We start from the raw sequence: 61,319 nt of genomic DNA, 5'->3' as shown, positions 1-61,319 counted from the left end.
ACATATTCATAAGGTAAATTTTTTTGAATTAATTTTAGTCAAGTGTCTGTCATGTATGTTCACATATCATTCAACATCATGCAAAAGAAGGTATATTGGTCATTAGAGTCTAGAAGATCAGACTCTGTCTAGGCGGAATGGGTACCTAACACCTTCTTATTCCGTAACCTAGCCTCCGAGCTTAGGATTTTTTTGATGGGTAGATTAGTGCTTTGTCTTTTTTTTCTTTTTTCTTTTTTTTTTTAATTTTGGTAGATTGTAACTAGGACCAAAAGCTTTGTATTCTTTTGCATAGATTGTAACTAGAACTTAAAGCCTTGTAAGGTTTAATTTACCAAGATTATACTTGTCTTTATTCAATCAATGACAATGAAGTATTTTGAGCATGTAATTTGTATTTATTTTTTCTTACTTTTTTGTATAAAAAAAATAAGTGGCGACTCCACACCACTTACCCAAAAAGAGAGGTGTCCTAAAAAGCACCCGAATCTCTTTTTTGAGAGCGCCCTGATTTTGTGGCCTCTCACATGAGTCACATACTTTATATCGAATTCTGACAAAAGCAAGACCTATTTGACTGTCTTCCCATTTTGCACTAGCTTTTCCATCAAATATTTTAGAGAATCCATTCTAGCTATCAACAGGATTTTGAAAGCAAGCATATAATGCCTAAGTTTTCGGGTGGCCCATACAAGTGCAACACATGTCTTCTCTAGTGCAGAGTACCTTTCTTCATAAGTCATCATCTTCTTGCTAATGTAGTAAATTGCAATTTCCTTCCAAGATTCCTCCAAATATTGGGCAAGTAGAGCTTCCATTGCTATATATGTGGTTGTGAGATAGAGCAATAGCGGCATTTTGGGTACTGGTGGAACTAGTACCGGTGGTCTCAGCAGGTAACTCTTAATCTTTTCAAAGGTTTCTTGACATTGTTCATTCCATACTGTCAGGACGTCCTTCTTGAGCAATCGAAAAAGGGGTTCACATATCATGATAAGCTGGGCTATGAACTTGCATATGTATTGTATCCTCTCAAAAATCCTCTATTTCTGTCCTTAGAGGTTTCTACTCCACAATCACCTTGATCTTTTCAGGATCTACCTCAATTTCTCTCTGGCTTACTATGTATACCAACAACTTCCCTACTGTTACACCAAAAGTGCACTTCTTCAGATTCAGCCAAAGCTTGTAGAATCAGATCCGCTTAAAGAATTTCTTCAAAGTTGGTATGTGTCCTCCACGATCTTTAGACTTCACTATCATGTCATCCACATAGACTTCAACTTCTTTGTGTATCAAATCATGCAACAAAGTAGTGGCTGCCCACTGGTAAGTGACAATAGCATTCTTAAAGCTAAATGGCATGACCTTGTAACAATTGGTCCCCCATAGAGTGATAAAGGATGTATTTCTCATATCTTCTAGAGCCATCTTTATCTGATTATATCCTGAAAAACCTTCCATGAATGACAGTAATGCATGTCCCACCATATTATCAACTAAAATATCAATATGAGGCAATGGAAAGTCGTCCTTGGGGCTAGCTTTGTTAAAATCTATGAAATCTACGCACATCCTCACTTTCCCATCTTTCTTCGTCATTAGGACCACATTGGCTAACCACTTTCAAAAATTCCTCATTGTATTGTTTCTCCACTTCTTCCTTGATCTTAAAAGTTCATTCTAGCTTCATTCTTCTCAGCTTCTGCATGACCGGCTTCATGATTGTATCTGTAGTAATGCAATGTTGCACTATATCTATATCAATCCTCAGTATATCTTTGTATGACCATGCAAAAACTTCCTTAAGTTCTTTCTGTAGTGTAACCAATGCATACTTCTCAGAGGAATTTAGAGTGTTACCAATCTGGACCATTTGAGGTTCATCATTGGTTCCTAAGTTAACAGACTGAGTTCCTCTTTTACGGGTTTTAAGTGCCCCTATTTTAATTCCCTACTATTAAGAGTTTCTTTACTAATTTTTGAAATAAAAATATTCAAAGCCAACAAATAAGCAAAATCATAAATTATTCTATGAGGGATAGGATTTTGGACAGACTTAACAGTGACTGACTCTATAAGAATAGACACATGATCAAATACAAACTCAATAGGATTCGCAATATTAGCAGAGACCATTTCAATGGGGACAGAAATAATGCTTTTAGTAGGGGTAAATGGCTTGGTAGTCTTGGTCTTCTCTAAAGAGTCTTCCATGGGGTGGACGGCTCCCTCTCATGCCTAGTTCTTCAACTCAGTTCTGACCTTAGTGATGGCCGCTGGCTTCCAGTGGGTTCGTTCTTCTCTCAGCACTCTAGGGTCTTCATCCATGTAATCTTGACATTCTATATCAACATCCATATCTGTGGCCCTATTAAGTACATAATCCTCCAATCGTTCTAGACTGTCCATCCATTCTTCAAATAAATCATGCCTCCTTTTAGTGCTTGGGTGAACAAATTTGGGTAAGTACTCTGACTCTTTGCATCCCATTCCCTTATAATCTTCCTTAGGAAGGTTAAATTCCTGAAGCTATGGATCATTAAAGGTCTGTTAAGCAAAGCCAGTCTCGCATCTATATGATCTTCTTCATTAGTGTATGCAGTTAATGAGCCAAACTCTGAGTTATGGAATGAACTGAGTTCGGGAATCTCATGACCATACTTATCATAGCGGGGGCCCAATTTTGGACTGACACCTGTAATTCAACTCCAATTTGAAGGACGTCCATAAGGGTATTCATCACAATCTCCCCCTATAGCTTCCTCACTATCTCTATGTCTTCATCATAACAATCCTCTCCTTCATAGGAATTTTCTTAACAAAAGGCTTCTCCATTCTCACCTTCACCATCTCCATCTCTATCTCCATTTTCATCACTAAGGGCTTCTCCCCTATCATCACTATTATCTTCACTATCATTGTCTTTACTGTCAGTTTCTTCACTATCATCGTCTTCACTGTCACTTTCTTCACCATCATTATCTTCGCTATCACTTTCTTCACTGTCATTACTAGGAGCTTCTCCCTCTTCATCATCTTCATCATCCATTCTTGGATCATTCAATGCATGTTGATAGGCTTCCCAATACTCTTCCTCTTCTATGCTGAAAATAGTATCCCCTAACAAAGTAGTCATAGCATCTGGATCCATATAATCTGCCCAATTAGTTGGGACCCAATTTGTGTTCCTTTTTATTTCTTCGGGGAACTTTATGTCTTAATCAAGGAACAATTCAAATCCAGGCAACATCTTTTTCCAACTACGGATCATATCTTGGTTCAAGAAACCCCTAATAACACTAGCAATCTCCAGATTCGATAAACTTCCTATTCAGTGGAGGAGTGTATGGCCTTAAAGGCTTGAAAGGCTAGGAAGCCCCTTTTGCCTTAGCTTTTGCACAAGCTGTCTTCTTCAGTTCCATTTCATAAAAGTCTTCATCTGTAGGCTTGTAGCCTAACCCAAAGGGTGGTGTGGTTGTGGCAATTGTTAGGGCCTTGACTGCTACCAAGGAAGTCAATACCGTACCGGAGGCTATATCGGTTTGGCCAGCGATACGATATATTTCGGGTACTAGTTAATACCGGTGTACCGTTTCGGGTTTATTGCTATTTTATATTATACACACACACACACACACACACACAAAATCTCTAAAACCATATTTATAAGCATATAATATTTCACTTATAGTTTATCTCTAGCTTACATAACAACCTATTAATTAATAAAAATATAAAACTAGTGAGTGACAATAGTTGAAAATTTGAAATAAATGATATAATTGAAATTTCAAACTTGTTTCAAATTTCAATGTCTACACGCGTGGTGAGAACTAATTAAAATATTAAACCATTTTTATCAATTTGAAATCTAATATAAAATATTATTAAAATATTAAGGAGATAGTTGATGAAGCTTAGTACACTAGTACTATGTAATGTGGGACAGTGGAACACTAGTACTGTAATGCATGAATTGAATGAATATCAACAGAGATGAGAACTAATTATATAATAATTATATTAATCTCATCAGAAAAATTAATAAATAAATATATAAATAGTTATGTGATTTGACGTCTGTGGTACACAACGGGCGAGACTCTGAACTCTGAAGGCGTTTTTTACTAGGCTATGTATCACCTATTACACCTTTATCAAACAAAACAAAGATGTCTCAGCAAAATGAAAACAAAACAGTGAGAGGAAGGGAGAAAGAGTGAAAGAGCCACAGCCATTACTACCACTGGTTTGGACTTTGGAGAGATCCGATCACCGGTCGTCGACTGGAGGTTGCAGCGGACGACAAGGGCTAAAGCTAACTGGCAACTGTCGACTTGTGGAGGCAGATTATCGAAGATTTAGTTAGATCTTATACTGCTATTTTCATTTCAGTTCTTTGTATTGATTGATTTTTCTTGGAGGTTTTCTTAACAATGGTGATAAGGTGTTGTAAATACCTCCTTCTTCTTCAATTTTTTTATTTTTTATTTTTTAATCTGACTTGGATTTACAGCACCATGCTTTTATGTTTTGTGTTTTTTTTTTTTAAAGAAGCTTTTTGTACTAGCCGGTTTTTGCTTTCCGCCCGAAATGGCCGATATTCGCCGGTACGCCTGGCATAGACCGGTATTTTGAGCGGTACAATTTAAGGGTGTTTCGGTACCGTTTTATCCACCGGAACGAGAAATACCAGCTTTACCGGCCGGTACGGTACGATATTAACTTCCTTGATTTGCTACCCCTTTCGTGGTCTTTCCTAGGCTCATCCTTGGAAAATAGCTCATCATTCTCATCATTGCCATAGCATTATTGTTGTTGTAGGGGTCAAAATCCATTGGAATCTTTTCAACTTCTTCAATCACTCTTTTGAAATTGGGCTTCTCAATTCAAAACCATCTAAGGTCACTAGTTCTTTTTCAGATTGGATACCAAAAATTGGTTTCGGAAGACTTAAAGTGTCCCCATATATAGTGACTATAGCTCCTTCATATGGGAATCAAACTTTTTGGTATAAAGATGAAGGCACAGCTTCTATATCATACATCTATGGCCGCTATTAAAACATGAAGTTATGTTTAGCACTTGGAATTCTACTTTTTGAACCGTAGGCCCTATGGTGAGCTCAAGTGTCACCATTCCCAAGATTTCTCTTTTGCTGTTATCATACACTCTCACATGTTGATCATATGGCACAAACTCTCCAATACTCAAACCCAGACAACTCATGGTTTTCAATGGGCACACATTCAAAGCGCTTCCATCATCAATTAAAACCATTGGTATCCTCTTTCCCTTGGCATCTATAGTAATATGCAATTGATCATTATAACGCTTCCCCTTTTTAGTCAAATTCTTGTCAAAATTGGAAATGGTAAGCTCTCTAGTTATGGTTCCAATCATGGCATTCAAATCCTAAGAAGTGATTGTTGTGGGGACTTAGATTTGATTAAGAAGATCCATCAAATTCTGGAGGCGTTTGTATGGCCATGAGCAAACCCCATAAAGACACTCAATTTTGCACCCCTAATTTAATCTTGGAAGATAACTGAAATGACTATTTCAAGTACCCAACAAATCATAGCTGCATTTCATGCATCTTGATATTCTAACGGTTGCAACAATGTGCCCGATTCCCAAATTGGACCATTAGATTGAAAGATATCACAAGATCAAGTTTTCACGGTCTGCGTGCATTGTATGTGGGTGAAGTTGATCACGTGTGATTAATTGAAATTAATTCTGATTGGTCAACAATCAAAATTAAATGAATAATTAATGTGATTGGCTGTTGGATTTTATCAGAAGTCTTTTTTTTTAGATAATTAAGGGAATTGTTGATAATTAAGTCTTTTTAGAATATTTATCAATCAAATAATTATTATTTTAAGGAACTGATTATCATAATAAAAGGAATTTATTTTGAAATACAAGTTGAAAATACGTCCAAGTGCAATTCCCGACTCAGAAAACCCCTAAAAAAAAGTCCAGATTGAACCAAAAGATGAGATTGGGCTTGGCACTTCCATGGTGTCGATTGACACAACTCTGAGGCTCGGCCTAAAAATATTCAGATCAAGCTATAACACATTTTTCAATTTTTTAGGGATAACAATTCGACCTAATTCGTATCTAATCAAATCTAGCTTATTTTCTAAGCACCAAACCTTTATAAATAGGGAACTAAAATCAGAAATCAGGACCCCTTTTTCTAACATCTCTCTCTCCCCTTACGTTAAAGAAATTCTAGAAACTTTGCTTTAGGAATTTCTTTTCTGTTAAGTGGCTCTTATTTTAGATCTTAGAAAATATTCACTCTCCTTGATTTCTGAAATAATTCTCTCCTTGTGGAATACGTTCATGTAAGTTTCCATCTCTTTATTTACATGCTCATGAAATTTATTCAATTCTCCATGCTTCTAACATGTTCTTTCTTTTATTTGTTTTTATTCTCCTTTCTCATGGTTATATGATGTATGTTTGTTTATGAATGTGTTTTGTTCATGTAATCATGTAATGAATACCATTAAATATTAGATCTGTTTATTTATCATGAACAAAAAATCAAATCTGAAATTATTTTGCCAAACTACATAGTTTTCTTGAACAAAAAATCATATCCGAAACTATTTTTCCAAACTCCATTGTTTTCTTGAACCAAAAATTAGATCTGAAATTTTTTTTCAAAACCCCATTGTTTTCTTAAACTAAAAATCAAATCTTTCAAATCTCTTTTGTTTTCCAAAACCCCAAATCAGATCTGAATTTTATTCTAAAAATTCAATCTTTTTTACTTTGAAGAATCATATCTGAATTTTTTGAAAATTCATTCTTTTTACTTTAACAAATCATATATGAATTTTATTCTAAAAATTCATTCTTTTTTACTTAAAAAAATCAGATATGAATTTTATTCTAAAAATTCATTCTTTTTCACTTTGAAAAATCAGATCCGAAATTTCTTTTGAAAACCATTCTGTTTCATAATTAAACAATCAAATTTGGATTTTCCTTGTGAGGATTCATTCTGTAATTTAATTAAGAAATCAAATTTGAGAACCCCTTTTAAAATTCCATTCTTTGTTTTTTTTTTTTTTAAATCAGATCTAAATTTTTTATCAAAAAATTCACTTTGCCTAATTTGAACTACTCTTAAAAATCCTTTACCCTTAAGTAAAAATTCAGATATGATTTCTCCATACATAAATACAACAGATCTAGTATTTTGCACATTAACCAACTTTAGAACTAGGAATATTTACACAATAATTTGCATGTCATTTTAATGGGTATTTAAAAGGTCATTTAAAGTCTAGAAGATCATACTCTGTCTGGGCAGGGTGGGTGCCTAATACCTTCCCATCTTGTAACCTAGCCCCTGAACATTAGAATCATAGGTAGGTAGATTTAGTGTCTTATTTTATTTTGCGTAGATTGTAACTAGGAAACTAGGCTTTGTATTTTCCTTTTTTTTTTACTAGATTGTAACTGGGAATCAAAGCATTGTAAAGTTCTTTCTACCAAGATGTAATTATTTTCAATTAATGGGAATGCTTACTGTTCAAGATATATTATAGTTTGTAAAGTTTTCTTATTTTACTTATAAAATAAGTGGTGACTCCATATGATCCTGAAAAGGGAAGGTGCCAATGCTACACCCTTTTCTAATAGCACCCACAGGTTTTTCCCCGATCTTTCACAATATGTTCGCTTGTGTCTTTTGCAGCTACTTAAGAACGTCATCATCTTCATTAGGTATTGGTTGGGCTGCCTTGTTCAGGGCTTCTACCTTATGATGTGGGAAATTTTTGATGGGCTCTTGGTTCGGTATCTTGGGATTTGAAGTGTCTCCCCCCATATGTGGGTGTTGGGTCATCTGAGTGGGGTTTGAAGTGTCTTCCCCCATATGTAGGTGTTGAATGATTTGAGATTTTTGAGTTATCTTATTCCATACATCATATCTTGCTATAGACGAGATACCCATTAGTTCTTCCCAAGTTAACATAAAGCATTCTAGAATATCATATATCAAATTAGATGGGTCTTTTTCTTCTTCTTATTTAGGAAACAAGCAATTGATCCTTGGGCCCCCGACCAAAGTTATGATTAGGTATAGGATTACTGGTGACATTGGGCCTTGTAGGTGGTGCAATCACTTTAGTGTCTATTAAATCTTGAATTGCATGATGGAGATTAAAACACTTATCAGTGTTATGTACAAGGTCTTGATGGTAGGCACAACTCTTGTTCACATCAAATTTTGTGGGTAAGGGGTTTGGGACTAGTTTTAGGTCTAAAGGTTTTAAAAACCCTCTTGATTTTAGCTTTTCAGACACTGACTTAATGGCATATAAAGTTTATGGAATTCTCTCCTAGGCCTAGGAGGTAGTCCTTATGACACTTGCACCGAGGCAATGAGTTGGAATGGATTAGTTTTATATATGTTGGATACCTCTACAGTTTTAGAGCTAGAAGGCCCAAAATTCCTTTTAGATTTAGTTGCTTCATTTTTTAAAGTCTCATTATGTATAGCATCTTCAATTTGAGTACCAGCCGCTATCATGGCCTTAAAATTGGAAAATATTGAGCAAGCAAGTATTTATGATATACAGGCAACAAATTTTTTACAACCATTGTCAATTGTTCCTCTTCATTAGGTCTATTCATCATCTGGGCAGCTTTAGACCTCCATTTATTTATGTAGGCTAAGAATGACTCCTTAGGCTCTTTCTTAGTAGTCTCAAAGTCTCTTCTCGTCACATCTACATTTATGTTGTACTTGTATTGATTATAGAACTCCCTACATATATCCTCCCAATTCCGAGTTCTAGTATCTTCCACATTAAGGAACCATCCAAAGGCGGCTCCTATCAAAATATTCTGGAACATCTGGGCTAACATCTCTTCAGTAGTTCCCAAGGGCTGCATGGCCCTTATATACATCTTCAGGTGGGACTTAGGGCAGCCAGTGCCATCAAATTTTTTCAAAACTAACATCTTGAACTTAGGAGGTAGCCTTACATATGGAAAGATAGAAAGTGATTGATAGTCTATAAGATCATCTAGCCTCCTTGACCTCTTGATCATTTCTTCCATCTTGTTCATCTTCTCATTAATCCTCTTTTCATGGTCTGTGATGGGGGAAGCTTGATCAGTCTTGTCTCCTTCTTGGCCATTCTTCATATTTTGGAATTGTTGCACCATGAGATTCATATTTTCCCTTAGTTGGATTTGACTAGCTACCATTGTATTCAGTAGCACTTGGGTGCTTAAATGTTCCTCAGCATTCTGATGCTCATCTCCTTCTGCCATAGTGATAGAGTCTTCTGATCTTTTGTCGTTTAGGTTGTTTTGTGAATCAAACACTGGATTGTGGTGCTAGAGCTGTGGAATTCCTTCTAGGCATAGTGGTTTCAGTATTGTAATAGACCTTGAACTAGAACTTGCTTGGTTGTCGCTCTTCTGCTCTCTTTCAAGTCTTCCCTCTGATCTTAACTAGATTCTCCCCTAAGAAAAGGTAGGTTGGCTCAATCAAGGCTACGTCCCCATCTATATCAATCATTCAAGCAATCAAGACAAACACACACAGGATACAATGCATCATTTATTTGGACCGACCTAAGGATAAGTTCTAAGTCATTACATTGTAAAGTGGGTTTGTTGTTTTATTATTTCCCAAAACTAGAACATTACACCTCACAACTTGCAATGTAATGAACATTGAGTTGGTCCAAACGACATGATTTATCCTTTACAGTCAACAAGAAATGATCAAGTGACTTTGGGCTATGAGTTGGTGGGTTCACCACTAGGTACCCGAATCTAAAGAAGACTGGTGATCCATGGTTATTACCACTAGATTTTAAGATGGGTTCATGCATAATTGTTGTTTCATGGCATGCTTCAATGATAGTTTTAAAAAAAAAAGCTATAAACAAATAACATGGCATCTCATACAACATTTTATACAATATAATACAAACATAAAAAAATATTATACAAGCAAAGAATATCATACAAACACAAGGGTATTTAACTGATCATTTAAAGTCTAATATGAAGCTTAACCCTCGACATCCCTAGTGGAGTCGCCATTGTGAGAAACTGAAGACTAGCTCTCAAAAAAAGGGAGGCATAGGCATTGACACCTCTCCTTTTGGGGTTATGTGTAGTCGCCACTTATTTTTTATATTACAAAAAATAAGAAAAACTACAAGATACAAAATACATATCTGAATAACTTCACTTCAAGTTTCATTGATTGAACATGCAAATACAATTTGGTAAAAGAACATTACAAGGCTTTGGTTCTAAATACAATCTATGTAAAAATTACAAAGCTTTGGTCCTAAATATAATCTACCAAAATAAAGATTACTTTACAAACCAAAACCTATGATTCGAGGGCTAGCTTACAGAATGAGAAAGTATTAGGCACCTATTCTGCCTGGACAGAGTCTAGTCTTCTAGACTCTAAATGATTATAAAGTACCCATGGCCAGTGATATGCAACAAATTATGAAATGCAACATGTTATGTTAGTCTATCTAGATCCATGGCTAAATGTTATTCAAAGACCTCAGATCTATACATTTCTCTATGTAAAGAATCAAATCTGATTTTTTTTAATGTGAAAATAATGTTTTGGGTAGAAAAAATTATGCAAACCTGATATTAATTAAAAAAAAAAAAAGAGTTTTATTAACAAAATGGAAATCTGGATTTAAATGAATTTTAAGGAGAAAAATTGAAATTTAATTTAGATATGTGAAAGACTAGATTTTTTAATGAGAAAACTTCAAATCTGATTTTGAATATGACAGAAAACGATTTTTAAAGAGAAAATTTCAGATCTGATTTTTATATGTAAAGAGCATGAATTTTAATGACGAAATTTCAGATATGATTTTTATATATGAAAAAGAATGATTCTTATAGAAATAATTTCAGATCTGATTTTTACATATGAAAAAGAATAATTTTTAAAGAAAGAATTTCAGATCTGATTTTGTATATGAAAAAGAATGATTTTTAAAGAAATAATTTCAAATCTGATTTTTAACTCAGATGCCGTCGGTGTCGTCGAGGAAGCTATGAGCAATCCACAAACTCTAACGCAGCCTCTGAAGTAGGTTTTGGGTTTTTCTTGAGATTTTTTTTTTAATTTATTTAATCGTTCATGGTTGGTAGTGTTGGAGAATTGGAATTATTAGGATGAGAGGAAAGGAGGATGGTATAACCCCAAAAATTAAAATTTCTTTTTTTGGGTATTGTTGCATATTGCTACATGACTGAAATACTTGTGTTTTTGTGGGAATTTTATTTTTGTTTTGAAGGTTGTGGTTGGTTACTATAGTTGTTTGAGATTCCTAACAAGTGTTTGATAGAATGCTTAGGAGAGCTATACTATCAGGTGTTTGTTCTTTGTTAGTGTTGGCAGTAATAGTTTTAAATACATGCATTTTTTGTTCATGGAATCTTTTAACCTCATAACCAATCTTTTAATACATGCATTGTACTTCCTTTAACCAAATGGTTGGAAAGAATGAAAATTGAAAGAAAAGCTTGATTTACAACAATATGACTGTTGTTGCATGTCAGTAATTATGTTAAGGAACAGGTGTAGATGATTTTCAATTGTATAGGTTGGCAATTCTTTCTTCTAGACATGATAATATATAGTTTTTGTATCTGTAGCTCAAAATTTTGATTTTGTTCAATAGGGCAAATAGGTTTGCCATTGTTCCTATGATTGCAAGGGGAATCATGCTGGGTCCTGATCAGCCTGTGACTCTCACTTGCTTGATATTGAATAGGCAGCTGAATCCTTGAATGGGATAAGAATGGAAATGATTGTTGCTGCCTTTCCTCTTTTGAAAGGTATGTCCCTTATCTTGGGAGCTAATTCTAAGTAGGTAGAATTATTCTCTTCCCTCAAGTTTCTTAACTCATGTCATGAATATGGTTCAATAGGTGTGGTTGCTACCACAAACATTGTTTAGTGTGTAAAGATGTCAATATTGCCGTTATGCTTGGTGGATACCCAAGGAAGGAAATTACGTTAAGGAAGGATATGTTGTCTACAAATGTATCTATTTACAAGGTTTAAAACATATCCTAGTAGTTTTACTAATTTATTAATGTTTTGTAAATTCTTAATAGTTATTTCTACATATGTTCTGATTACAACATATCCTAATAGTTATTTCTACTAAGATTTTTCTATGGTATTCTATTTTATTTCACTTTTGTTGCAGGTGCTTGCATTTTTTTTTTTTTCATGTTTGTAGCTAAACATGATTAAGGAGAGGTTACATGAACAGTCAGGTATTTACCTTTCCTTTATTCTGTATTGTTTCTTGCATATTTATTGGTAATATGTTTCTAGAAAGAATTTGAAATTGGACTGTGATTGCATATTTAAGTTTCTTGGTTATCTCAAACTTGGGGGTTTTCCTAAGTCTATTGACTCTGTTTTGTATTTGTAGTTTTAGCTGTGTATCTGTATAATTGAGTTTGTGCACAAACTTAGATAAATCTTTGGGTTTGGAACTCTACAATGGTTGTCATTCTGTTTGATATATATATATATATATATATATATATATATATATATAATTTTGATATTGTTAATTGTCATAGATTTTTTTTTACCTCCTAAACAAAGACTCACGGCTAAACCTGCTCCCCAAACCACCGATCTCCACTTTTGAGAGACAAAATGCAAACCCCTTCACCTTCCTCCACCATTCCCTTTCTCCTTCTTCCAAAACAAAGACCCACAGACAAACCCGCTCCCCAAAATCAAATTAAATGAATTCTAATCTTTGTTTTGTCTTTACTTTGTAAATAAATATTATATTTTTATAATTAAAAGTGTCGTATTTGAACAGGAAGGAGCGGAACCGGAGGACTTTTGAGGATTTGGATAGCTCTAGGGATCAGTTGCTTGCTTCTTTTTGTGGAACTCTATTTGATTGGTCTCGGGCGTGGGGACTCACGTCTAGTGATTCCCTCCCTTCTTTTCTTTGTTCCCTTCTCTTTTTGTAATTTCTCTGTTGTTTGGTTTTCTCTCTTGTTTCTCTTTGTTTTCTTTTTCTTGTATTTCTGGGTTGCTTTGTGTTTTTCAGGCATAGAGTAACCTTCGTATATATATCATTCTTACTTATCAAAAAAAAAAAAACAACAATTGTTTCAAAGGGATGCACAAACGATTACATTAGAAGCACTTGAGAGTGTGAAGGCTACCCTTGCAAGCAGTGAGATTGAGCACAAAGCAGAAACCAAGAAGAAAGTAGTTCCTCGCAAAGCTGCTGGCCAAGCTTGGGAGGACCCGACACTAGCAGATTGGCCAAAAAGTATGAATTATTTTGCCCTTCTCTTGTTCACTATGTGTTGATACTTAATTTATATGATACTAAGTTGATCTATAATGGGTGTAGGTTAATATTCATAATTTTCTAACCGATTTTTTTTCACAAATTTTTTATAAAACTCAATTCCTTCAGCATACTAGGTCTTACTCATGTTATCCTTTTATAACATTTGGTCTAATTCTCTTATGATGATACTATGATAGTAATGGGGGAATTTAATAGTAATTTTTTTTTTTTTGTCTTGATGCTAAGCAAAAAAAATGAAGTTACTATGTCTGATTTTTATTTTATATAAATTGGTAAGAGTTTATGTTTGATTGAACTTGGATCAGTTGAAGGTTTTTTCACTAATTCAGTTTGCTGTGTATGTGCTATACTCAATTTTCTTTACTGAATTTAATGTGAAAAAAAAAGTTTTCTTACATGTGCTATACTTAATTCAGTAAAAAAATGTTTTCTTTACTGAATTTATATTCAATTTATTTTTCATTTTTAAATTATTCAATCAAGCTCACAAATTACAATTCAGACCTTGATATTAAATTCACTTACAAATGAACATGAATTTGCTATGGCTGTCAACTATGAAGACTTATCAGGAAAAAGAAAAAGTTCAACTATTTAGTTGGAATTCTTTTTTATCATTGGTTTTGTAATACTCCATTTTCAGCATTACATAACTGGCATTGCATATCATGCGTCACGACAACTGTTTCTAAACATTCTGTATCAATTTCATATAAGTACCAACTTAGGGGTGTCTCAATTACATATTTTGAATGAAAAAGTTGTTGGCGTCTTTACAACACAATTAATTCAGCTAGTAAGGATCTCTCTCATCAACTAGAAGACAAGTTTGAAAAGTAGTGGAAAGAAAGAAAAGGAGCGGCTCCACCAACTGTTAGGAATAGGAACAGTAACAGGAACAGTCTGACAATATGAAATGAGTATCCTTCTTTTTTTTCTTTTTTTTCTTTTTCTAGTGCTAGGACAGTAAGTAAGCTATTTGATAATTCAGACTTAGTAAGAAAAGCAACTTAATCTTAAAAAAGCTACTGAAACTTCAAATTGTCAATATTCCAAGTTTCATTGTGTTTCTTCAATGTTTTATTAGAATACAAAATGATATCAATCAAAAACTAGCACTGAAATGTTGTCATAGTGTTTGGGTTTTCATTCCCATCAAATTACATTTCAAGGTTTGTTGTGACTTGAGCCACATGTTTTAAGGTAGTCAAACACTTTAGTATTTGTGTCACTAGTATGTTTAATTCTTTGGTTGATTTATTGATTCTTTCCCTTGATGTGTTATATCATATAATAGGTTGTTGGTTGTTGCATCTTCATCATGATCACAAAGTGAAGATAGAGATTACCCTCATCAATAGATAATATAACTGTTAATTTGTAATATATGTTTTTGCTATATAGTTTTATTTATACATATGCTATATCCTCCTCCTCTCAAGTTCTCACATAATAATGAGCTAGATCCTTGTACATACAGTCCACCCTTATGTGAAATGAGAGAGATATACTACAATGGCAGTTAGATATGACCAGACCAGAATGGCTTCAATTGACCATTGATTGGATTGAATTATAACATGCAGAAAACCTTACAAGAAAAAGTAAACACCTGGAGCAACAAGGGTCATACAATAAAGCCTACCCTTGGGCCTGCAAAGTTCATAGCTGCTTGATAAAAGCATGGCTGATTAGAGTCCATGCATATAAGACCTGATAGGATTGGCTTTTAACACCCATAAAGTGAAAATCTTGGTACTATCTTTTAGTTTATGCAGTAGTTCATGGTTTTCCCTTTTAGTTTTGGTTGTAGAAAATATATTTTATACTATTGGTTTAAAGCAGTGGACAAGTATCATTTTGTCATATGCACCGAAGTAATTGATATTCATATCTTCTGAATCAGAATCTGCACAGGTTCCTTCTCAAACAAAAAAAAAAAAAAAAGTTCTGCACAGGTTGGCAAGTTCTGCACATTTATACATAAGTGTGTTCAAGTGTGAGGCATTGATACCAAAAACCACCACGAAGCAACAAAGAAAGAAGATACAAAAAACACTTTAAAGTTGTCTTTCAATTTATTTGAAATATTGATTAAGTAGTTCTTGAAATTTGTGTTTCATACATTTTATGGATAGTTGAGGATGTTAAAGATTTAATTCTTCATTTTATTTTAAACTTAAGTTTGATTTCTATTTTTTATGATGCAATTTGATGTTTCATATCAAGATTAATATTTCATATCTAGGATAAGAAACTATAAGACTGCAATCCTAATGTACAATCAAAGAGAAAGAGAAAAAAATAGTTTACATTTTTATACACAATAGCTTTCTCGTGTATCGCATGAGATAGCGACTAGTAAATAATTAAAAGTGATAACTACATCAATTCATGAACAAATTCTACAGGGGGAATTGCTTTAGAGTCAAGGAGAGCAAATCTCTTTTGAGTCCTAAAGAATTATCACTTAATAGGATAGAAAATCTTTATGTCAAACTTCTAGAGTTTCTTCAATGTTAAAGGGCCAGGGGTGCTGAATTATAGGTTTTCTCTCTATTTATAGAAGTGTATCTACTTAAAAAATAAGCTAGAGTTGCTTAGAAAATCAGCAGACACGAATTGGGTTAGGTTTTATCCCTAAAAAATTGAATTTGATGGGTCTAAACCCGAACCAAATGCATCAGGGCCCAATTCAAAATTTGTGCCAATCGGCACTTCATAAGTGCTAGTACTTCGCCCAGTTTCGTCTTCTTGTATGTTTTGGACTCTTTTTAGGGCATTTTTCTAAGTTGGGAATTGTACTTGATGTTTTTTGGACTTGTATTCCTAGTAAAATCCATTTTAACTTGATAATTAAATTCTTAAAAATAATTATCTGAAACCTAATTATCAACTCAATTCCAATATTATCAGATTATTCATTTTATTCCAATGCAACCAAACTTATTTTTAATCAAAATCAACAACCAATTACATAAATTTATCTAATTAATTTTAATTATTAACCAATCAAAATTAATTTCAATTAATCACATGTAATCAGTTCCACCCAAATGAATGCATGCAGACCATGAAAACTTGATCTTGTAATTTTTTTCAATCTGACGGTTCTATTTAGGAGCCGGGAAAATCGTCGCGATTGTTAGAATCTCAAGATCATTTTTATGTTATGTGATGAATGATTTAATGAATGAAATGCAATTATGATTTGTGGGTACTTAGAATGATTATTTTGGTTATCTTCCAAGGTTAAATTATGGGTGCGAATTTGAGTGTCTATAATTTAAATATACAATTGAAAACCACTAATATTGAAAAAAATACACCTCAAAACCTCTAATTTTAGAGAAATACACCTAAAAACAAACAAATTTTCAAAAATACCCCTTTAAAACCACTAAAATTGCAAAAAGACCCCTAGAAGTCACTAAAAGTGCAAAAATACCCTTAAAAACCAATAAAATTGCAAAAGTACCCCCTAAAAATGATAAAATTACAAAACTACCCCTTAAGGCCAATAAAATTGCAAAAAAAAACCTAAAAATAGCTAATGTTACAAAAATACCTCCTTAAAACCAATATTATTACCAAAAAAAACCCATGAAAACCACTGTTATTGCAATATATCCCTTTAAAACCACTAAAATTGCAAAAATAACTCTGAAAACCACTAATTTAGAAAAATACCCCTTTAAAACCAATAAAATTGCAAAAATACCCTCTAGAAGTCACCAAAATTGCAAAAATACCCTTGAAAACAACTAATATTACAAAAATACCCATTAGAACCAATTATATTACAAAAATACTCCTGAAACTACTAATATTGCAAAAATGCCCCTCTTAGCCACCTATATTACAGAAATACCCCTAAAAACCATTAAAATTGCAAAAATACAACAAAATTATTAAAATTTCAAATATACCATTGAAACCCACTTTTAGTACAAACATACCCCTTAAAACCACTAATATTACAAAAATATCTCTAAAAGCACTAGTATTGCAAAAATATCCCTCAAAACCACTAATATTACAAAAGACCCTTGAAAATAAATAAAATTGCAAAAATACACTTTTAAAACCAATAAATTTTTAAAAATATCCTTGAAAACCACTAATATTACAATAATAATCCTTAAAATCATTAATATTAAAAAGAACCACTAAAAAACACCCATATTGCAAAAATACCCCTCAAAACCACTAATATTACAAATATAACATTGAAAGCCCATAATACCCCTAAAATAACTAATATTACAAAAATATTAGTTAGAACCAAGTATATTATAAGAATACCCCTGAAGCCACTAATATTGCAAAAATACCCCTTTTAACCACTAATATTACAAAAATACCTTTGAAAACTAATAAAATTGCAAAAAGATACCTTTAAAACTATTAAAATTTCAAACATACACCTGAAAACCACTTATAGTACAAAAGTACACCTTAAAGCACTAATATTACAAAAGTACCCCTAAAAACCACTAATATTGCAAAAATACCCCTTTAAATCATTAATATTACAAAAAATACTTTTGAAAACGATTAAAATTGTGAAAATACCCCTTTAAAACCAATAAAATTGCAAAAATACCCCAAAATACCACTAATATTAGAAAACACCCGAAAAAACTACTAATTTACAAAAATACCCCTCAAAACAATTAATATTACAAACACCCTTGAAAACCATTATAATTGCAAGAAAGCCCCTTTATAAATAATAAAATTGGAAAAATACCCCTGAAAACCACTTATATTATAAAAATTACCCCTAAAAACCGCTAATATTACAAAAATATCCCTATAACCACTAATATTACAAAATACTCTTTAAAATCACTAAGGGTATGTTTGGTAACTATTTTTTCCCCGTATTTGCTATTTCCAAAAACCACTTATATTTCTATTATTTAGATTAAAAAACTTGTTTGGCAACCCAAAATGGACAAAAAACAAAAATTGTTCTCAAAACTCAATTTGTGAAGGAAACTGAAAACATGCAAAAGACTGTTTTCAGTTTCTAATTTTCAAAAGTCAATGAAAACACACATTTAATTTAATGAATCTGTCTCATTTAATGAGTTAGCATTAGAGTTCAAATCTTAGTAACAACATATTTTAGTATTTTCTTTTTTTTTTCTTCATTAATTTCAATTAACCATCTTTTTAATTTCAATTAACCAAACGTGTTTTTGATTTCAAAAATATAAGAAAATTGTTTTTTTCTTTATATTCCCAAAAACAATATTTTGAAAATAGAAAACAAAAACGATTTCCAAACATAACCTAATATTGCAAAAATACCCCTAGAGATTGGTGATTGGGAAAATACCCTTGAAAACTAATAAAATTACAAAAATTCCCTTGAAAACCAATAAAAATGCAAAACTACCCCTTCAAAAATAATAAAATTGCAAAAATACCCCTAAAACCACTAATATTACAAAATAACCCTTAAACCCCTTAATATTACCAAAAAAACCCTTGAAAACCATTAAAATTTCAAAAATACCCCTTTAAAACCAATAAAATTGCAAAAATACCCATAAATACCACTTATATTACAAAATACTCTGAAAAAACACTAATTTACAAAAATACTCCTCAAAACCACTAACATTACAAAATACCCTTGAAGAACATTAAAATCGCAAAAAAAAAAAAAAACCCTCTTTATAACTAATAAAATTGAAAAAATACCCCCGAAAAGGGTATTTAATAATTTTCTTCTTTTAAAAAAAAAAATATGATTTTCCTTTTATTTTTTATAACAAGAGAAAATTTCCAACCTATACTATGCACATCAAAATTATTGCTATTATTATAGACCAAAATACTAATTGGTTTTTGGTTAATAATTTTCTAAAAGTAAAATCTACTTTCGATTCTTCTTTTTCATTATTTTTATATTAGAGTTCTCAAATTATGTAATAAGTTTAATCATTTTTTTAAAAATAAAATGATAATTTTCCTAATGATTTTTTTACATTAAAAAATGTTTTATTTTTAAGAAACAAGCAGATATGCTTATAGTAAGGGAGGATATTTAAATCAACCTAAATAATAGTTAAAAGGTCTAGTGGAACATCTTTCATCCAGACAGACATAGGGAAGGAAACTATTGCTTTTCTAGCAAGTGAATGAGCAACCTGATTACATTGTTGTCGAACATGTGCCACAATAAAACATGAGAAGATCGAAGCAAGGAAAAAAAATGTCATTGACGATGTGTCCAAAAGACGCCAAAGATCTGCTACTATTTTTCGAAGTCTTGATTAAAATTATTGAATCACCCTCTAGGAAAATATTATCAAAACCCAGCTTTAGAGCAAATTCCACAACTCTTCCTGCTGCCAATGCTTTCACCTCAATGACTGTGGGAGGTAGCTGAATAACCTCAAATAGTGAGGCCATCACCAAGACTTCATGGTTGCGTATAACTACACCTAAACCCGCCACGTTTTCTTTTTCAAAAATTGCTCCATCAAAATTGATCTTGTATCCATGTAGGGGTGGGGGACTATGTAGGATGTCTTAGAGCTGCTGGTGCCGAGATGGGACAAGGCAGACACCCCATCTTTAGGTCTCTAGCCCATTTCAAAAGTTGGTATATTGGGATTGAAGGCTTCCCAAGTCATAGGTTGTTTCGTCGATTCCACAACGCCTAAACTACCGACGAGAATAGCTCCGGGTCCCTGTTTTCAGTACAAATAAAAAACATTATATCTAAAAAATTGATGCTTTGTCTAATGGTGCCATGATTCCACAGATGATTATTTTTCCATTTTGGGTAGCGATATAAAGCATAAGCAGTGTCTTCAGGTTAGAGCTTGCATATCTCACACATCCCACTTGTAACAATTTGGTGTTTAACCAAATCTGTCTTAGTGGGCAACAAATTTTTACAAGTACACCATACCAGATTTTAAAATTTCCTAGGGACTTTCAAACTCCATATTTTCTTCCACAATGGTTGCAAGTTGGTGGAGTTGGAGGGGCCTGGTTTACTAGCTTGGTACAAATTCTCCAGAAACTTGTAGTCGGTTTGGATTGTGTACTCTCCATCCGGGCTAAATGGCCAAATCAAAACATCATCTTGTACAGATCGACAAAATGGTATGTTTTTTTTATTTTTTTTATTTTTTATTTTTATAATTGTAGCTTCCCATTCAAAAAAAAAAAAAAAGAATTAATGAGATCTGCTTTCCACACCCGGTTGGTCTGATTAATTAGGGAGTTAACCATGGCAGTGTCTTCCCTATCAAGAGCAGGTGAGATGATTTTATTGTTTCACTTCCCCAATAGCCAATTATCACCCCGTATACAAACTGAATTCCCATTCCCAATCCTCCCTGCAACACCTCTTTTAATTATATCACGACCCCTTAAGATACTTTTCGATGCATATGCTAGACTCTTTGTAGTTGTTAATAAAGCCTAGTTCAACCCAGTATATGTCTAATATGGGACTCATCACACACACATCACACAATCAATCAAATTGAGGCATTACAACTTGGTTCCTTCGCTTCCATCACACCACAATTTAGAAAAATGTGGCTTTGAAAACTAGATAAAATAAAGATTGGTGATCATGAAGGAGTTTCCAAGTGTGTTTTGCCAAAAGTGCATCATTGAATCGTGAGAAATCCTTGAAGCCCATTCCACCTTGTGACTTTGGCTTACACATATCCTACCACTTCACCCAATGTATCTTCCTAGCATCCCCACATTGTCCCCAAAAAACATTCTTTGAATCAAAGCTTCAATCTCATGACATAGAGTGACTGGCAACTTGAAGCAAGACGTCATATATGTAGGGAGAGCTTCTACAACTGCTTTGATCAAAACTTCTCATCTCGCTTATGATAAAAGTTAAACTTCCCACCCCTGCAATTTCTTCCATATCAATTGCTTTAGATGAGCAAAACTTTCCTTTTTTCTCCTATCGACAAAGGAAGAAAAACCCAAATACTTTTCATATTGTTGAACCACCTATACCCCAAGAGCCTCTTTAATCACTTCTTGCATATCTGATGTGGTTGATTTGCTGAAAAAAAGTGTTGTTTTTGCTTTTTGTATTTGCTACCCCAAGGCTCTCTCATAGGTCGCCAAAACATCTAGCAACTTTAACACTCATCTTTTTCAGCCTTGCAAAAAATCAAACTATTATTTGCAAAAAGTAGATGTGTTAGTTTGGGTCCATTTCGGCATAAAGAGACTCCACTAATATCACCATTGCTTGCTGCCTTTTTAATGAGACCATGAAGTCCCTCGGTACACATGAGGAACAAGTATGGGGAGAGTGAGTCCCCTTGTATCAAGCCTCTGCTTGCCTTGATATCTCCATGAGGCTTTCCATTAATTAGAATGGAATAGAAGGCAATGGTAATACACTTCATCATAAGATTCACCCACCTGTATCAAAACCCATCTTCCTCGTAACTTTCTCCATAAATTGCTATTCAACCCATCATAAGCCTTACTCATGTTCAGCTTTAAGGCCATGTACCCTGTCCTACCAACACTATAATTCCTCATGTAATGCAGGGTTTCAATCGCTACCATGATATTATCTAAGATCAAGCGATTAGGTTGGAATGCACTTTAGTGTTCTAAGATAAGCTGAGGCACTATTTTCTTCAGTCCATTAGCCAAGACTTTAGAAAAAACTTTGTACAAAATGTTACTCAAGCTGATCAGTCTAAACTACGACACAAATTATGGGTTTTTCACTTTAGGAATTAAAGTAACAAAAGAATGACCAAGGGCAGCAGGTAAAGAACCTGCAGTTAAATAGTGCAAAACAGATTGTGTACATCATTGCCAAGTAAAGACCAATAATTTTGATGGAATAAGGGAAGCATACCATTGGGTCTAGGAACCTTTAACGAGGCCATTTGTTTCAAAGTGAGGGTTGCATTCATCTTGGCTGTTACCACTTTAGGAATAACGTCAATTACTTCCTCAAAATTTTTGGGTCTGCTAGTGGTGAACAGGTTTGTATAAAAGTTCACAATGGTATTATTTATCTATTGTTGATGAGTACACTAGTTGCTGGAAGCATCATAAAGTAGTTTCTTAGTCATCTCTGAGAAGCTTTACTGTGGAAAAACATGGTGTTTTTATCTCCATCTTTTAACCATATAACTTTTGATCTTTACTGCCACATAATAGCTTCCTTATCTAGCAGCAAGTTTATTTCACCTTCCAACCATTTCATGAGACTTGAATTCCCCCCACCCCCATTGATTGCTATTTTTTCTGCCTGGATCAGTTGTTTTCTTTTCTTCTCAAGTTCATGCTTCACATTACCAAAAACCTGCCTACTCCAATGTGTAAGCTCTCTACCGCATTATTAATCTTAGTAATGATTTTTGTATATATCCCAAGACTCATCCACGTCTTTCCTCCAAACAGCTTCTACTGTGTTGCTACAGCCTTGATCCATCATCCACATTTGCTTAAACCAAAAAGGTTTTTGAGAACTACACTTCATACCCTCAGGCACTATCCACAAAGCTTTATGATATGGTGTTGTAACATACAAGTAACGGATTTTTGGTCCTGAAAAAATTTAAAACCAATCATTATTAGCCACTGCTCTGTCAAGTCTCTCCCACGTTATATAATCTGCATAAGAGCATCCACAGTAGTGGAGCTAAAAATTTAGCAATTTAGCTCCATCAAAAGTTACTATATCTATTTTACCTACACACATGCTGCAGCAGTGAATCTATTTTAGATTTCAACACAATAAAATAATATAAACATCACAATAAAATAATATATCTATCACAATAAAATAAAACATCTCACTACAATAAAAACACCACAATAAAAAGATAATGTGAACACAAAATAAAAAATTAATTTTTTTTAGCTCTCATGAACAGTGCACATCTATCTATAGATGTGCACTGTAGCAGAAGAATGAAATTTAAAAAAATATAGATTTACCACTGCGTAGTTCTTTTTGGTGTTTTGGTGAAACTAAAATAGCTATATAGCTATTTAGTTCCACTGCTGCAAGTGCTCTAAGACCTGTTTAGTATTGTTGCTTAAACAACACTTTTCAGTATTTCTTTAAATACCATAACACATATTTCTGAAATACTTTTTTAATCTACACATATCTCCGCAACACTTAAATAATTTAACTAAAAATAACTTATTGAACAAGGCTATATAAAATAAAAATACCACGGGTAAAGCTAAAAATTGAACAGAAAGATCTCATTTTCGTCAATTATTAAAGGAAAAAAATTAGAGTTGCGAAACACTAGCTCACAGAACGAATCGAAAGCCCTAGAGAGAAAACCCGGAAGAAGAAGTAGGTGAAGTTGGGAGAGTGAAAAGGGCAAGATGGAAAAAAAAAAGCAAGGGGAGGAGCTTTTGGAGACTCTAGGGGACTTCACGAGCAAGGAGAACTGGGACAGGTTCTTCAGTATCCGAGGCAGCGATGACTCCTTCGAGTGGTATGCGGAGTGGGCCGAGCTCAGAGGCCCACTATTGTCCCACCTCCAACAACAACAACAACAACGTGAACATCAGCCGAATATGCAGATACTGGTTCCTGCTTGTGGCAACTCTCGTCTCTCCGAGCACCTGTACGACGATGCCGCCTTGAAGGCCATCACCAACATCGACTTTTCCAAGGTTGTCATTTCCGACATGTTGCGCCGCAACGTCCGTCAACGCCCTGAAATGCGGTGGCGCGTTATGGACATCACGACAATGCAGGTCTGTCTAATAATAATAATAATAATAATTTTGATCTAAAAATTGATGATTTATTTATATATATATATATAAAATTTACTTATGGACATCACGACAATACAGTTCATGGATGAGACTTTTGATGCTGTTGTTGATAAAGGTGGACTCGATGCTTTGATGGAGCCACAACTTGGCCCTAAGCTCGGGATTCAATATTTATCTGAGGTTATGAGAATTCTGAAATCTGGGGGAAAATTTATTTGCCTTACCTTGGCTGAGTCTCATGTTTTAGGTACTCTTTGTTGTTTTCTTTTACCTTGCTTTCTTATTTTAGTTCACATCTCTATTCCATTTTCCCATGTATCTGTATTGACTCACCTATTGAGGAAATCAGTCATTAATTCATTGCATTCGTACCAAAACTTTATCACTTGCTGCTTCCTTCCTACCTATTCCCTAAAATAATATAATATTAGATGGTGCTTGCTTTACCTATTCCATTCTTTTCAGGTTTGCTCTTCTCTAAGTTGAGATTCGGGTGGAAAATGATTATTGAGGCCATACCTCAGACTCAGAAACCATCCAGAAAGCCTAGCCTTCAAACATTTATGGTAGTTGCCGAGAAAGAGATGTCTAGTACGTTGTACGAGATAACAGCATTGTTCAATAGTGATTCTCTTGATTGCAGTGGAGTTCAGGTACAATAACTTGCTTGCATTCTTTTCTGGACGATAATAAAACTTTTTCATTAGCAATGTATGACATATGCTCAAAATTATTTTACACAATGAAACATAACAGCAGTCCAACATGTTTAGGTTTGCGTTAAGACTTTTTTAAACATCAAGTTAGTAGGGAGTTAGCGTAAACTTAATTAATCAAAATTGGGAATTCTAATTTTTTTTAAAGCTTTAATTGAATCTGATTGATTTGTTTTTAGGCTTGCGGAATCAATGAAGCTCTTGAAAATGAGAACCAAATTCGAAGAGGATACTCCAATGGTTCCCATATATTGTACTCACTTGAAGACCTGCAACTTGGAGCGAAAGGGGATCTCACAAAGCTTTGCCAAGGTCGTCGGTTCCAGCTTACTTTGGGTGGACAAGGGGGCTCTCTTTTTAGTTATAGAGCCATACTTCTTGATGCTCGGCAGCATTCTGGTTCATTCATGTACCATTGTGGGGTTTTTATTGTGCCTAAGGTCTGTGTTAGCATATCTATTAGATCCAAACACTTGTGGGATAGTGCAACACATAATTTTATTTTATTACTATGTTTTTGCTTTTGTCGTGCTACTGAAATTGGATAGAATCTGTTTGTCCAATTATGGTTTGATTGGAAGCTGACATCCTCATTTATCTAAGTAAAAAGAAGCATTGCTTATAAGTTATCAAGTTCAAGGAAATTGGCTGGGGTCATTCTTATGCCTGTTGTGCCCCCACCTCCCTCTCCAATAAAACCATTGAATTTCTTCAAAATACCAATGAAGAATTATAGGTTTTAAAAATTTTAATATTTGTTAGTTCCATTTATGCATCATGTCATAAGATGGCACATCAGAATTGGTTATGTTCATTGTTAAGTTGAACCAAATTTGTTTTACCTAATTTTTTTCGTAAAAAGTGACAATATTCAGCAGAACCTAATATGAGCTCTTATTTACATGATTTTAACTACTGATAATTTGTGGAGAGATCTGATAGTTGTGCTTCACTGGTGTTGCATGTGTAAGAGGGATGGGGAAACTATTGATCATCTGTTTTTACATTGCCTGTGTGAAATATAATATTTTCACTTTTTGGGGTTCAGTGGGTTATGCCAAGAAGAGTTGTGTACTTCCTATCTAGCTAGTTGGGTAAGTTAAGAAAAAACAGAAATTGTGGTGATTTGGAGCATGATATCCCACTGTCTCATGTGGTATTTGGTGGGAGATAGACTCATGAATTGAAGACTTCATTCCTCCATACTTTATTTGAGTGGATAAATGCTTTGGGTTTTTTCTACTTATGCTTCTTTATTTATTTTTCTTGTTGGTTGTACTTACCATGCATCATTGTCTTGACCTGTTGATTTTAGTAGACTACCCCTGTACGCTCTTGGGTTTTTTTGCACTCATTATCATTTTGTTCTTCTGCTTGAAGTATGTAACGGAATGTTAGATTTCAGACACGGGCTCATGACTGGCTATTCTCTTCAGAAGAAGGACAATGGATGGTAGTTGAAAGCTCAAAGGCTGCTCGTCTCATAATGGTACCTTCTGCTTAGCAATTGTATTTTGGAGATCCTTTTTTTTTTCCTATTTTAAAAGAAAAGAAAAAAAATTAAAGATCGTTATAATTACAATGCCTAAATGAAACTTTGTGTGAAATGAAGGTTTTATTAGACACCTGCCACAATAATGCTAGCATGGATGATATTCAGGTAATATGTTCTTTCAATTTGTAAAAAAGATGTGACTGCAAAATGAAAATTAATTTGCTATTTTTTTACTTATCAAAAAATCCAAAAAGGACGTGGATTATATTTGCAACATCCATTGGCTGCATTTATTTTCTAAAATCTAAGTTTTGGCATCTCTCCAGAAGGACTTATCTCCACTGGTCAAACAGTTGGCACCAGGAAAAGAAGATAATGGAGCTCAAATTCCGTAGGTTTCTTACATCATTTGGTTTTAATCTTTGCCATTATATCATCTTGACACTTGTTTAATCATAGTGATACTAATTGTTTAAAGTTGATTCTATAACTTCTAATTGGTTTTGATGTGCCAATCAATGAAATAGCTTACAGACCAGTTATTGATGCAACTTACTCATGGCTGTACTGCAACTATAGTACTTCGAAGCTTCTTATCGAAGTTCTTTGCAATTCCAACTCCTTTTATATTTTTGTGATATATGTGCTTGCTATGACCAAGAAAATTATGGTAATGATCTTCGTTATATATGCTTTGTGTATTGGGTACAGCCTATTTGGTAACAGTTAGACTTGTTTTGATATATAGATTGTGAGGGAGAGAGCTTGAAAAGGCTTTACGACATCATTGTTATCCAAAAAGAAGTTAATACATTGTGCAGATACCTAACCCTAGAATGTTTCTCTTATCACATGACATCATTTATACTTTCAATGCACTGTTTGCATTACATTGCAATGCTGTAAGCAATCATCTATTTTCTCCAAGGGCATTCATGATCCTATTTCTGGTTTGGATATGATATATGCAGTTGCTCCATTAACTTATCAAAAAAAAAGAAGCAGCAGTCGCTCTATTATTTGCAGCTTTTTTCATAGATGCTTTCATTGTCTTGTTTTCTACAGGTTCATGATGGCTAGTGATGGGATCAAGCAACGGAATATTATTCACCAGGTGAAAACTCTTCCTATGATGTTGTTTTATTTACTGTCTTCACTCTTCAGCAAGCTCTGAAGATGAAGTTGATGATGTTACTTTATATATCCTCAAGAGTCGGTTGAAATATATAACAGTTATTTCTAAGGTGTTGGCTAATAGGTTGAGGATGATGCTTCGGAATTATTTCCAAGTCTCATAATTCTTTTGTGAAAGGTAGGCAGATTTTTTGGATTCCATCTTAATTGCTAATGAATTGATTAGATAGTAGACTAAAGGTAGGGGTTCCAGGGGTGTTGTGTAAGTTAGATGTGGAGAAAGCTTATGGTCATGTTAGTTGGGATTTCCTTATTTTTATGCTTCGGCTGTGTGGGTAAGTGGATTATGTTTTGCAAGACTACTTTTAATCAATATTACCTTACCCCCTTTGATAAATATGAAACGTTCCACCTTGCCAATCTCTGCTCCAATTTCTCAAGAATAAGATTCCAAATTATCCTCTCCTTGAAATTATCACCCAAGGGGAGACCCAAATATTTCATTGGAAGGGTTAAAGACGAGAATAAATAAATATAGAGAAGCAAAAGTAAGAAAGAGAGAAAAAAACAAGGGAGTACATGGTTCAGCCAAATAGCCTACATTCATAAAATAAAGCCCTAGCAGTCACATCTTTACTGTATACTCAAGACAACAATTATAGTGAACCCTTAACAGGGTATATATGGAGCCTAAGGGCTTACAACATAATTGGGCCTCTTAGGCCATTACATCAACATAAACCCAATTCTTTAACAAGCATTGGCTATTGACATCCTAACATAGCCACCAATTCCCCTATGCTGCTCAAAACGACCACTAGTACCAACTTTGACTTGCCTAAGTTAATCTTCAATACCAACAACACCGCATACACAACCTTATCCACCACCACCTTCTCACTCTGCTCCATATACACAACCCCCTCTACTCCACCTATCCATTCCTTTCCACCCCTTTTACCCTTTTGGTCCCTCCTGCATTCTACCCTACCCAACACAACCACCCTTCTTTCTACATAATGTATTTTTACCAAAGCCTTTTTATTGGCCTAATCATCTTGGTCAAGTTCTCCAACCATCCCATCCTACTCCGCTTTCATCACTCTCATCCCTAAAAAAAACTCAACAATTGAAGTCAAGGATTTTCGCCCCATTAGTCTTGTTAGGGGGGCGGGGGTTTATAAAATCATTGCTTAGGTCTTAGCCACCAGATTTTGCATGGTCATGGAAGATATAATTTCATCTTCACAGAATGCTTTTGTGAGGAATAGGAAGATTCTTGGCCCTGTGCTTATTGCTTATGAATGCCTTGACAGTAGAGTGAAAATTGGTTTGCCAGGGATACTTTGCAAATTAGATGTTGAGAAGGCTTTTGATCATGTCAACTGGGGATTTCTTATGCAGTTACTAGAACGGAGTGGGTTCTTTGCTAAATGGAGGTAGTGGATTTTCTTTTGTATATCTATAGTTCGCTTCTCTATTTTGATAAATGGCTTTCCTCGTGGGTTTTTGGAGAGCTCAAGGGGGTTGAGAGACAAGGTGACCCTTTGTCCCTTTTGCTGTTTGTCTTGGTTATGGAAGCTCTTAGGAGAATGTTAGATAAAGCTATCCATAATGGTCACATGTCAGACTTTGGTGTAGGTCGTTTAGAGGGAAGATCTTTGGTGGTAGGAGTGTGCATGGGTCGGGTTGAGAGAATTTTTTGACCCAACCCACCATGGTGGGTACAAAAAAATTTGGCCCGGCCCAATTCAACCCATCACATATGTCCAACCCAACCCATGCGGGTCGGGTTGGGTCGGGTCGGGTTGAACCCATGGGTTGGACATTTTTTTATTATTATTATTAAATTGAACCCATATTTTTTTTATTAATTATATAATATATTTGAATATATATTAAAGAAAGTAATAGGATTTTATATTATATATGTTTGTTGGAATTGATGAAGTGCTCTCTAGCTGGGTTTTAACTTAAAAAAATATTTATTAAATATATAATATATTTTAAATATATATTAAAATATGGGTGGGTTGGGTTGGGTTTGGCGGGTTTATAATTTTATGACCCAAACCCAACTCGATCTGTTGCAAATTTTATTTATTTATTTATAACCCAACCCAACCCACCAAGCCCTAAAAACCGACCCTACCCGGCAGGTTGGGTTGGGTCGGGTCGAGTCGGGTCGGGTTTGGCGGGTCGGTGGGTTTTCTGCACACCCCTATTTGGCGGTGTCTCATCTTCTCTTTACAGACGACACTTTAATTTTTTGTGATGCTGATCTGGATCAGGTTTTGTTTCTCCATATGATTCTCATTTGGTTTGAGGTGGTTTCTGGTCTAAAGATAAATTTGGGCAAGTCAGAGTTAGTTCTTGTTGGTATGGTGCATAATTTTGACTAATTGTTGAATGTCCTTGGCTGTAAACAAGGTACTCTTCCAATGAAATATTTAGGCCTTCCTTTGGGAGCTAAATTCAAGGATAAGACAATATGGAATCCAATTCTGGAGAAGATAGAACGGAGATTAGCAGGATGAAAATATTTGTACTTATCCAAGGGAGGTAGAGTCACTTTAATTAAAAACACTATCTAATTTACCCGCTTATTTTCTATCTTTATTTCCTATTCCTGCTGCTGTGGCTAATCGAATTGAGAAACTTCAGAGGAATTTCTTATGGGGTGGCATTGGTGATGAACCAAAATTCCATTTAGTTAAATGGGCTATTGTCTGCACTCCCATTGATTCGGGTAGTTTGGGGATAAGGAAGGCAAAACTTTTTAATGAAGCTTTGCTTGGAAAGTGGCTATGGAGATTTGGGATGGAGAGGGCTGCCCTTTGGAGGCAAGTGATGGCGGTGAAACATGGCTGTGGATGGGGTAGCTGGTGTACTGGGCCTATAAATGGTCCATATGGTGTTGGCTTGTGGAAAAATATTAGTTGGGGCTGGTCTTTTTTTTTCGCCACATTCTATATGATATGGGGATGGGTCTAGGGTGAAATTTTGGCAAGATCGTTGGTGTGGCAAAACATCTCTTGCAGTCAGCTATCTTGAATTGTTTAGATTTTGCCAAGATCAGGAGTTTAGTGTGGTTGAGATTATGAAGTTTGATAATGGAATCCTGTTTTGGGATGTAAGTTTCTTTAGGGGTGTGCATGCTCGAGAACTAGAGGCACTGGCCGGTTTCATGGATACTATATATGGTGCTTTGGTGAGAGAGTTTGGTGAGGATAAGATGTGCTGAAATCTGATAGAGAGAAGGGCTTCACGGTTAAGGATTATTACAATCTCTTAGTGGGCTCTAATGATTATTGCTTTCCTTGGAAAAGCATTTGGAAACAGAAGATTCATTCTCGAGTAGCTTTCTTTGTTTGGACTGCTGCTTTAGGGAAATGCTTAACGATTGACAATTTACGAAAAAGGAAGGTTTGGATATTGGATTGGTGCTACTTGTGCAAGTGTAATGGTGAATCGGTTGATCATCTTTTTCTTCATTGTTCGGTTGCAATGGATATGTGGGCTATGGTGTTCGGTTTGTTTGGAGTGATTTGGGTTATGCTGCAGTTTGTAGTAGGGCTTCCAGCATGTTGGCACAGATTTGGCTGTCATCAAAATGGGTATATATGGTTGATGGTTTCTCATTGCTTATTGTGGTGCCTTTGGAGGGAGCAAAATAGTTGGTGCTTTGAAGATAAGGAGAGATCCATATCAGACTTGAAGTTATTTTTCTTTAGAACTTTAATGGATTGCTTGGCTACTTTGCAGAACCAATCATTTTTATCTTTTCTTGATTTCTTAGATTCTTGTAATTTTTGTTCTTAATTGTATGACCCCTTGTACACTCCCTGTGTACTAGGGTGTGCCCCTTTTTTTATTTCAATAAACTTTTTACTTATAAAAAAAAAAAAACAATACTGCTATCCCTTCCTCCACAAAGCAAGCCTCCCCCACACAAAGCTCCACCAAACATGTCTCCCCCATAAATCAACCTAATTCCCTCTCTTCCTTCCTCTCAGCCCAAGCCTAACCCTCAAACCTAATTCTAAGGTTTTTTCTTCAGTTTTTGTTGGTGGTAAAATAGATTCCTATGCTATTCATGAACGTCGGGATGAGTAGCATGGCTTTATTTTGTGGGAAGGTTGGGTTTGGATTGGATCATTGCTTGTTTAGCAGAATTATCTTGTTGGAATTTTAGCATTCAAAAGAATGTGTGAGAATTAAAAAATCTTGGAGATAACTAGTTGATCAAATTTGGGTGGTTTTTTTGTGTGGAAATCTCTGAGTATCACAATAGTGCAAGACGTGGTTGTCTTTGGGCTCCAGCGGGAGTCAAAGAAGGGTGGTTGGGCTTCACTTGAAATGAGACTGTGTGAGTTCTTCTTGGGGAAAAAAGCTTCTAGGTTGGGGAAAGAGGTGGTGGCCGGTGGTGGTGGATTTTTCAAATCCGTTAGCAATCAAAATTCTCAAGTTTGGAAAGTTTTAAAAGATCATAAGAATTTAGGATTTGATTAGTTCCCTAAAATTTCTGGCCATGTTAATCAGCATGAGAGATCTGGGGATTTGATTAGTTTACTCAAAGTTTATTACTCATTTAAAATCTAGTAGACCTTTACATCAAACCAGTGTGAAATGGACCCAGGCCCACTTTGGGTTTAAAATTTCAACTTCTTTATCGGGTGAAGGCAAGCGGACTGTTGCGTGGGCTAATAATAAACAACCCACTATAGTTGTTCTTCCCTTAAATATAGTGACGGGGCTTCTTAAAGCCCATCTCAACATCCTTTGTGAGTTTGGGTCCTCGGAAATATAAAAGCCAAACAGAGGAAATGGTGTGTCTCTCACGTGAAGGTTGTGTGGGTTTGATGGCTCGGCCAAACTATTGCACGAAGCTGAAGTGAGGTTGGAGGTAGTGCTTTCGAGCTTCGGCGATGGTGTAGGTCTTATATTCGAGGTTGTTTCTTTTGGTTTATGTGACTCGGTCATCCATGAAGCAGAGAAGCAGCGGAAGTGATTCTGAGACCCGATGCTAGCGTGGGTTTGATTTTTGAGGCTAATCTGCTTGCTGACGGTGTCTCCAATGGTGGTTCTATGGTCACTCCACCAGGTGTGGGTCTTTTGTCGTCTTTTCCGGTCTTGGAGTTATTTGAAATGCTCCGGGGGCAACAACTATTGGGTTCTAATTTCTTCTGTCCTCTATTTGAGTTGGGTTTTGACTCAAACGATGCTGTTGCACCTAGGCAGTTTTGGGAAGATCCTTTGTTGACAGAGAAGGGATTAGGTACTTGTTCTTTGGTTGTTGCACCTTTGACTTTGTGGGATCCTAATGGAGGTTTAGATTTTGTTATGGAGGTGAGTTTTATTGATGGATTTTCTTTGGAGGATTTGAAGCCTTCGGAATGGGTGAGAGCAATGATCAAAGGTTTTGGTTCATATGTGGGGTTTCCTATTGCTTGTTGTGAGAGTCAGTGCATTGCTTTCTTCCAAAAACTTGGGTGTGCTTGGGAAAAACAAGATGTTGCTTGTTGTGAGGAATTTACTTAAGGAGTGGAAATGTGATGTTGTCTGTCTTAAAGAAACCAAACTTCACAATACTAGTTCTACCATTGTCAAAAGTCTTTGGGGCAGCCCTTGTGTAGACTGGATAGTTTTGAATACCATTTGCACGGCTGGGGAAATATTGTTAATGTGGGACAAAACGGTTTTTGAGAAAGTTGAATGTGCGGTTGGTAGTTTTTTGGTTTTGGTTTTTGTTTTGTTGAGAGGTGTGGTAGATGGCTTTGAATGGGTCTACTTGGGGGTGTATGGACCAAACGATGATAGCCTTAGGGATTTGATGTGGGTGGAGCTTAATAGTATGAGATCACAGTGGACTTTGGCTTGGTGTTTGTTTGATGACTTTAATATTATCAAGTAAGAGATTTAAGTGTACTTCGTTCCGCTCGGCCGTGTTTAAATTCTCGGGTTTTATTGAGAAGCATCATTTGGTGGATTTACCTCTGGTGGGAGGTGAGTATACTTGTTTTCGTGATTTTGACAACCCTTCTATGTCTAAAATTGATAGTGTTGGTGTTAGCGGGCTAGGAGGAAGATTTCTTACATTTGATCCAAAGGATACTCCCTTGGGTGGTATCAGACCATTGTCCTCTTCTTTTGGTGCCTTTAAATTTGAAAATATGTGGCTAAAAATGGAGGGTTTTGTGGAGATGGTTCATCTTTTGGTGGAATATTTATCATTTTATGGGGCCCCTTGGTTATGTATTAGCTTGTAAATTGAAGGCCTTGAAAAGGGATTTGAAATATTGGAACAAGCATGTTTTTGGGATGTGTTTTTTAGGAAAAAATGTATGTTGACTGAGCTTTTAGATCTTGATCTGAAAAAAGGGATGGAGCTTTTGAGCTAGGAGGACCGAGATAGAAGGGTTGTGGTTAAATCTGATATTGATTTTTTGGCTTCTCTAGAAGAGATTTCTTGGAGGCAGAATTCTAAGGCTTTTTTCATTGAAGAAAGGGATAATAATACTCAGTTTTTCCATAGACTTGCCCATTCTCATAGACGAACTAATTATATTAGGGGTGTGGAGGTAGAGGGCACTCTTTATGAGGATGTTGCGGATATCCTGGATCAAGTGGTGGATTTTTATAAGAAGTTGTATCAGGAATCGGAATCTTGGAGGCCTACTATTGATGGCTTAGATTTTGCTAGTTTAGATGAGACTGAGAGGTTTTTTTTGGGGAAGGAGATTCTTGAGGCTCTCAAGGAGGTTGAAGCTGACAAGTCCCCTGGTCTTGATGGTTTTACTATGACATTTAAAAAAAAATGTTGGAGTGTGCTAGAAGGGATGTTAAGGCTTTTTTCTCGGATTTCCATTGTGTTTTTGAAAAATCTTTTAATGCCACTTTTCTAAGTTTGATTCCCAAGAAGACTGATGCGATCAATATTAAATTCTTTCGCCCTATTAGTCTTGTGAGTAGTCTATTTAAACTGTTGTCTAAGGTGTTGGCACATAGACTTCGAAGTGTTCTTGATAAACTCATTTTTGATTCTCGCAATTCTTTTGTTGGAGGGAGACAGATTCTTGATTCAGTGTTTTGATTGCAAATGAATGCTTAGATAGTAGAATGAAGAGTGGTGTTCTCGGTGTGATTGTTAGGTTGGATGTTGAGAAGGTTTACAATCATGTGAACTAGAATGCCTTATTTTATCTTATGGAGAGGATGGGTTTTGGGGTGAAGTAGGGGAGACTGATGAAGGCATGTATTACTACAGTCCGGTTTTTTGTTTTTTGTTAATGGTTCCACTACTAGTTTTTTGGTAGTTCTCGTGGTCTCCATCAAAGGGATCCCTCCTCTCCACTCTTATTCCTTTTGGTTATAAAGGTGTTGAGCAGTTTGTTAAAGAGAAGAGAATGGAAGGGGGTATAAATATTTCTCACATTCTTTTTGCTGATGAAACTATCTTATCTTGTGATGCTTCTAGGGAACAACTTTTATACATACGGTTGGTGTTGATTTTCTTTGAAGCTATTGTAGGCTTGAAAGTTAATATTGGGAAGAGTGAGATTGTTCCAGTAGGTGAGGTAAGGAATTTGAATGCTTTGGCTTGAGTTTTATGTTGTAAGGTGGGTAGCTTGCAAATGATTTACTTGGGTATGCCTCTTGGGGCTCATTATAAGGATTAATCGATGTGGAATCCTATTATAGAGAAAATGGAGAGGAGACTGTCTGGTTGGAAACGTATTTATTTGTCAAAGGGAAAGGGAGGTAGACTTACTCTTTTAAAAAGTATTCTATTGAGCCCTCCTACCTATTTTCTGTCTTTTTCACTATTCCTCAAGCTGTGGTGGCGGCTAGACTAGAGGATTTTGATGGAGGAAAAAATGGTGAAAAGGAAAGATGTTCTAGAAAGCTTAAGTTGCTTAGAGAAAAGAAAGAATGAACTAGCACTTCAAGAGACACACTCTTGGAATAATACCTCATAGGTATATTTCTTGGATTCAAATTCAACTAGTTACAATGAGAGCAGCCTTGATATTTATAAATACATACTTAAGCTGTTGATTGGCTAGAAAGTTAGTTACAAGAACCTACCATGTGGCTTCCATGTGATTGGCCAAAGCCTAACAAACATCTCTAACTAACTAATATGCTAATGCACTTATCACTAACAATCTATCAACTAACTAACTTTTTGTTACAAGTGAAAGGATCTACTTATCATACAACATAAGCACTAGTAAACGACTAGCGTTAAAAATGAACTGCATTAGATTCAGAGGAATTTTCTTTGGGGGTCTTTTGAGGAAGTTTTTAAATATCCTTTAGTGGCTTAGGAAGATGTTTGTAAGCCAATCAAGGTAAGTGGGTTGAGGATCCAGAGGATTGGGTTGTTTAAAGCTTGGAAAGTGGTTGTGATGCTTTGGGAAGGAAAGTTACTATTTATAGCATCAAGTTATAGCAATGAAATATGGAGCGGCTAGAGGAGGTTGGTGTACTAGAGGTGTACAAGGATCTCAAAATGTGGAAGGGTATTGGAACAAGTGCAGAGAGATTTTTTGGATAGATAGTGTAAGTTGTAGGGGAGGGCCACTGTATTCATTTCTAGCATGACCCATGGAGTGGACATATACCTCTAAAGAACCTTTTTCTTGATCCGTATGATTGTTCTCGGTCCAAAGAAGCTTGGATTTCTGACTTGTTTGTTTTTGCATTCGAACGGGGAGAGGAGTTGGAATTTACAATTTAGGAGAGCTCCTCATGATCGGGAGTTGGAGGCCGTTGATTCTCTTTTTGAGCTTCTTTACTCTTGTATGCCGAGAGCTGAAGGGAGGATAAGCTGTCTTAGAAGTTGACTTCGAATAGTGTGTTTGATGTGCGCTCATTTTTTGTCTGGTGATTTTACTGTTGTTTTTCCTTGGAAGAGCTTTTGTTTTGTAAAGGTTCCGAAAAGGGTGTCATTCTTTTTATGGACAACAGCCAGGGATGGGATACTTATCATTGATAATCTTGTTAAGAAAGGTCAATCCCATGTTAATTGATGTTGCATGTGTCGGTGTGATGGAGAATCTGTGGACCATCTCTTACTTCACCATAAGTTGGCTTATGCATTGTGGTGTGATGTTTTTCATGCGTTTGGAGTCCATTTGGCAATGCTGAAGATGGTTAATTCTCTTCTTTTTGCTTGGGAGCATTGGTTTGGGAAGCATTAGTCAACTATCTGGAATATGATATTGTGGTTAGTTTGGCAGGAATGAACCATATCTTTGAAGATAATGAGAGATCTTTGGATCTTTTAAAACATCTTCTTTTTGGTACTTTATTTTAGTGGGCTCATATTTGGGGTCTTACACAATGTATTTCAATTCCTGCTTTCTACAATTTGTTAGCTATTAGGTTTAGCTCTTGAGCTTTATGTATTTTATTTTATGTCCAGAGTGTTCATCATCATGAACATGATGTTTATTTTTTCAATTAAAATTCTATTACCTTTCCAAATTTTATTATTATTATTTTTTCTTTCTATTTTGATAAATGGTAGTCTAAGTGGTTTTTTTTGGAGTTAAGGGGCTATGCCAAGGAGATCCTGTTTCCCCATTGTTATTTGTTATTCTTATGGAGTCTTTGAGCTGTATGTTGGATGCAACTGTCAATGATGGATGTATTTCGGGATTCTCCATAGTCACCTCAACGAATAACTTGATGATAGTGTCTCATCTTTTGTTTGTAGATATGTCAATATTTTGTGATGCTGACTCTAGTTAGATAGCAAAATCGGTGAAACTCTCTCTCTTGGTTTGATTTTGTGTTAGCATTGAAGATTAACTTAGGCAAGTCAAAGTTGGTACTAGTAGTTGTTTTGAGTAGCATGGGGGAATTAGTGGCTATGTTGGGATGTAAACAATCAATGCTTATTAAGGAATTGGGTTCATGATGATGAAATGGCCCAAGAGGCCCAATTATGTTGTAAGCCCTTATTGGGCTAACCCTAGCTTCTAGACTATATATATACCCTGTTAAAGGTTCACTATAATTGTTGACTTGAGTATACAGTAAAGATGTGACTGCTAGGGCTTAATTCTATGGATGTAGGCTGTTTGGTTGAACCATGTAATCCCTTGTGTTTTTCTCTCTTTCTTGCTCTACTTCTCTATATTAATATATTCTCTTCTACTTCTCTATATTAATTTATTCTCTTCTTTAACACTTCCGACGAAATTTTTGGGTCTACCATTGGGTGCTAAATTCAAGAAGAGGATAATTTGAAATCCTATTCTTGAGAAATTGGAGCAGAGATTGGCAGGGTGGAAGCTGTCGTATTTATTGAAGGGTTGTAAGGTAACATTGATTAAAAGTACTCTTTCAAATTTGCGTAATTATTTTGTTTCTCTCTTTCCTATTCTAGTGGATATGGCTAATTGTTTTAAGAAGTTACAAAGGGATTTTATATGGAGTGGGATTGGTGAAGATTCCAAATGTCATCTTGTTAATTGTCTTAAATTTGTGATTCAGTGCAAAGTTGGGGGGGGGGGTTGGGAATTAGGAATCTGAGAAGATTTAATCAAGCATTGTTAAGGAAATGCTTTTGGCGATTTGGGACTAAGAGAGAGTTGCTTTGGAGGAAGGTCATGGGGGTAAAGTATGGGAGTGATTTGGGGGCTGGTGTACTAAAGATGTGTTGGGTCCTCATGGTGTCAGTCTTTGGAAATCCGTAAAGAAGGGTGTGGTTAACCTTTTCTTAGTTTCTCGAGTAATGACGTGGGTAATGGTACTGGGGTAGTGGACCTTATGCAATTCTCTAATGAGAGGATTCATTGGGATGTTCAATCCTCTCAATTGGTTCAATATTGGAAAATGGGGCCATTGGCCATTTTTATGGACTTAAATCATTCTACATCTATGAGAGGAGATGGAGTTGATCAACTATGTTGGTGGCAAGCGAAGTGTCAGGGTTTTGAGGTTAGAGGGTATTATCGTTCCCTATCTTCATCTAATGGAATGTTGGAAAATTGTGTGAAGATCGAAGGTTCTTCCTAGGATAGCATTCTTTTCATGGACTACTGCCTTAGGGAAGATCTTGTCAATAGTTAATCTACGGAATAGAGTCATTATTGTTTTAGATTGGTGCTATATGTGTTAGCAAAGTGGGAAGTCAGTGGACCATATTCTTCTTAATTTTCCTATTGCTTGAGTTGTGGACCATGGTGTTTTGTTTGTTCGGAGTTCACTGGGTCATGCCACGCGGGGTTCTAGATTTGTTTGCTTCTTGGTAGGCAATTTTGGTTGGCATTGAAATATTGCTATTTGGAAGTAAACAAATCTAGAAGGCAAAGCAAAGAATGGATGCAGGGTTTTTGGGTTAGAATTAAGGAAGATGTTGGAGCTTGAAAACTATGTGAATGGTGGGTTTGGTCATTCGAAATTTGTAGCTTAGCATCATAAGGATAACTCAGGGGTTCAACCATTTAAAACCTTTGCCGGTACGGTGCGTGGGCATCAGGTGCAGGTCAGGGGCAGGAATCAGCTAAACTTTGTTTGTTCGGAGTTCACTGGGTCATGCCACACGGGGTTCTAGATTTGTTTGCTTCCTAGTAGGGCAACTTTGGTTGGCATCGGAATATTGCTATTTGGAAGCAAACAAATCTAGAAGGCAGAGCAAAGAATGGATGGAGGGTTTTTGGGTTAGAATTAAGGAAGATGTTGGAGCTTGAAAACTGTGTATGGTGGGTCTGGTCATTCGAAATTTGTAGCCCAGCATCATAAGGATAACTCAGGGGTTCAACCATTTAAAACCTTTGCTGATACGGTGTGTGGGCATTAGGTGCAGGTCAGGGGCAGGAATCAACTAAACCTTTTCCGAGTGTGTATGGGATTGCTTCCAATAAAGAGGCATCGGTGGCCTTTTCTCTTGAACGGTTGGGGATAGAGGAACAGAGAAGCTAGGATGTTCATTTTATTCGGAGACCAAATGATTGGGAAATGGGTGGTGTGGATGATTTTCTCCGCACCTTGGTCTTAATCTACCTCTCACTGAGAATGGAGATCGCATGCGGTGGAAGTTGACAAAGAATGGGGAATTTGATATTTGATCGTTTTATAATAAGTTAAGAAGACTATTGCCCATTATTTTTCCTTAGAAAGGTACATGGAAGGTTAAGGCTCCTCGACGTGTCTCGTTCTTTGTTTGGACTGCTGTATGAGATAAGATCCTTACAGGCGATAACTTGAGGGGTAGAGGGATGGATTTTGTTAACTGGTGCATTATGTGCCGTTGTAATAGGGAGATGGTGGATCATCTGCTACTTCATTGTGGTAAGGCTTATAGGTAGTGGAGTTTGGTGTTTAGATCTTTTAGGATTTCTTGGGTCTTGCCAAGAACGGTAGCGGATACTCTCTTTGGTTGGTGGAATTGGCTTGGAAAGCATTCGTCTAGCATTTGGAATTTAGTTCCTTTGTGCTTAATGTGGTGTCTTTGGAGGGAACGAAATTGGAGGACGTTTGAGGACATGGAAAGCTCGGATGATCAGCTATTGGCATCTTTCAGTGGCTTTCTGTTTGACTGGTCTAAAGGCTTGGGGACTCACCTCTAGTGACTCTCTCCCAATGTTCCTTAGCACTCTCCTTTGTAATTAGTATCTTTTCCTTTCCTTTTTCTTTATTCATCTTTTATTTTTGTAATTTTCTCTCTGCCTTATGTTTTTCTGCATAAGGTAGTGTTCTTGAACATATATCCTTTTTACTTACCAAAAAAAAAAAAATCTAGAACCCCATGCATCATGACCCAGTCAAACAAACCAAACACCATGGTCTATTCTCAAGATTAAGTTTTCTTTCTTTCATACTTTTACTTGATTGGAGTATAACTTTACAGTCTCTTCATTTATTAATCCTATTGATATGTTTGAACATTGTAATTTGAGATATTGATTGTATTGCTTCCATTGGACACCTCGGTTTACTTGGTTTTTTTGGTTTCAATAAAGTTTTTGTCATTTATCATAAATAAATAAATATACAGTAAATGCTTATTATTAATCTCTCTACTCTTTTTCCCAGAATTAGACATAATATTGAAGTCTGAAGTACTTCTACAATTTATTTAGTTTCACATTATTTCCAATTTTAGCAAACTTTGATGAATTGTTCTTAGCCGTTAGAGATGGTGGTGGTTGGACTTGAGGCCTGATTTCAAGTGTTCATCGTATGGTAGCTTGGAACTGTCCTCACCTTCTAGTCCCCTCCCTCAATACACTGAAACTTTGGTAGTGATTGAGTTTTGGTTCAAATGTTCAATGTCCAACATTTCAGTATTATTAAAGGTTGTTTTATATACACCTACCCTGTCAAGGTGCCACCTAGTGGTGGAAGACTTGGATGAGCTGTAGACCCAGACATCAGGGGTTCACTTGGATTACTTGATACACGGTTTTGACTGGTGGGCCCATGTATCTAGGGTTTACTCCCCAGTGATGGGTCCAAAGGGCCTTGCCTTGGTTGGTTTTCATATCATCAAATAAAAATTGAGAAAATTTCCTGAAGTGTGTAAGTTCCTAAAAAGGAAAACAAAAAAGGAAAAAGGAGCGGTAGAGATCCTAGAATGTATTTGATTGTTCATGTTTTCTATCACTCTTGGGTCTAATTTAGAAGATTTTCAGAGCAAAGTTTCTGTGGATGCTGGAATGCATCTTTAGTGTCAGATTTTTGTAAAAAGGCATTGTTGTATTGATGGTAGCCCTCATCATACACTGACTACAATCTTAAGTCCTCTTATAAAAAATCTCATTGGAACTTATAAAAAATTTCTTGAAGGAAGTGTTGAAATTGGAATAAATAAAGGAAATATCATGTTTTGATGGAGTTGATGCCTCATTGCTCTAATTGAGATTTTTATTCTTAAATGTCACTATTTGATTGATTGAGGGTTATTGGCGGTTTTGCTTCTACTCTTTTGGAATTTTTAAATCTATCTATCTTTAAACCTAGGTTCTTTATTTTGCTTGACTTCTTTGTGTACTGGGCTCTGCACTCTTTGCCTTTTCAATAAAACTTTTTTAACTTATAAAAAACGTTGTTGTTGAAAAGAACTATAGGGGTTTCTTAGCCTCCTCTCAGCAATTTGGCTTCCTATTCTGTCAATTGTCCATTTTACCATTATGAACTTACTTTGACTGTTAAGTGAATCTAACTGGAGCTATTTATTGTCTATGAAATTTCAGAAAAAGAAAACAATTTTCACAGTATCCTTAATTATCTGTCCTTCTAGGTCATATCTCCATTGAGTGGACCAGTAATTGTTGAAGATGTGGTTTATGAAAATGTTGATGTTGATGTTCGCCTTTTGCCATCCGGAGATTTGATATTTCGTCGCCTTATTTTTGAAAGAACTAGAAGTCTGGTGCAGTCAGAAGCTTTGCTAGCAAAGGAAGGATCTGAGAAAATTAATCAAATTGAGAGGAAGAAAACTAGCTCATCTTCCAAATCCAAGAGAAGGGGACCTAAAGAAATAATTGGTATTGATCCATGCCTTTGATGTGATTGTTATTAATCTAGTCACTCTTTTGCATCATGATTTTGCTTGAATTGTACATCTTTCCATATATATTATTTGTTTTTTACTTGACATTGTGTGGTACATGAATTTCTTTCAGATTTATTTTTCCATTTTCAATATAATTTGAGAAATGTTACTCGTGTTAAGCTACTACAATTGGTGTGCATAGATGTATTTTTTTTTTGTTCTCTCTCTCCCTCACTCTCTCTCACATGCGTGCTCACACAAACACGGGGGGATATGAGAGATAGGTTATTACATATACAATGAATAGGGACTATGGATGGAGAAGAAAGAAAGTGAAGAAAATAAGAGAGAATGATAGCCTTCTTTGTAGGTGCCGATGTAGTACCAGTGATCATCCTTTCCCTTGGAAAATAATTTGGAGTTCAGAGGCTCCTTCGAGAGTAGCCTTCTTTGTATGGACTGCAGCTTTGGGTAAAATTCTGACAATTGACAATTTAAGGAAGAGAAAGATAGGGATTACAGATTGGTGTTATATTTGCAAATGTAAAGGTGAATTTGTTGATCACCTTTTGCTACATTGCCCTATTGCTTCAAACTTATGGTCCATGATATTGGATTTTTTTTGGAGTTATTGGGTGATGCCAAAATATGTTGTTGAACTTTTAGTTTGCTGGCAAGGTCAGTTTGGTTGTCATTGGGATGGTCACATTTGGATGGTTATCTCCCATTGCTTGATGCGGTGCATCTGGAGGGAAAGGAATATCAAGAGTTTTGAAGATACCGAAAGTTCTATGTCTAATCTCAAGTGGTTCTTTTATAGAACTATGTTGGACTGGCTGTCAGCCTTGGGGAACCTTTCCTTATTTTCTATTGTAGATTTATGCAATTTTTGTAGCTGATTGTTTGCCCCAATATACTTCCTGTATACTTGAATGACTCTTTTTTTCTGATTTATATATTTTTATTACTTATCAAATAAAAAGGGAAAGATATCATAGCATTTTTCATGATTTATTTGTAATTTTTCCCATACTGAAACTCTTGATTTATCTATATAATAATGAAATTATTCGTCTTTTTTTTTTTTACTCCTTGCGATACTGCCATGTAAGCTTCTGAAAAGCTCATATTTTCCCACATTAGCATGTAGTATGTATATATATGGTTTTTTTAATTTTCAGTGTAATATCTTATACAGAGTGCCGAATTGTTATACTTTTATGAGTTGAAATCAATTGGAACTAATGGTTTCATTGGACTAAAGCAACCCAACACAAAAAATTATAATTATATTATGTTTAATTTCTGTAAGCAAATCCTAATTAAAGTACTTCTGATATTTTCTATAGTTTTTTTTTTGTGTTGTGTTATATATTTATTAAAACTTATTAATTAAATCTATCATATATAAATATTTTCATTGACCTGTCAGGGTGCAGCCTAATGGTTGGAGACTTGGGATGAGTTGTACACCTAGATATCCTGGGTTCAATCCGTAGTAAGAGTTCCCCTAGATTACTTGATACACTGCTCTAGTGGATGGGATCGTGTATTTGTGGTTTACTTCTCAGGGATGGGTCCAAAGGGCCTGCCTTGGTCCTCTCCATGCCATTAAATAAATAAATAAATACTTTCACTGAACTTTTCCACGTGTTGCACAAGTTAGTGGGTAGTGACTAGCATAAAATTATTATGATTCTGTTAGAACCATTATGATTCCTGGCAAAAGCCTGTTGTTACTGTTAGTGCCAAAACATTGCTAATTGACATTGACATAATTTCAATGTTATCAGGAGTGGCTCTGTTTGGCTACTATGGTCTTATTAACCACGTTATTTATGAAAAAAAAGTAAAATTGGAAAGTGGATTTCTGAACATAACAAAATTTTAATATTTTCATGTTAATTTTTTTTTTCTACACCAATTTTTTTTTTGAACTTTTGAGTTTGTAGTTCAGTGTGTTCCAATGCATAGTTTTACAGCATTTCGTCCTTACTAATAAAATTCAAGTTTTCTTCTTTTTGCACAAGTTTCATGAACAAGGATGTGGCAGCCACTATAGTTGCACATCTTTGCATGCAAAATGCACGGGTGGTGAGGCTGTATGACATTTGATGTGTCTTTTTGGATGCCATCTCGACTTGAGGAAAAAACTTGTTGTGGAAAGACTTGCAAGTGCCATTCTCAGAAAAGTGCATCCTATTTTGCTGCTTCTTTCCCGTTGTGTTAATTTAATATATTCTTTATCTGACAGAACTGAGCAACCAGCTGAAGGTCTATCATAGCTATTTGGCTAGTGCTTATCATAGAGGAATTATTTCTGGGTTTGTGTTGATTTCTTCTTATATGGAAAGTGTGGTGTCAACAGGAAAAACTGTAAGTACTGCTCATTTTCTGATGTTAGCCATTTCCAAAATATGCTTTACTTATTAAGAAACGAAAGAAAAAGCAGCTTGTCATGTTTGTATTCTTGAAATTTGTTTCTTTTTTGGTTTTAATTCAATAAGGAAAACTGTTCTTCCTGATTATTGTTTGACTTAGTAAAATTTGTAGGTCTACTATTATTTTACACACGAGGAAGACAGCTTTGCTCGGTAATTGACAATGCTCCCATGTATAAGATATGAACCCATTTAATGAGATTGAACACTCTGCAAGCTTAAGTGTACTTAGGAATTCTGTATGATTGGGGCCCCTGACAGTGGTCCAATTTTTTCCTTTTCTTTTCTTGATTATATTGACTAAATTTTAAACTTTAATTCTTTAGTGACCCTTAGGTACACAGTGTTTACTTGACCATTCCTTTTTCGAAGTAGAGTTTTTATTACGTAAAAAAGGGACCCATTTAAGTCCACCTTGGAAATTTTTAAGAATAAACATCAACCCTACATATTGTCTGCATTGATCTATATGATTTAGAAATTAGTTTGACATTGTTTATATATATGTATAGAGTTGAGTTTCAGTTACAACTGATGTAAGAGTTTCACCTTTTATAAGCCATAATAAATCTAACAGTAGAAACACTTTGATGGCCATGTTATCAACCTTCTATAAATAAGTGATCTAATTGCATTAATTATCTCCAACTATGTCATTAAATGCTTTGTACCCTTGTTAAAAATTTATTACAGTTGAATTTTATTTTCTTTACTCTAAATTTTCACACCACAATATTTTCATTTTCCTATAATTCATTATGCACAAAAGAATCGTATATCTCCCACCTCACCCAATCCATAGCAATTGGTAAGCAATTGGTAAACACCAAATATTAGTTGAAAACATATATACTAGTATAGCACTCCCAAAACCTAAGCTGTCTCCTTGGTTTGTATCCTAAGCTCTCTCCTTGGTTTGTATCTTTGAATTGCTTGGCGAGCTCCCACATAGAATCTAAATTCTTAAAAAACTCAGGACAGTGGTAAGATTTTTTTTTTTTTTTTGAGAATCAAACAGTGGCAGGATATTATCCAATACTATCAAGGATCTCTGTGGAAATATATTTCACCAGTTTGGGACCTTGATATTACCCAATACTATCAACTATCAAGGATGGTATCCAATAACATCATAGTGGTGATTGGTCACCAATTTGGGACCTTTGGGTACAACCAGCATCAAAGATGCTCAACACCAATCAACTGGGGAAATAATCCTCACTTCCACCTTTACCAGAATCACCACTATGATTTTATTTATTTCAATAAAAACAGAAATTCAAAACATAAAATGAAAATCGATTATAGGTTTTAAAAGAAAGTAAGAGTAAGCCACTTGATTTGCTTCTCCTCTCTCTCTTTGTATCTATATAAACATGGATTTTTTTTTTTTCCAACAAAGGTTAAACATGGAAAATTGATTATAGGTTTTACATTTTAGATGGTATTATTTTAATCAAATGTTCTTAACGGTCTTATCTATGAAATATTTTTCCTTTCTCATCTTTAACTAAGGCATGTCTTGTCTTATGGTTTTCTATACAGTAAGAATGAGATTTTACGTTATTTTCTTTCCCTTTATTATCATTTGGTAGTCAAATCAACTTATTAAAGCAATATTCATAGGAACGAAGGAGCTTTTGGTTATCAAAAAGATTTCCTTATTGACCCATGTTTGTAGATTTTGCAGTTTTTCTATTCTCCGTAAATTCTAAATGTTAAGATTGTTGTGTATGTAATAAATAAGAGAGAAAAAATGGTGTTATATATTAGGTGAGTTGGAAAGTAATAAATATTTAATGATATATGGATAGTAGTATTTTAAAATTGTTAGATCTTTTAGAAATCTACAGTGTAAAAAAATTGTAACTCTTAAAAAGTTACACTAGGTGCAACATAAATCCATTTCATATGTATATTGTTCTTTTTCTCTTTTGCCCTTTTCTAGATATTGAGGTTGCTTTGTTTTGTTTCTGTAATTTACAAAGTCATCTTTCTCAGGTTAAAACACTTGTTATAGGTCTTGGAGCTGGCTTGCTTCCTATGTTCCTTCATGAATGTATACGCTTTTTACATATTGAGGTAATTTTAAGCTTGCAAATATCCTCCTCCTCTAAAAATAGAAAGAATATGATTTAGTTGTCACTTAGTTGGACTAATTGAAGACTACAATATTTACAGACGGTGGAGTTAGATCCTGTGATTCTCAATCTTGCAAGGGACTACTTTGGTTTTACTGAAGATAAAGGTTTAAAGGTAGTTTATTATACTCTTGTTATCTTCTTTTCATCTTTTTTATTTATTTATTATTTTAAATGCAAAATATTTCCTTCTGTTTTTAATGTTCATAAAAAAGTACTGATGTTTGTCCCTACATACAACATTACTTTTTATCAAAAAAGAAAAAGTCATACAATTTCAGCTTGATAGTAAAGAAACATGTCTAAGATGATGACTAACTGGAAGAAGTTCTTCCATCTTTCAGTCTTTGATTATATATCATGATTCACAAGTATATACATTCTCCTCTCAAGCTTGTTTTCTTTTCCCCCCTTTATTAGCCATATTTGATACCTTTATTGCTTTCTTGAATTCGTTTCCTTTTAATCCTTGATATAATAATCCCTCCTTCAAAACAGAGGGTTCTTACCTAGTTTTCAGCCAGTAACCAATTTCTCATGTTTTCAATTGGAGGAATATAAAATCTACTCTTGTTAAAAGTTTGCAGTCTTGCTTCCAAATTATTACCTATCCCTGTTTCCTTTGCCAGTTGGTGTGGCAAAAATTTTGGTACGAGTGAGGAGCAAGAATCCCATACATTGGAATGTGATTTGTAATCCTTTTTCTTCAGGAGGTTTGGGATTCAGAAGAAGTTGTTTTTCAATTGAAAACCAACTTCTTTCTTACCTATATATAAAAAAAAGAAGTTGGTTTTCAATTGAGTGCTACCTGGGAAGTTGTTGTGATGGTATATAGGGTGTCTTGGGGTGGATGGTGTTCTTTGGAGGAAGAGAAATGATTACAAATATAGGGTGTCTTGTGGTTGATGGTGTTCTGATATCTATAGATCTCAGTATATTGAGTGAGTTTGTGGATGAACCCTATTCTAGTTGGGAATTAGAGCTTATGACTACATGCTTAGAGCACCTTTTTGCTGTATGCATTGATCCCTTGAAAGATGACAAGATGATTTGGTTTTCATCAATAAGTCAGGGTTTCCAAGTTAAACTTATTATAAAGCTTTGAAATGGAGGCACCAAAGCACTTGGCAAAGCATTGGGAGGGTAAAAGTTCCAGCAAGGGTGTTTTTTTGTATATACAGTGGTTATTGGTAAGATCCTTACACTGGATAACTTGCATAGAAGGGGTATAAAGATTGTGGACTGATGTAGTATGTGTAAGGTGGATGGGCAGTCAGTGGATCATTTACTTCTGCATTGTAATTTTGCTCTTGAACTATAGAGCTTGGTGTTCTGTTTGTTTGGGAACAGTTGGGTGCTGCTGCATACTGCAATCGGTCTCTTGGAGTGTTGGAAAGTAAGGTTCAGTAAACATTAGGGAATTGATATTAGGAAGGTGATTCTAGTATTTTGTGTGGTATTTAGAGCTCCTAGTGTAAAACGTATGATTCCTGAGCAGACCAATGTCTATTTATGGGTTTACTAGTGGCTTAGATATATAAGGAAGCAGTTGGTGTAATGTTAAAGACCACAGTTAATTTTTAATTTGAATTTGAATTTGAATTTTTTATTTTTTGGGGTAGAATTTCTCCTAAAAAGCACTTGCATGGATATGGGTATGAGTTCAGATACGGTAGGGCGACATGGAAATTTTTGAAATTAAGACACGGGTACGGTAGGGATACATATATTAATTAATTAAATAATTATAATTATATATATATATATATATATATATATATATATATATTCAAAGCCTACAAAATTTGTTTTATAACAAAAATATTATATGTTTTTAAAAATTACTAATATTATTAGTACTATTATATAATTGTTTTAAAATAAATATCAAATAAAGTGAGTAGATGGTTATTAAAAAACAATCATTTATGTTTTATTTTAAAAATAAAACCAACCTTTTTGGGTAATTGTAAATAAGTAAACCTCCATGAAGTTTCCTTAACCACTTTCTCATTCCCCTAACCCAAATTTTTTTTTAAAAAAATAACTATAAAATCCAAACAATATTATTAGTTAGCCAACGTTTCAAACAAATTTGGTTTCAAACAAATTTGGTTTCTAACAAATCGAGTCCAAAGGAGTCGATTTTGGGCTTGTAAATCAAGTATATTGCACTCGATTTTCCTGTTGCACCATCAGCTGAGGTGGACAAAGTGTCCACGTAGGCCTGGAAATCAAGTTCAGTGCGCTCGTTTTTGGGTCACAAAATTCGAGTCCTTTAGACTCGATTTAGTTTGATGGAAACCGAGCCCTCCGAACTCGATTTCATTTCAGCCATTTCCCCCATATTTAACAGCTAATTCAAATACACTCAAACCCAAACACACCGAGTCTCTCGCTCTTCAAACCCTCCTCACTCTTCAAACCTCGCGCCACTTTGAGTCCTCACAGTCCCTCACTTTCACTCTTCAAACCTCGCGCTCCTCATCACTCTTCAAACCCTCACTCTCACTCTCCTTCAAACCTCGCGCCGCGCCACTGTGAGTCCTCAAGTCCCCCACTCTCACTCTTCAAACCTCGCGCCCCTCATCACTCTTCAAACCTCGCGCCGCGCCATTGATCAACCTCATCACTGAAACTCTCACATCACTGAAACTCTCACTCTTAAACCTCGCGCTGGCTCAACCTCAATCTAAAGGTAGGTACCCGTTCTCAATCTGCTTGCTTTGATTAGATCAAAATAATTTTTTTGTTTATTAATGCTCCAGATTTATTTATTTTTTGTGTTTGCTTTAGATACATCATATGTGTTCTTGTTACACTACAAGCTTTTTTTTTTGGCTTGAAATTTTGTAGTGTTAAAAGGATCAAAAAAAATTTATATTCCATTATCTAGTTTCTCAACCAAAAAAAAAAAAACATTAGATTTCTAATTTAAATATGGTATAATATTCCATAGTAAATTTTGTAAAAACAAAATTAATATAATTAATATATTATTTTTTATTAAAACATACCAACAGAAGTATAAAGCTACTAAAGGTAAAGGATAACCATATCAGCAGTGATATTACATTATCTCCTTGTTAAAGCATTAGTAATTTTCATTTATATGCAGGTTTGCTATTGCTAATTTAAAATTTTACTCTCCAAGCAGTCAGATTGCTAATATAGGCCTTAACAAGATCAAAGATCACTTGACTTTGTGTGTGTGTGTGTGTGTGTTTGCATTTTTCCAACCACAACACAAACAGCAAGGCAAACTTTGGATTCACATGGTCATCAACACCCCTATCAAAGTCACTTCGCTCAATCCTTTCTTCGTACTCATCTTTATCGTCGAGGTCTTCCCCAACACAGTGTTCGTCTTCATCTTCAACTACTGGAAGTGTAGAGGATTCACCTCGATGTGTACAATATAGGCCTTAACAAGATCAAAGATCACTTGACTTTGTGTGTGTGTGTGTGTGTGTGCATTTTTCCAACCACAACACAAACAGCAAGGCAAACTTTGGATTCACATGGTCATCAACACCCCTATCAAAGTCACTTCGCTCAATCCTTTCTTCGTACTCATCTCTATCGTCGAGGTCTTCCCCAACACAGTGTTCGTCTTCATCTTCAACTACTGGAAGTGTAGAGGATTCACCTTGATGTGTACAAAATTGATCTTCATATCTATTGCCAGGTTCGCTCTCAATTGTTCTTGGTGTCTCTTGAAAAGGGGGTGTATAGCCTCCTAACGTGGTGCATTGATCATTTAGGACTGTAAATTGTAGAGATGTAGTTGTTTGTACAATATCTTCTACACTGACTTCCGCACGCGGCTTCAAAGTGACGTACAACTCAAAATTTGCTACTTGTTCCCATTGACGCATCTTGTGAAATATGAACTTCACATGTTTATCTTTTGTTATCACCATATATCTATAATTAATGCATTGATTGAGGACTTCATGTGGAGAACGAAAAATAATATGTATGTCATGCAAAACAGGGTTCAGTTGCAGCTCTTTCATAATTTTTATCTTCAAATCACTCAGGGTCTTTAACTTACGGCGTATCATCATATAACAGCAGCACTGGATACCCAGACCTTGAAATGAAAATCCGTCATAAGGGTTGGCATTGCTAAGGGATCCACCATAGTATATATTTATATAGATCATTATCAACCTATAGATCATCAAGTGCAATTGTGTTAGTGACAAATTTATAACTCTCAATCAACATCAATCACAAAACTTTGCGTATGACATGCCAACAATACTAACCTCAACCAAATTTGCATATACTCACATCCAAATCATTCTAGAGGCATGACTTTCAAAACCCATTCAAATAAGATATGATGAACAAAAATATTATACCAACTAGTTACCCATTGAAATCTTTGTTACAAATCTTGAACAAAAATATATCTTGAAATAATTTTTATGCTAAAAAGACTGTAATGGGTGTCTTAGGTATCAAACTCATAATCCATTTCATACCAACGACAAAAACCTAAAAGTACTAAATATTCTTAACAATTGATCACAATATTTAGTACTAAATATTCCCAATATTAATTTTTTTTAAAAACCTAGCATATTATTAATCACAATATTTACACTAACAAAAAAAATATTCCCAATATATTGTAATAACATAATTAATCACAATATTTGGTACTAAATATTTCTCCAATACTAAATATTCCCAATAATTAATCACAATATTAATTTTTTTTAAAAACCTAGAAAATAATTTAATCACAATATTTACACTAACAAAAAATAAACAAATATTCCCAGTATGTTGTAATAACATAATTAATGACAATATTTGGTACTAAAAATTCCCAATAATTAATCACAATATTAATTTTTTTAAAAAAAACTTAGAAAATAATTTAATCACAATATCTAACAAAAAAAAAACAATATTTCCAAATATGTTGTAATAACATTAATCACAATATTTAGTACTAAGTATTCCCAATAATTAATCATAATAATAATTAAAAAAAAAACTAACAAATAAATTAATCACAATATACTAACAAATAAATTAATCACAATATTTACACTAACAAACAAAAAAACAAAAATTTTCAAACTAAAAAACAAAGTTTCCTAATATGTTCTAATCAATATATATATAAAAGCAGACATCTCATTGTATGAGGGTCTATGCTTTTGCCAAGTGGCACATTCTATGAAGTTTCTCTACAATCATCCAACTCTCCCATTAATTGCTTGAGTTTACACCACAACTCTCTCTCTTCTTCATGTCTTTTAGTATACCAAATGTTTTGGTTTTTGTTTTTTTTTTTTAATAAAGAGGGATTCTAATAACTAATGAGATCGAGATAGATAATCTTCTAGCATTTCTGTTGCCTAAATTACACAAAACCATATCTTTTATTTACTATAATCATTATTATTTTATTTTATTCTATGGGAATCCTTATTATTTTATGGTGACGAATTTACATACAAACATCTCATAAACAAAGTCTCCCTCTTCTGTTAGTCTTTTTTTTTTTGTGGGTACGGCAAGTTTTTACGTTAGTTATATAAAAAGTTTCTGCCTTTATGATTGTGTAGATGCATTAATCACAGCTTGCCTCCAAAATGACATTTTAGTTTTTGCCTTTTTGTTTTCACATAATTTACATTATCAATACTCTGCTAAATGATTAATGTAAGATTTTCTAAACCTTTGACTCCCTAACTTCTCTCTCACGCTTTGCCTTCCCCTCTCAACTTTGAATATATGCCTCCATTCTCTTTTTCTCTCTTAAAAAAACTTTCTTTCTCTTAAAAAAAAACCTTTAATAGTTAAATTTCCTAAACTACTGCTACTCTCAAATTTTGTTTCCATACTCACAATTTTTTAAAACACTAGGCCAATATAAGAAACCTAATGCTCTTGTGATCTTTTGTTGTAGCTAGTGGCTACCCGTCGCACATTAAGTGGCATTCACATGTATGAGTTCAAGCTATCTTTTGTTACTTTTAAAAATTCATTTCTTCACTTACAATCGGTAGGGTTAAGATCGTGAGATTCTGTGTTTTGTTATTTTCTTTTATAGGTTGTGTTATTGTGTATATCGATTTCCAAAAGATGCTTGAAGTCTAGAACTGAGAAGTCGATGATTGTTTATTGTAGTGTAAAAAGTCTCATTGTCATTGTCCTTTCAAGATTGTTTAATCTTAGCATATGGCTTGAGTAGATTGGTCTTTTCAAAATAAACAAAAAGCTAAACCTACTTTAAATCATAAATTGGATTATAGGGATCAAGCAGTTATCATCTAGGGTGGAGGGTTTTTATTTATTTTTATACAAGATAGAAATTCTACTTTAGCCAAATCTTAGTATATATGTGTGTGAAGCTCTCTCTTGGAAGCTTGAACTTTGGCCCTTGCCCCTCATACTCCATACCCCACAAACACTTATACTTATGGAATAACCATCACACCAAGAGTGTGCAGTGAGAGGTTGGAGGGGATTTAGTTAATGACAATTGAATTTGCAGAGGAAAAACAACACGACTATTCAATCCGCATTCTTTAGAGTCCAAAGCTTCTTTCTCGAGTAAGTCTCTTGATATTTCAATAAAGAAATACATATTGACTTTTTTCCTACAATAAATTGAGTTTTGGGGGTTTTTTTTTTTGTTGAGTTTTGGTTTAATGATGATTGTATAATGATTTATATGTTGTGTGTGCTTTCTTTTTTATGAATTTCAATAATATATGAATCAAGGATTTTAGCATTTGGTTCATTAAGGTTTTTTTTTAATTATAAATTTCATCTTTATTTCATTATTTTTTTAAACTTTTGTTACTTTTTATAATGAACTCATTACTAACAAAGTTCTATGACAATTATGGTATAATATATGTACAACATTCTCCAAAATTATCTTACATAAAACATTACAATATTATCCATGCATCGCACGGGCAACTTACTAGTTGTTTCTTAAAAAAATAACCTAGCAAATAACCACAATATATACTAACAAAAAATATTATCAATATTGTAAAAACATTACCTGAGAGTTGATGAAAGTTGAGTGTGATTGTTGTGTGAGTGATGAGAGGCAAGTTGTGTGGGTGAAGAGAGGAAAGTTGTGAGAGCAGAAGAGAGGGTGTGAGCTGGGTAAGGGGGGAAAAAGGTCCCAGTTGGGACCCACATGACACGTGGACGGGCTGAGGACCATTCATAAAAATCGAGTTTAGTAGAGTCGATTTCCATTAAAAAGAAATCGAGTTTAATTCACTCGATTTGTCCAGGTGGCGACCAGACAGAAAATAGAGTCTAATTCACTCAATTTCTATTAAATAGACCACGTGACCAGGCACGTGAAATTAGAAGGTGGTGGGCTCAGACACCAGAAACTCGAGTCCTTTGGACTCGATTTTGGAAAACGAGTCCAATGAACTCGATTTACAGGTGGACATACAGCTGGACAAATTGTCCACCTCAGCTGGACAAATTGTCCACCTCAGCTGTTGGCGCCATGGGGAAATCGTGTCCTTTGGACTCGATTTGTTAGAAATCCAAATTGTTTCAAACGTTGCTTTACTAATGATATAGTTTAGATTTTATAGTTACTTTATCAAAAACGCCCCCTAACCCACCCACGTGAGAGCAATTTAGTTCTCACCTACCCATTGTATTTCATATCTAAATTTCTCATCTCACTTCTCTCCTAAACATTCATTATTCTTTCTCACCTATACTCGTTTTCTATGCTCTCCTTCTTCTGCCTTTTTTTTCCTCTCACATGGCCGTGTCCTTCATTTTTTTTTTTAATAAAAAAAAATGGCTGGGACACGCATGCAGCTGTGTGCAACGCGTGTCCTGTGTCTCCGCCGTGTTGGACATAGGCTCAGCAGCCCAATTGCTGTGTCCATGCTTTCCAGAAATTCTCTCATGTTCTCTTGAATACATAATAGGGGATTATCATGCTTCAAAAGATACACTTTGTAATTCTTTGGGTTTCAAAAATGGCAGTTGCTGTAAATACCAACACTAATTTATCAAGCTGAATGGTTTGGTGGGGGAAGCTCTCAATGTCAAGTGGTGTGAAGCTCATGAGATTTTTAATGCCCAGTCATGTTGATATATTTTGTGTTGGGACTATGGATCTGTATGTTGTGGTATGAGTGTGTTATTTCTTATTGGCTCCTTTTTTTAAGGGGAAAACTTAGGTATAGTTCCTTAAGGTTCGTCTTTGTGTTTGAATTTAATTGTTAATGGAAAAGATAATATTGTTTGTTCTTCATTGGTCAATATAATTGTGTTTGAATTTTATTGGGGAACCTAATATATTGCACCCAAGGAACTATACCTAAGTTTTTCCATTTCTTTCAAAGAAACTAGTTAGCATTACAATTTTCATTTGGACCTTAGGGACCATGTACCTTGTTTCTTGTTTGCATTATATAGTTACATTTACCTATTGTTTTTTTGGCTGAATAATGACCTTTTAAAGAAGACAAACAACAATAGTACACATAAAGCTCCAATGACCTAACTATCTCAAACTTGCTGGGAAAAAATCCTAGCTGGAAGAGATGGAGATGGACCCTAGGGCTGAGTTACAAACACAAGCAGCAAGGTTATGGGCAAAGGAGTTTGCCAATCTAGGGGTAGGTAAGTAAACAAAAGACCATAGAGTAGATTGAGACATCACAAAATTAGGGTTTGTTTGGTATGTGATTTCAAACAAAAGTTTTCAAAATGATACAAAAACTATGGTTTAAATTTTAAAAAGTGTTGTGAAAACACGTGTTTTTAAAGTACTCATAATGCAAAGTTGTGTGGCTCCATGTTTCTAATAACATTTTTTCATAACTGAAAAAGCATAGTTGTATATTTGGTATGAGTAGGTGCTTCTTGTGGGGCTTTCTTTTTGGGGTGGGGAAACCTTTTCTGTCTGTTCTTTGTCTTCTATGGATTCTTTTCTCAATGATTGGAATCGTTTCTCTCTCACAGAAAAAGAGGTTCCTTATGTCAACCTCACCAAAGACAAAAATAGGTCAAAGTTTGCCTTTGCAGCAAAATTCCTGACTAAACGAGTGCTCAACATCGAGGCCACTGGCCAAACTTTTAAGCCTTTATGGAAGACTCGTAGGAGTTTTCAAGCTCAAGATGTCAGGAACCATGTGATCAATTTTGTTTTTGAGACAGATAATGATGCAAAACGAGTTCTAATGAATGAACCATGGAGATTTGACAAGCACCTAGTTTTGTTTCAGAGGTATGAAAGTGGAAGTGAGCTATTCGTGGTCTGCAGTTTACTCGTGTTCCTTTCTGGTTACAAATACATGACTTACCAGTGAACAAACTGAATGAAGAGATGGCTGAAAATCTTGGGAATATTGTGGGCACTGCTTTACATTCCCAGTTTAAGGAGGATTTAATGGGCTATGATTTCATGAGGATTAGAGTCAACATTGATATATCGAGACAACTCTGCAGAGGTCGTCGAGTTCTTTTGGGAGAAGATAATGAGGCTGGGTGTCCTTTAGGTATGAGAAAATTCTAGACTTTTGTTATTGGTGTGGATTAGTTTCTCATGATGATAGAGACTGGAAAATGGATTACTAGTAAAGGCATGCCGGCCATATATACTCAAGAGTAGGGAAGATGGTTTTGTGCTCCATTGTTTAATCCAGTCAAGAAGACTTTGGTTTCAGTCTAGGGTTTTGAAGAGGAGGAAGACAAAGTTTTCACTGCGTCCGCGGCTAAAGAGTTTCCTCTGTCAGCCACCTCCGGAACCACCGTTTCTGGAGGAATTACTCCAGTTGATCAAAGAATTTCAAATAATTTGACGGTTAAGGAAATTTCAGATTTTGTGGAGCATATCTTTGGAAATCCCCCCGTTTCCAATAATTTTAATCCCCATATGGTAACCCCAAATTCTGAAATTTTAGCTTCCCATAATTCTCAGAAATCTTTTGAAAATGTACTTCAAGAGATAGAAGAAAGATTGACTAAATTTGACAAGGAGGATATTTCCAATAAAGGGGGGTCAACCTTGAATTCTTCTATTTCCTCTCTTCCTGAAAATAATACCATTATTATAGGAGAGGATTACTCTAATATTCCAGCTATGCATATCCTGCTGGTATCTAAAGCTGAAATCTTGGCTGAATTGGTGAAATCAAGCAATGTGGATAACCTATCTAATTTGAGATCATGGAAACGCTTAGGCTTTATTTGGGAGTTCATAAGAGAATAGAATAGAATGATCGTAAGGGAATGGAAATGAATGGAATGGAATGTATTTAAACAAGGGAAATGAATGGAAAAGATTGGAATGAAATGGAATTAAGTAACCTTTATTGAATGTTTTAAAATAAATAAATGGAAAGGAATAAAAATGAATGGAATGTAAGTAATCTTGTTTGGAATGGAATGGAATCATTTTATGACAATATTACTATTAAACCCCTATTTTAAAATAAATGGTTAAGTATATAAGGATATTTTGGGAGTTTTAGTAAAAAATTCATTGAATCTAATTTTATTTCCTCCCATTCTTCCCAATTTCGGAGGAAATGAAAATTTGAGATTTTAAGAGAATAGAGAGGAATAAGTGTTCCCCCTTACCCATTTCATTCCCTTCCACTTAAACTCCTAAACAAGGGAATGAACTTTCATTTCCTTCCATTAAAACTCCGAAACAAGTGAAGGGAAGAATATTCTAAAATTATTCTTTTTATTCATTTTCATTTTACTCCATTTCCTCCTCCCAAATGAGGGCTTAGGGAGGGGAAAATATGGGGAAGGCTTAATCATGCAGGTACATAGCTCGTGTAAAAGAAGCAGTAGGTCGAGGGAGGAAGAACACTTGGGTTTACCTCGCAAGAAATTGCAGGTTTCGAAAGGTGACGAAGAGACATCCAACTCAATGGTGGAGGCTGTTAAATAGCCCCGCCATGATCAATGAGTTTTTTAGTTTGGAACTGTCCTGGGCTTGGGAACCTACAGGGAAGGATCTTGGTGATTTAGTCTGAGCAAAAAATAACTCCATTGTGTTTATAGCCGAAACATGGGCAGATGAAGCAAGGCTAAAGGAAATAAAACGAAATCTTCTCTTTGATGGCATGTTCTTAGTTCCAAGAATTCACAAAGGGGGTCTTGTGATGTATTGGAAAAATTCAGTCAACACATCGATTGAAACTTACTCCAAAAATCATAGACTCAATTATTGGGAAGGGGACTGAGAGTGCATGGACTCTCATGGAGATTCACTGGTTTTTATGGGGAGCCTAATGCGTAGAAAAGACACGAATCTTGGGATATTCTTTGCCAACTTAGCGGTTGTTTCAATCTGCCTTGGTTGTGTGCTGGTGACTTTAATGAAATGGCTAGAAGTACAGAGAAGAAAGGAGGTAGTAACAGAGGTCATGCTCAAATGCAAATCTTTAGGGTTGCTATTGATACATGTGGATTCATGGACTTGGGCTATTTAGGTTCTCAATTTACGTGGCAAAATCATTTTAGGGATAGGAATTCAATTTGGGAGATTAGATTTGGGAGAGATTGGATAGAGGTCTAGCTAACTCATGTAGAGTTTTAATAAATATGTAGTAAAAAGTGATTGTGTATCTCTACTTTTGGCATCCTTTCTATCTTATATTCTTTTGTATAAACTTTGTTGTCTCTTAAATTTTTTTTTTTTTGACATTTCAGGTGCATATTGCTGATGGGATCCAGTATGTTAGAGAGATTGCAAATTCTGTAGAAGCTAATGCAGTATCTGCTTTTCATGGAAATGGGGATACTTCCTGCACTTCAAATTGCCCTCCAAATGAAAATTGTATGGCATATCATTTAGAAGGCAGAGGGACTACAAAGGTTGACATAGTGATTGTTGATGTGGACTCATCAGACTCTAGGTAAATGTACTAAATACATATTGTAACTGAACGTATCATTGTTGAGAAATTACATTTTTTTTTTTATGATGTGAGTTTTAGTAATTCAATTAATTATATCTATTGATTATTGTTTGTTCATACAGCTCTGGACTGACCTGCCCTGCTGCAGATTTTGTGGAAGAGTCTTTCCTTCAGATTGTGAAAGATTCCCTTTCTGAGCAAGGTCTCTTTGTCATTAATTTGGTCTCACGTTCCTCGGCCGTTAAAGACATGGTTGTTTCAAGGATGAAAGCGGTGAGATTGGAGAATATGTCTTATTACTCATTTAAGAAAGACTTTCACTAGGGGTAGACCCAGGATTTCAGGGATATGGATTAGGGCTGCAAACTAGTCGAGTGCTAGGGTGTTGAAGCTTAGTTTTATTACTTGTTAACATGTTCAAGTTGATCTTGAGCTGTAGAATGAGCTTGATTTTTATGTTCAAGCCTGGCTCATTAATCTCCCATTGAGCTCAAGCTTGTTCACGAATTTTGTTGAGTTGGTCACGTAAATTCACTAAATATATTTTTACTTAAGGAACTTATATTAATGTCTCTTGTAAATGCATATTAGCTGCAAAACTGTTGTAAAAGTTACTAATTGATTCATTTATGCTTCTAGAGTGGTATTTTTTATAAAATGCAAAACAAAAAAGCATTTTTTGACATTTATTTTTCAAAGTTTCAATATATTAATCATAGAAAGTGTTATATTTGTGTTAATGAATATCTCAAGGCTGAGCTTGTTTGGTTCATTCAGTCAAACTTCATACTTGAGCTCAAGCATGGTTAATTTGGTAAATGAATGTGCCCAAATGAGCATTTTGATAAGCTGAAATTGAGCTGTTTATGAGCAGCTCGACTGGTTTTACAGCCCTACTTTGAGATATGATGGGATGGGGGGTCGTAGCATGATATATATATATATATTGGGGCCCATGGTTGATTAATAAATAATCTTATGACTTCAATGGGATCCTTGCTTTCATAACAATCAGTTTAGAATGAAATGTTTGCACAATGGCTTGTGGAATTTTTTGTGTGAGATAATGAATTTACTCTTTTGAACTATCATCTTAATAACTATATTTCCATGTGTTCATACATTCTATATGTTCATGCTTGCTTGCTTGCTTGAACTTTTAAATTGGCTAGAATGCATTCTGGAATTTTATGCCAAAGTTATTTATTAGACCTTGACTATTGTTGCCTTGTTAGATTATCCATGTTATATGATTCCTGGTGGTATTTGTGTAGACCGGCCTCTGAAATATGGCATTAATTCTAATTTGTAACTCGTAATGTTTATTGTTAGGTCTTTAGCCATCTCTTTGGCCTTCAGCTTGAGGAAGAAGTCAATGAAGTTCTTTTTGCTCTTCGTTCGGAGTCCTGTATTGGGGAAGGTTGCTTACCTGAAGCTGCTTTAAAGCTTGGGAAACTGTTGAAGTTCAAACACCCAGAGATGAGCCAAAGAATTTTAGATGGTACAAAGAAGGTCAGATATCTCAAGTGAAAGCTTGTAGAGATACTTTCTGAGTTGAAATATATGTAAAACGTCACTGGTCCAGAAGGAAAAAGTTTTGAGAATTCAGTTATAAATTTTGACTGTGATTTGCTGTGACCGATATTTGTGTGATTGGTATTAGGTGGTTTACTGCTTAACTATTAGTTGTTTCACAGTAGACTTGTGCAATTGTGAATGGTCAATGAAAGTTGGTGAGTCCATATAAGCAATAGTGGTTCGAAAGCATTCACCACTCACAGTCAAACAAGTTAGCAAGTTGTGAAATTGAATGTGCATTTGGCTGTCCTAGAATTATTTGAGAGAATACATGATTTAACAAAAAAATATTGCTGACCTGTCAAGAGCTGATGGGGCTTTGAAAACACAATTTTATAGTCAACTTAAAATCGAGTTTGAAAACCATGATTGTAGTTTCAGTTATTTTACGCTAAAATTATGTTCTGGAAATATGATTTTGATATAAACCTATTTGCTTTGAATTGTGTTTCAAATAACTTCAAATCTGTGCAAAAGTTTGCACCTTTAATGTGCACATCATTCAAAACTTGAATCTTTTCCTCATAATTTTGCTTAGAGATCATATTTCCAAAACACAATTTTAGTTTATAACACTTGGAATTGAGCTCATGTTCTAAAAGACAATTTTAGTGTAAATTTTATAATTTAGGAATTTGTTCAAAATTTACTAAACTTTACGTCTGTACCTAGTTTGAGTTTTTTATTTTTATTATTTATTTATTTATTTCAAAATAACACTGATTTTCAAACAATTTTATTAGTTAGCACATTTTCAAAGCTATTTAGGAAACTAATATCTTGAGTGCAATAAACTCGATTTTGGAACGCTAAATTAAGTCTGTTAGACTCACTTTCTATCATTGAAATTGAGCATTCTAGACTTGATTTCAGTACTCACTCAGCAAGTACAACTTTTCTTTTCCAACAATTAAACACAACAACCAGAGAGAAACTGTTAACAAATCCAAGCAAACCCAAAGACCCACAACGAAATCAACCATCCCACCTAACCAATGTTGTGATTGGATGTAAACTTGGAACTCAGAGTTGGACTCGGCGGGCCTTGGTGGTTTTGTGTTCGGAACGGCGTGGTGGTTCATCTACGCCGGCGTGGTGCTTCTTTGTCCTCTTCGCTAGAGCTTGCTTGTAGTGTGGGTTTGGGTGGGTTGAGGTTTCAGTGATGAAGAAGAAGCTCAGACTTGTCCGCTTTGCTATGTGGGTTT

General features: G+C 35.0%; 1 protein-coding gene across 1 annotated transcript; it reads left to right on the top strand.

The window, feature by feature from the left end:
- Positions 1–23,666: 23,666 nt before the first annotated feature.
- On the top strand, positions 23,667–60,322 carry LOC142624463 (uncharacterized). The gene is made up of 15 exons (XM_075798031.1): positions 23,667–24,164; positions 24,267–24,435; positions 24,654–24,841; positions 25,084–25,344; positions 26,310–26,393; positions 26,517–26,564; positions 26,726–26,790; positions 27,465–27,513; positions 41,791–42,037; positions 44,300–44,421; positions 46,488–46,568; positions 46,668–46,742; positions 58,328–58,533; positions 58,659–58,809; positions 59,869–60,322. Exons 1-15 carry the CDS (start codon positions 23,787–23,789, stop codon positions 60,064–60,066), a joined length of 2,322 nt encoding a protein of 773 aa, XP_075654146.1. The 5' UTR covers positions 23,667–23,786; the 3' UTR covers positions 60,067–60,322.
- Positions 60,323–61,319: the final 997 nt, after the last annotated feature.

Source organism: Castanea sativa, chromosome 2, assembly GCF_040712315.1.
Source record: "Castanea sativa cultivar Marrone di Chiusa Pesio chromosome 2, ASM4071231v1".
NCBI classification, from domain to species: domain Eukaryota; kingdom Viridiplantae; phylum Streptophyta; class Magnoliopsida; order Fagales; family Fagaceae; genus Castanea; species Castanea sativa.
This window is presented reverse-complemented; position numbering and strand designations above follow the sequence as displayed.

Excerpts from the sequence above, each read along its gene's own strand:
- LOC142624463 (XM_075798031.1), top strand. The coding sequence starts at position 23,787 with ATGGAAAAAAAAAAGCAAGGGGAGGAGCTTTTGGAGACTCTAGGGGAC. Across the intron at positions 42,038-44,299 it reads GGGACCTAAAGAAATAATTG|AACTGAGCAACCAGCTGAAG; the intron begins GTATTGATCCAT and ends TTTATCTGACAG. Across the intron at positions 58,810-59,868 it reads TTGTTTCAAGGATGAAAGCG|GTCTTTAGCCATCTCTTTGG; the intron begins GTGAGATTGGAG and ends GTTTATTGTTAG.